Source organism: Staurois parvus, unplaced genomic scaffold, assembly GCF_062004578.1.
Source record: "Staurois parvus isolate SC_StPar_1 unplaced genomic scaffold, SC_StPar_1.0 ptg000017l, whole genome shotgun sequence".
In the NCBI taxonomy this organism is placed as follows: Eukaryota; Metazoa; Chordata; class Amphibia; order Anura; family Ranidae; genus Staurois; species Staurois parvus.
Window position 1 is genome coordinate 12,406,463 of NW_028317813.1, and position 72,089 is coordinate 12,478,551.

General features: G+C 40.8%; 1 protein-coding gene across 2 annotated transcripts; it reads right to left on the reverse strand.

Moving 5' to 3' along the window:
• Positions 1-13,548: 13,548 nt before the first annotated feature.
• Positions 13,549-47,799, reverse strand: LOC149473316 (protein LBH-like). 2 transcript variants are annotated; one of them, XM_089679860.1, is made up of 4 exons: positions 47,669-47,799; positions 42,221-42,338; positions 32,310-32,514; positions 13,549-17,407 (listed from the first exon to the last, which is right to left on the reverse strand). In XM_089679860.1, the coding sequence occupies exons 2-4, from the start codon at positions 42,329-42,331 to the stop codon at positions 17,346-17,348; spliced, it is 378 nt and encodes a 125-aa protein (XP_089535986.1). In that variant the 5' UTR covers positions 42,332-42,338; positions 47,669-47,799; the 3' UTR covers positions 13,549-17,345. The 2 variants fall into 2 exon arrangements, with proteins under 2 accessions (XP_089535986.1, XP_089535983.1); XM_089679857.1 differs by having other exon boundaries at positions 42,221-42,356; positions 47,669-47,754.
• Between the last annotated feature and the right edge of the window lie 24,290 nt (positions 47,800-72,089).

Genomic DNA, 72,089 nt, shown 5'->3' on the forward strand with positions numbered 1-72,089 from the left:
ATTGGATAATGGAAATCAGAAGAGCTTTACCACATTTACAAAACTCTGAGGAAACTGAATGCAACTGCACTTGCAAAGTGCACAGTCTATTTGCCTTTAGTAAATTCACCCCGATGTGTTAAACCTGGTTATCTACAATGGACTCATATGCCTGTGGGGTGGCAACCTTCAGGTACTGTAAAATGCATAAGGGGAGTAACGAGGCTGTATCTTGCAAAACAGGCGAGAGGTTTCTGGGCAAACAATTTATTAATTGTAACACTACTATTGTTGTGTATGTAATTGAGTGCACAGCATGTTCTATTCAATATATTGGGTGAACTATCAGGCCCCTTCACATTGGCATTGGGGAACATTTTGTGACGGAGCCAGGGGCGGACTGACAACTCATGGGGCCCCCAGGCAATAGGGGATCATGGGGCCCCTGTGTCCTTGCCCAAACTCAAAAAAGCCTATGCAAAAGGTATCAGGGGCATCTCATGGGGCCCCCTACTGACCCTGGGCCCTCGGGCAGTGCCCGAGTTTCCAAATGGTTAGTCCGCCCCTGGACGGAGCTAATCCCAATGCGAAGCAGTTCTAATGCTTCTAAGCACTTTAGAAATATACATAGAGGGAACATGGCACACTTTTCTTTCCATGGCACAGAGAGAATGACAGCACTTTGATAGGGGAGGAAATCTACATCGCTGAATGTTAAAACCTAAAGTATGGTGGATCTTCTGGCTTCATTCTAGGATACCTAACAGACTCATTTACCGTTGGGATGTGCATCTTTACCTTAAATGATTATTGATTTTGTTGTCTTTCTCCCTGAGTCCATGGTTACTGTAACAGCTGTATTATATGTTTTTAATGGTAGTTATTTTTTGTTTTATGTGTTGCTTTTTGCTCACTTGTTTTTCTGCTCTTTTATGGGGTAATTATAGCTACTTAATATCATCTGAGATTGTCTTTATTGTATGCATTTAATGGAATCTGGCAGAATCCAGCAGGTAAGTGACACATGTCAGCTTTTCTTGAAGGGCTGTGTTTTTGGTAGGGTTGCCACCTCATCCTTTTAAAACTGAACACATTAATTACACAGGTTCAGATGCTAATTTATTGCAGATAAGGCACTTAGGGCTCTTTCACACAAACATTCCGATCAGATCCGCCTGCCCGTTTTTCAGGCAGACCTGATCAGAACCTCCATTCTCCTCTATAGAGTGGTGGGTATAAACAGACATGTGTCCGATTACACCCGCAGACATCCAATCCAATCTGCCAAAAAGGGACGGATGGGGATCCAATTCCCCTTCAGCCCGTCGAATCGGATGAAAATGGACAGGTCCGTTTTCATCTGACCACCCATTGAGGAGAGCGAGCAGCTCTGTTTCTGCTCTGCAGCAGCAGAGGGGACACAGGACTGTCATCTGCTTACTCAGAAGGGATCCTCCACTGAGCAAGTGGATCTGCTAAATGGGTCCGTCCTATGTGAAACAGCCCTAACTAAGGTTAATTACCACCTTAATCAGCCACAGAACCTGTGTAACTAATATGTGTTCTGTTTTAAAGGGATGAGGTGGCAACCCTAGTTTTTAGCCTTGTGTATCAATGAAAAAATGTATGACTTTTGTACACTGGAACTTTCCGTGATGCGGACCATCTATTACTAATATCATATTAAAAGTGAGCTGGCAGAAGCTGAAGTCAGGCTCCGGAACCCTGCAGTCTGTTTGATGGAGATATGGAGACTAAGCACTTCATTTCGATTTTTAAGGAGTGAGTGATTTACCTTCAGTGAATGTTTCATAAATGTCAGAGATACTATTTTAGAAATATGCCCCCAGGTGTAATCTGTTATATTAAAGTGCGGGTAGGCTGATGAGGAAACGACTGTATTTCGTGAAATAATTATACTTTTTTGCTATTGTTTTTTACGTGTGTACTTAGTTCAGACTAAAACAAACAATTACTGTAAATGAATTAATTTATTAATACAGTAAACTGAAAGAAGGTAGAAGTTTAAAAAAACAGTTGTTTTCTGATATTTCTGAACAGGTCCTTTCATGGATAATGTCAACGTGGTTGTAAACCTTTACATATACCTACTGAAGTGTATAATATGTTGGAAGTCTGCATCACCAGCCAGCCGACTATGTAAAGCAAAACAGTCTTTATTTTTCGAAAAGGCAAAATGAAAAAGCTTTTTTTCCAGCATGAAAGAAACAAAACAGTCCATTGCTGTAAGGCACAAAACAAAACTTCGACTCACTTCCAGTAACTCGTCCCTTAACAGGGTTTTTAAGTTCCCCTTGCCTGCTCCCAGGGTCCAAAGGAAGGGTCACCCCAGTTCAGTAGTGTCTAGATCATTCAGCAACACACAGCTCTTCTCACAAGTGTGCTCTATTCTACACCATACATCATAGACAACTGCTGACAGCTTCCTGCCCTTTTTAACAATCTTGTCTTGTGCAGGAGGATTAAGCCTTTCAGGACCAAAATACCCATTATTATTATTATTCAGTATTTATATAGCACCAAAGGTTATATAAATGAGACAATACAGTAACAAAACAGTAGACGAGAGGTTTGAAAATAGTCATGGTTGGAGGCTCTAAATTCTGGGTCCTACATGAGGACTTAAGAACCATGGGAAAGCTGCAGATCAGCTCTCCTTCTTTATTGTAACTCCTGAGTACTCCATCTGTGCATGTTTTCATCTCCTTAAAGGGAACACAACCCAAATAATGGGGACACATATCTGCATTTCAGGACCCACCCTTCACATCCTGTACAAGTGACTATCCTTAGATGGTACACAAAGATTAAACAAATCCTAGTACATTATCTGTACACATTTATCTGCAGCCCTCTCTTCTCTACAGCAGCCCAAAGTTCACACATCAAATGCTATTTCTCAGCTTCCAGGAGGCAGGGGGCAGGGATCTGATGTCACACACTACACTAAGCATAGTATATTCTGATACCTGAATGAACGGTATTGACACACCCCTTTTATCCAGTCTTATAGGGAAACATGCACAGCTGAGGCTGTCAATAACCTGCTGTTGGAGAGGGCGGGGCTGTCTCCTGGGATTACTTGGTATCCAGATTAACTGTCAGAAGTAATAAAGGCAAAAGAAAATCATTCGCTGCCAAATAATGAGAATAATAACAGATGATGTGCTGCAAATACGTGTTATTTGTGTAAACATAAAAAACAGACTAAAACAAGTGAAAGTGTCGTGCTAGCATGAATCAATAAATGTAAATATATGAACAAAAACATGACTGATAGTCCTAAAAGATGATAAAACATAAAAATAAATGTAACTCTTAAAAAAAAATTGCAATTCTTCAAAAAAAATCCAAATAAGAGCAAAATCTTCCTGCTGGTGATTGCATCCAAAATTCCAGTGCTATAAACCTTCAATACATGTGAATTACCACAGTGCAGGCCATAGACGTGTCGAAAATCGGCCGATTTTCGCACCGTTAGTGGGTTAATTGGTCGGCCATTTTTTGGGGTTTTGGCACATTTTTTTTATCGGTGAAGTTGGAAAAAAATCGGCCAATTTTGCCTGGCAATGATGGGCAAATCGGCTGATCGTTTTACCGATAAAAAATCTGCGCATGAGCGGTGACCCGCAAGAAGAAGAAAAAGAAGAAGAAGAAAAAGAAAAAGAATAAGAATTCCTGTCCGTTATTATATTTGACATGAAAAAGTATTGCGGTTGCAACAATGTATCTATTTGTATCCAAATAAAACCATCTGTATCCGAAATGGATACAAATTGATACATTGTTGCAACCACAATACTTTTCATGTCAAATATAATAGCGGAGCTCTCTGCAAGGGACAGAAGTAATTACATGCCGGCCGTAGACGGGACGAAAATCTTACATTTTTTTTACCGTTGGTGGTAACGTCGGCCTATTAAACGACCGATTTTTCGTTTTTTTTTTCCTTTCTTAAAATGGCTGGTTTTCGACCCGTCTATGGCCTGCATAAGGGCTTCTTTGGTTTGTTTGTTTTGTTTGCTTATTATTCATGCTTGCTTGTTCTGGCATCAGATGTACTGTACTGCAATGGCATGTGCAGGCATGCTCAGAACAATTTTTTCTCCCTTGTGATGCAAATTTGGGACCTGCTATGGTTCATCAGAGGTTTGTTTAACAGTTCTGTGACCAGATGAGTTTCTGGCATTCACATATTACTAATTTTTCTTTTGCTGTATCAGAATGGAATAAGAACTGGAAAAATCATCATTTTGTCTCTTTTCACTATTTACACTCAGATCTGTGTTAGAATGAACCAGTATTTACATAGTTTTTTTTAGAAATTTCAGAATCATGGGGCAGAAATCTAATGTCATACACTGGACAGCTCAGATAGGAGAGCTGAGTGTAATCTGAGACCTGAGTTGAGGAAGGGGACACCCCCCCACACACAGTCTCATAGGGAAACATGCACAGCTGAGGCTGTCAGTCACAAGTTGTGTGATATATATTTAACAGGCCAAAAGGGACAAAAATTAAGATTTCATTGTTAGTGTTTATACAGTCAGGTCCATAAATATTGGGACATCGACACAATTCTAACATTTTTGGCTCTATACACCACCACAATGGATTTGAAATAAAACGAACAAGATGTGCTTTAACTGCAGACTGTCAGCTTTAATTTGAGGGTATTTACATCCAAATCAGGTGAACGGTGTAGGAATTACAACAGTTTGCATATGTGCCTCCCACTTATTAAGGGACCAAAAGTAATGGGACAGAATAATAATCATAAATCAAACTTTCACTTTTTAATACTTGGTTGCAAATCCTTTGCAGTCAATTACAGCCTGAAGTCTGGAACACATAGACATCACCAGTAGAGATGAGCGAATCGAACTTGGCGAAGTGGAATTCGTTTCGAATATTAGGAAAAATTCGATTCGCGCCGAATCTGAAAATTAGCAAACTTCGGATGCACGAATCGAATTTTCCCCGATCGGCCGATTTTCATCCCTTCTACAGCCGGCAAAAAGTGTCCCTGCAGAGAGCTCCGCTATTTCTGACAGTTCTCTGACAGTTCCTTCACATTTACAGCGGTTGAAACATTGTATCTATTTGTTTCCATTTAGGATACAGATGTTTTTATTCGGAAACAAATAGATACAATGTTTCAACCGCTGTAAATGTGAAGGAACTGTCAGAGAACTGTCAGAAATAGCGGAGCTCTCTGCAGATACACTTTTTGCTGTACTGGAATTCTTCTTATTTTCATCCTACTTCTTCTTCTTCTTCTTCTTCTTCATCCTCATCCTCTTCTTCTTCTTCATCCTCATCCTCTTCTTCTTCTTCATCATCCTCATCCTCTTCTTCTTCTTCTTTTTCTTCTTCTTCATCATCATCCTCTTCTTCATCCTCATTCTCTTCTTCTTCATCATCCTCATCCTCTTCTTCTTCATCCTCATCCTCTTCTTCTTCTTCTTCTTCTTCATCATCATCCTCATCCTCTTCTTCTTCATCCTCATCCTCATCCTCCTCTTCTTCTTCTTCACCATCCTCATCCTCTTCTTCTTCTTCTTCTTCTTCCTCACCATCATCCTCTTCTTCTTCTTCATCATCCTCATCCTCTTCTTCATCCTCATCCTCTTCTTCTTCTTCTTCTTCATCATCCTCATCCTCATCCTCTTCTTCTTCTTCTTCTTCTTCCTCATCCTCCTCTTCTTCTTCTTCTTCTTCTTCTTCTTCTTCTTCTTCTTCCTCATCCTCTTCTTCTTCTTCTTCTTCATCCTCATCTTCTTCTTCTTCTTCATCCTCTTCTTCTTCTTCTTCTTTTTCATCCTCATCCTCTTCTTCTTCCTCATCCTCATCCTCCTCTTCTTCTTCTTCTTCTTCTTCATCCTCATCCTCTTCTTCTTCCTCATCCTCATCTTCTTCTTCATCCTCATCCTCTTCTTCTTCTTCTTCTTCTTCATCCTCATCCTCTTCTTCTTCATCCTCATCCTCTTCTTCTTCTTCTTCCTCATCCTCTTCTTCTTCATCATCCTCATCCTTCTCTTCTTCTTCTTCTTCTTCTTCTTCATCCTCATCTTCTTCTTCTTCATCATCCTCATCCTCTTCTTCTTCTTCTTCTTCATCCTCGCCCTCTTCTTCTTCTTCCTCATCCTCATCCTCTTCTTCTTCTTCTTCTTCATCCTCATCCTCTTCTTCTTCATCCTCATCTTCTTCTTCTTCATCATCCTCATGCTCTTCTTCTTCTTCTTCTTCTTCTTCTTCATCCTCATCCTCTTCTTCTTCTTCTTCTTCTTCATCCTCATCCTCTTCTTCTTCCTCATCCTCTTCTTCTTCTTCATCCTCATCCTCTTCTTCTTCTTCTTCTTCTTCATCCTCATCCTCTTCTTCTTCATCCTCATCCTCTTCTTCTTCTTCTTCCTCATCCTCATCCTCATCCTCTTCTTCTTCATCATCCTCATCCTTCTCTTCTTCTTCTTCTTCTTCTTCTTCATCCTCATCTTCTTCTTCTTCATCATCCTCATCCTCTTCTTCTTCTTCTTCTTCTTCTTCTTCATCCTCGCCCTCTTCTTCTTCTTCCTCATCCTCATCCTCTTCTTCTTCTTCTTCTTCATCCTCATCCTCTTCTTCTTCATCCTCATCTTCTTCTTCTTCATCATCCTCATGCTCTTCTTCTTCTTCTTCTTCTTCTTCTTCTTCTTCATCCTCATCCTCTTCTTCTTCTTCTTCTTCTTCTTCATCCTCATCCTCTTCTTCTTCCTCATCCTCTTCTTCTTCCTCATCCTCTTCTTCTTCTTCCTCATCCTCATCCTCTTCTTCTTCTTCTTCTTCCTCATCCTCATCCTCATCCTCTTCTTCTTCTTCATCCTCATCCTCTTCTTCTTCTTCTTCATCTTCTTCTTCATCCTCATCTTCTTCTTCTTCTTCTTCATCCTCATCCTCTTCTTCTTCTTCTTCTTCTTCCTCATCCTCCTCTTCTTCTTCTTCTTCTTCATCCTCATCTTCTTCTTCTTCTTCATCATCCTCATCCTCTTCTTCTTCTTCTTCTTCATCCTCATCCTCTTCTTCTTCTTCTTCATCCTCATCCTCTTCTTCTTCTTCTTCTTCTTCCTCATCCTCATCCTCTTCTTCTTCTTCTTCATCCTCATCCTCTTCTTCTTCTTCTTCTTCTTCATCCTCATCTTCTTCATCCTCATCCTCTTCTTCTTCTGCTTCTTCTTCTTCTTCATCATCCTCATCCTCTTCTTCTTCAATTGAAGCTGCTTCTGCTCCGCCACTCTGCCATTGGACTCTTGATAGTCGTCTCCCCACACTGCTGCTGGGGGGACTTTTTAACATAGGCCTCTGTATGGCCTTCAATTTAAGCTGCTTACGCTTCGCCACTCTGCCATGGGCCCCTGTACCGCCTCCTCATGCTGCTGCCAGGTCCAGAGTGTGTCATGGGTCCCTGTACGGCCTCCCATTGCTGCTTTCTCCATCGCCACACTCTGCCATGTGCCACTTTCAGGTCTCCTCACACTGCTGGTGGCTTCCATTTTGTCATAGGGTGCTGTATGGCCTCCCATTGCTGCTGCCTCCACCGCCACACTGTGGCTCCACACTCTGGTTTTGGCCCCGTGACTGCCCAAATGAGTGAAGTGTGCGGTGATTCTAAGATTGACGGCACTCATCTGCGTGTCATACTGACTGACAGTATTATTTCTCTTCCCCAGCAGACTCCAAGGGCATTTAAATTAAAGGTACAGTGTTCAGCACTAATATTAAGTCTCTCTGAAGCCTAGAAACCCTTTTAATAAGTTAAATTCGCAGCGAATAAATTCGCATCGAATCGAATTTATTCCGCAAATTCGGCGAATCAGCCGAATCGAATTTTTGAATAATTCGCTCATCTCTAATCACCAGACGCTGGGTTTCATCCCTGGTGATGCTCTGCCAGGCCTCTACTGCAACTGTCTTCAGTTCCTGCTTGTTCTTGGGGCATTTTCCCTTCAGTTTTGTCTTCAGCAAGTGAAATGCATGCTCAATCGGATTCAGGTCAGGTGATTGACTTGGCCATTGCATAACATTCCACTTCTTTCCCTTAAAGAACTCTTTGGTTGCTTTTGCAGTACGCTTTGGGTCATTGTCCATCTGCACTGTGAAGCGGCGTCCAATGATTTGTGAAGCATTTGGCTGAATATGAGCAGATAATATTGCCCAAAACACTTCAGAATTCATCCTCCTGCTATTGTCAGCAGTCACATCATCAATAAATACAAGAGAACCAGTTCCATTGACAGCCATACATGCCCACGCCATGACACTACCACCACCATGCTTCACTGATGAGGTGGTATGCTTAGGATCATGAGCAGTTCCTTTCCTTCTCCATACTCTTCTCTTCCCATCACTCTGGTACAAGTTGATCTTGGTCTCATCTATCCATAGGATGTTGTTCCAGAACTGTGAAGGCTTTTTTAGATGTCGTTTGGCAAACTCTAATCTGTCCTTCCTGTTTTTGAGGCTCGCCAATGGTTTCCATCTTGTGGTGAACCCTCTGTATTCACTCTGGTGAAGTCTTCTCTTGATTGTTGACTTTGACACACATACACCTACCTCCTGGAGGGTGTTCTTGATGTGGCCAACTGTTGTGAAGGGTGTTTTCTTCACCAGGGAAAGAATTCTTCAGTCATCCACCACAGTTGTTTTCCGTGGTCTTCCAGGTCTTTTGGTGCTTCTGAGCTCACCGGTGCGTTCCTTCTTTTTAAGAATGTTCCAAACAGTTGTTTTGGCCACGCCTAATGTTTTTGCTATCTCTCTGATGGGTTTGTTTTGTTTTTTCAGCCTAATGATGGCTTGCTTCACTGATGGTGACAGCTCTTTGGATCTTATCTCGAGAGTTGACAGCAACAGATTCCAAATGCAAATAGCACACTTGAAATGAACTCTGGACCTTTTATCTGCTTGTTGTAATTGGGATAATGAAGGAATAACACACACCTGGCCATGGAACAGCTGAGAAGCCAATTGTCCCATTTCTTTTGGTCCCTTAAAAAGTGGGAGGCACATATGCAAACTGTTGTAATTCCTACATTGTTCACCTGATTTGGATGTAAATACCCTCAAATTAAAGCTGACAGTCTGCGGTTAAAGCACATCTTGTTCGTTTCATTTCAAATCCATTGTAGTGGTGTATAGAGCCAAAAATGTTAGAATTGTGTCGATGTCCCAATATTTATGGACCTGACTGTATACACTTTAAGTTGCCTTTATTGCCCATCTCTGCTACCAGTGCATAGGTTTTCCATGCTCCTCCACCAACCCATTCACCTACCAGAACTCTGAAAAGAAAGTTTTTGTGAGCTCAAGGTTTGCTTGTGTCAAAGTTTACACAGGTCTGTATATGAAGTAAAGCATGCTTGTTATACTCTTTATGGAACCTAAGGGGTTAACACTCTGCATTGTGTAAAAAGGCTGTTTGATCCTGACTTCTCTGATCCTCCCCTTCTTCCAGTGTTCCCCTCTTATCTCCTGATCAGATATATTGTGTGGAGTCATTCTGCACATGCTCAGTTTGGTGTGTATTGCTAGAGAAGTTTTTTTTTTTATTCTTGGGAGACTGCATGTGATCAGCACAGGGCCAATCAGCACTGTCCAGACAGAGGTCAAGGGTTCTGCATCCTCCTAGAGCAGAAGGAAAACACTTTCTACAAACTTTAACATGTGCTCAGCTGGACACTGATAGAAGTCACATGACTAGCTCTAACTGCTGATGAGAAAATGTATTTAGCAGTTTATATTTACTAAAATAATTGCACTTCCGTGTTCTGTGTACTGTGGGAGACCAGTTATAGTGAATGCAGGGTCCTGGGTTTAGTAACACTTTAATGGCATCCCAGTCTTAGTCCGTAGGGTTCAATATTGAGTTGGCCCAACCTTTGCAGCTGTAACAGATTCAACTTTTTTGGGAAGGCTGTCCACAAGGTTTAGGAATGTGTCTACGGGAATGTTTGACCATTCAGTCCAGATTAGGTAGGCCTAGTACTAGTATGTGCTGGTTAGTCATTGATGCAAATCGCAGTTGCTGGGTGAATTATGCTTCCAATGCATTCCTTGTGCTGGTTTATGTGTCTGTATCATAGGGCAGTCCTATATAAAGTATTATATGTGTATGGCATGGTCTCTAGGAATATAGAAGTATGGTAAATACTTTCTATATACTGTAGAGTCTCTACAATGGAATGGTATCTCTATATTGGGATGTTTTTTTCAGTTTGGCACATTCACTGGCAGTCTCTGAATGATGGTCAGTTTTCAACTCTCTCTCTGTACCATAATAGGCTTTTTTAATATGATAGATCTATTTTTAAAATATGGTGGTGGTAGAAGTGGGTTTCAGATAGGAATGTAAGTACAGACCTGTCTGGTCAGGTTGGGTGGTGAGCACAGCAAGTTCAATTAGATCTGCAGGTCATGGCTTCAGTGTTGGTATAAAAAACTACACCCATGACTGTTATTAAGTGTCTATTAGGATTAATGCTGGGCATCAACTCTCTTCAACATACACTATATTGCCAAAAGTATTGGGACACCTGCCTGTACACGTACATGAACTTTAATGGCATACCAGTCTTAGTCCGTAGGCTTCAATATTGAGCTGGCCCAACCCTTTACAGCTATAGCAGCTTCAGGGAAGGCTGTCCACAAGGTTTAGGAGTGTATCTATGGGAATGTTTGACCATTCTTCCAGAAGCGCATTTGTGAGGTCAGGCTCTGATGTTGGATGAGAAAGCCTGGCCTCTAACTCTAATTCATCCCAAAGGTGTTCTGTTTGGTTGAGGTCAGGACTCTGTGCAGGCCAGTCAAGTTCCTCCACCCCAAACTCGCTCATCCATGTCTTTATGGACCTTGCTTTGTGCACTGGTGCGCACTGTTTTTGGAACAGTAGGGGCCATCCTCAAACTGTTCCCACAAAGTTGGGAACATGACATTGTCTTGGTATGCTGACGCCATTAAGAGTTCCCGTCACTGGAACTAAAGGGCCAGACACAACCCCTGAAAAGCAACTCCACACCATAATCCCCCTCCATCAATGTTTACACTTGGCACAATGCAGTCAGGCAAGGACCATTCTCGTGGCAACTGCCTAACCCAGACACATCCATTGGATTGCCATTGGATTGACAGATTGGTCACTCCAGAGACCACGTCTCCACTGCTCTAGTGTCCAGTGGCGGTGTGCTTTACACCACTGCATCTGACTCTTTGCATTGCACTTGGTGATGTAAGGCTTGGATGCAGCTACTCAGCCATGGAAACCCATTCTATGAAGCTCTCTATGTACTGTTGTTGTGCTAATCTGAAGACCACATAAAGTTTGGCTTTAACTATTGACTCTGCAGACAGTTGGCGACTTCTGCGCTCTGTGCGTTTCAGCATGTGCTGACCCCACTCTTTCCTTTTACTTGGCCTACCACTTCGTGGCTGAGTTGCTGTTGTTCCCAGTTGCTTCCACTTTGTTATAATACCACTAACAGTTGACTGTGGAATATTTAGTAGCAAGGAAATTTCATGGATGGACTTATTGCACAGGTGGCAACCTATCATGGTACCACGCTTGAATCCACTGAGCTTCTGAGAGCGATCCATTCTTTCACAAATGTTTGTAGAAACAGTCTGCCTAGGTGCTTGATTGTAAACACCTGTGGCTATGGAGGTGATTGGAACACCAGCATCCAATGATTTGGAGGGGTGTCCCAATACTTTTGGCAATATAGTGTATATGCCATGCATTGTTGTGTATTGCATTTTGATAAAAGGGTACTATATTCAAACACCACTAGAAGCAGAACAGGGGTGGCCTGTAAGTTGTCTGGGTCCCATGGGAAGTACTTGCCTTGGCACGCAGCTGCATTACATTGAGAGGCATGTGAGGTGTTTTACCCCTGAAGGGGTAAGCCTGGCCATAGAGAGGGGAAGACTGAGCTGGGTCCTGGGACCCTGTGATTCTGCATGTAAAGGCCTCTGACTGCATGCACAGATTAAACCATATTTTGCCATGGATCTTCAAATAACATCCAAAAAGTTTATCAAAGAGGTTATTATTATTATATAGGATTTATATAGCGCCAACAGTTTGCTCAGCACTTTACAATATAAAGGGAGACAATACAGCAACGATACAGTTCAATACAATAGGGTTAGGAGGGCCCTGCTCCTTGGAGCTTACAGTCTAAGATCACATCACAACAAAGAATTGCAATGTTTCTGGGCCACATAGGACCTCTCACATGCCTGATAAAGGGGTCCTGTGTGGCCCTGAAATGTTGCAATTCTTTTCTGTGATGCGATTGCTTTAATAAACTTTTTGGATGCTCTTTGAATATTCATGGTGTGTTGGCAACATATGCTTTAACCTTGTGTTGATACCAGTTCTCAACCGGCAGTTGCTAACACCCACCTTTTATAAGCCATTTCCAGGAACTTGTGCGATGGGAATAATTTACTCAATTTACTGCATCTAAAGATGTCTGACCAGCAAAAGCCCCTGACTGAGGAGCCCCAGCATGCTGAACTTTAATCTGTCAACGGATGGATGAAAAATGGACAAACGTTCTGCATGTGTGAAAGGGGCCTTAGGAGAACTAGCAATGGACTAGACTAAAAAAATTCCAGCTAATGCTTTTTAAGCAGTTATAGAAACAGTCAGGGGAATTTACTAAGATTGGAGCAGCTGTGTATGGCAACCAATCAGCTTCTATCTTTCATTTTCAAAGCTTAAATAAAAAAACTGAGGCTAGAATCTGTTTGGTTTCTTTGCACAGCTTCTCCAGCACACCTGGCAATGATCTCAAATTGTGCATGACTGCAGAATTTTTTTTCACTGAAGATGTTTTCTCCTGTTTCAGTGTTTTGTGTCACTGAACTGGAACACAAGTGTACAATCCAATCGCACACGTACCTAAAATTGGCTCTGTGTATAAGTGGGTGCTGCAGCGATCATCGGCTGGAACCGAACAGAATCGGCAAGGGAGAATGTCACCAGCACACCGAGGATCACCAATATGGGTCCAAAAGTTTTAATGAACGATCACATAGTTACAGAAAGGCAACGTTTCGGAGTCTTGCAGGGCCTTTTCATCAGTCATGTGTTGGTCAATTTTAATGAACGATCACATAGTTACAGCAAGGCAACGTTTCGGAGTCTCGCAGGACCCCTTCATCAGTCATGTGTTGGTCAGTTTTAATGAACGATCACATAGTTACAGCAAGGCAACGTTTCAGAGTCTCGCAGGACTCTTTTATCAGTCATGCGTTGGTCACATGCCTGATGAAGGGGTCCTGCGAAACTCCGAAACATTGCTTGCAGTAACTATGTGATCGTTCATTAAAATTTTTGGACCCGTATTGGTGATCCTCGGTGTGCTGGTGACATTCTCCCTTACTGAACTGGAACAGACACATGGAAAATAAATTTTGACCTGGTCTGCATACTTGTTCTGGGTTAGTTATTCAGAAAGTTAGTATAACAGCCAGACAATTAGAATTTTCAAAATGAGGTCAGCAATGCAGCTCTTTGTTAGGAACAGCTTTATTTCACCGCACATTGATAGGATTATGTTTAATACGTAGGACAGCATTTCTTTTATTTGATATAGTGGTATTGACAATTTGCAGATGTACATTTGGTTCACAGATGTTTTGAAAAAAAAAAATTCTGCAAATAATATTTACAATACAATTCAGTCTATACACATGACCCACCTTTCCATAGAGAGTTTTACCTATATAAAACTGCAATGTAAATCATCAATATTATTTTATTTACATTATTTACGTCTTATCAAACATAACTGTGTGGCACGGACAAGAATAATCTTAGAAACCTAAAAAACTGTGCGCAAAACCGTGGTGTTAACATTAACATACTGGCCTATTGTACATATAGAACTATAATGGGGACAAAGGTTTCTCATTTTTAGTTATGCACACCTTCTGATTCGATTAATTCTGAACCCATTAGAAAATTACATTAATATAAGCCTGGAATTATGTGAGTAATTATATGTACCCTGTACATTTCTGCAGATTTGATTTACTATACAATTTTTTTCAATAAAAGTGTTTTCATGTAGAGAATGTGTGCTGGCATGTGTGGATTTCTTGAATGTTTCACCACTACACTTGATGCTACCCTTTTTTTTTTTTTTGGTAGACCTGGTACAGCTGTACATCAGTGTGTACATGGGACCAGTGACATGAGACTACATTGCTCAGGGTGGAGTGAGTAAAGGGAGCAGAGTTGGGTTTCAAAAATGTATAAGTTGTACCTTTAGCAATCTGTGGACATTTTGTGCTATAGAAAACATGGCCATAAGCTAGTAGATTTTTAACTGAATGTTCATACAAACATTTGTGCAAAAATTTTCACACTGGTTCACTTTTCTGCAGTTTAATTGCCCTTTCATATTCATGCGCTTTTGTTGAGCTTTTGATGCATTCCCATTGACTTACAATGAAAGGTAACTTTTTGGTGTGCCTTTGAAAAACTGCCCCAAAGATGCAGCATGCAGGACTTTTCAAAGTTCAGCACATCTGCAATGTGAACTGTAACATAGGATATAACAAGAAATAGTCTTCATGCACTTTTTTGCCCTGAAAATACACGGCACATGGGCACTAGTGTGAAAGCTGCTTAATTTTGTGAGTGGACTTTCCAGAACAAAAACTACATTCACTGTTTGAAATTTTCTTTCCCAAACAAATGAATTTCTATCTGCTCCTTCTAATTTTCTCATCACTGTGGTTTAAAACAAACACTGATCGAACACCACTAATGCTTAGAAAATCAAAGGAACATACATTTTCAACAAAATTCTACTATGGTATGGCCAGCTATAGTTCATAGCAGTTAGTATAAGTATCTTATTATTAAAGGTAAAAGGATTTTTTGTTTGCCTGCAATAAAGGCAATCTAAGAAAATGGTGCAAAAGCTCTTTTTAACACGCATAAGGAACCTAAAGCAGAAATGGAAATCTGATGTTCCTCTCCCTCCTCTGCCAATAATGTAATTTTTTTGGGGGGGTCAGATACCTAGATTTGACAGGTACCTGCTCCAACTTCCACTGAAATCTCCTAGGCAATCCCATGAGAAGTTCGCCACCCCTCCATCCCTGCCTACAACCTCCTTGGGCATGTCATAGGTCCCAGGAGGCTGCAGGACAATTCGGAGTGCAGTGCAGCTCATGCATGCCCAGTGGGGAGCCGGTTTTGAAGCCACAGGGAGTCACAGATGGCTTTCCACAGTGAACATAGCAGTGCTGGGGACCTGAAGTCTGGCGAAGACTTGGTCTGGTTGAGGACAGTGCTGGATCCCTTGAATGCTACGTGTCTGTATATTACAGGAGTTTGATTTAAAAACAAGATGGCTGAAGATCCTCTTTAAACTGTTATTATGAGTGTGTGTTTTTTTCTAGATCATCAGTCATATGCTTCTTGTTTAGGGAATTGCAAAATCATGTTACAAACAGTGAACTAAAAGATCCCATAGTTATACAGTTATATATGCATGTTTTATTTTTACATTTTTCCTCTATACAATGAAATACTTTACGTGCCTTTAAGTGCCTATAAAAATGTAATAAGGTAAAAGTTTAGATTTTACAGTACCAGTATACCATTTAAATAGAACTACCTTCAGAAGCTAAAATGTTTCTGTTTGCATGGATTCAGACAGAAATTTGCTTTTATATAAATATCAAGTTAAAGTACAACTCAAACCAAAACATTTCTATTGTTTCAAACAGTGTGGGTATGGTTTGAAACCTCTGTAAGGTGTTGCTGCTGTCTTGGTCCTTTGGCGAAATTTTCAATCACTTGCTGTCTCAGTGATTTCCCTAACAAAAATATAAACATCATAAAATTTCCTATTGATGTTTGTGTCTCCTTTGAAGAAGTTCTCTCTAGCTTCACGGTCCATTTGTCAATTGCCTATTGCCCATACACATTAAAATCTAACTGTGTAATATATGTACCATTTGTTTAAGATTTATCAACCCATTAAATTCCTATCTAATTATTAGGGAGGAGGTTTGGGTCAACGGTGAATCCCATGGAAGTTTGTTGTTTGAACTGTTGGCCTCTAAAATTTTGTAGATTCACCTCCAGAAATTAGGAAAGCCCTAGAATGTAATGCAAAGCCTTTGCTCCTGGTCAGATAGTCACAAGAGTAAATAATTTGAAGGAATTGATAACCCTGCTCTCTTTCTATAAAGAGGTGGGCTCAAAGCAGCCATGTTGTTGATATGTGTTGGAATGTTAGGGAGATCTAAGAATTCTGTGTAGGAAGATACTGTACTTTTTTAGTTGTCACTTATTTATGCACTTAAATATTGAAACTGGTACTTGTCCCCCATGACAGTGCCCAGTGTCCCTTGCCTTTTGTTTGACATAGACTTGCTTATTAGCCCTACAAATGGCCAGAGTTGAATAACATGTTTATCCTCATGGACTTCAATAGTGTTCACTGTAAAATTTGCAAACATCAATCAAGATTCACAAAACTGTTTGCAAACTGAACCTAGGCACTCGTCTCTAATAATCATGTAGGATGCACACTGCTTAGTTTTTGATTAATCTAAAGGAGATATTCATTAAGAGTGTAATATGTGTGGTCAGCTAATAAAATAAATATCTCCAATGGAATACAAAACAGGCAAAATGTCTTACCCTCTGTATTCTATTTAAAATGAAAGGTTTTGTCTGGAGTTCTGCTTTATGTCTAAGGCACAGTAGGCCTGTGCCTATGGGTGGCAGCGTGCCCATGTTATAATTTCATCATCTAAATAAATAAGCAAGGAAAAAGGAAAAAACTGGTCCATTAAGCACTTAAAGCTCCAAAACAACCATTTGGGGAAACTAACTTACTGGTACTTTGTTTTATATTACTAAATTTCTATGCAACCTTGACAGTAGTGGGGTGACAGCTCAGCAGGATAATGTTACACGTGTATCAAAATTACAGTGTTTCTTGCTGTTTAATAACATTTATTAATTATTTATGGGCATTATTGCTTCTACAGAATTACAACAGCTTGCCCGCCCACTACTCCATTGCCATAATATCCTAATGCTTGCTTCTAGGTTAGGTTGGAGCCAATGCTAAAAAAAATGCCTTTTTTATTTTTCAGTTTTTTTAAATACTTGTCTTTTCTATATAAAATAAGGATTTGATTAGAAAGAATAGATTTAATTGTATATTTTAATTCATGGATCCGTTGGTAACATTTTTCACTAGCGCATTCATCAGTTGTTTTCACAGAACTTTTCTCAATGATCATCATAGGTGAACCAGCATCCACCTCAATAAACATCAGTCTTCTTCAGACTTTGGGTCTTCTCCTGTTGCTGCAGCTGCTTCTTCCTTATTAATATCTAAAAAGGAAAGAAAGTGTCAATAATTGTCAATTTATTAGTTTTCATAATTCTAAAAGTGGCCAAACATGAGACATTTAGCATGACTACTTGGAAAAGAACAATGTTTCATTGGATACATCTTTTTCTTTAAATATACTTTTTTAATTTTATTTTTGTCCTGTCTTCCTAGGCACCCTGTAACACTAGACACAATGTCAAACAGAACACCAAGCCTTTGCACACAGCAGCCCAACACTGCAGATAGCAAAGAGACTGATGAATGCAGGTCTCTGGCTGCCAACACTTGCCAGAGACTTGAAGGATGTAGAGGAAGGTGAGGTGTGTCCGCCTCACCTCCCTCTGCATTTCTATTGATGGTGTTTGCCTAATTATTAAATCAAATATCAAATGACAAGGTTTAAAGGTCTGTTGGCACCACCATATGTAATGATACTTCATTCTTGGCTTAAGATGTATCCTGATTGGCAGAACCATGCAAAGGCCCATCAGGATACGTTGGCTTATCTTACTTGTAACAAATAAAATGTAAGATTTCATATAGCAAATACAGATTCTACTGTGTATTATGATGTGATATTAGATTTTTCTAGTTGCTTTATTGTTTATTTAATTTCTGTGAAAGGTGCTGCATAAGATATCAATAGGTCAAAATTAACTTGCCAGGCACATGACACGATGTCCTTCTAAACGAAAGCCAAAGTCTCTAAAATGGCACCAGTATTATATTTCCTCTAGTCTGCAGAAAGCAGTAATAAGTTTGACAGAAGTGAGTAATGAGCATAGATACACAGGGCAGTCATCTGCTCTTGGCTTATAATCAGTCAGTCTTTTCCGACTGTAAGATGATAGATTTATGTACCAAGTCTCAATAATATATACATTCCTTTATTGTTTAATGTTATCACTATATCTTTTCTATACCTAAAGAAAGGTGAAATATGTATATTAATCAAAAACTATGAGGCCACTTCTAGAAATATAATTTTCACATATCCATGTATTCATGAAAAATAGTTATATGCATTTTAAAACACAGTTAATACTGCCCCCTAAAATGTGTCTTTTGTTATGTTCCAACCGTAGGCATGCACAGGGGGTGTGCTAGGTGTTAATCACCCTGTGCGGATTAGCCTTATCACTCTGTGTGCTACCGACTCACTGACGGACTATGCCATAGAAGTGTGTGTATGTGTGTGTGTATATATATATATGTATACACAGCATCTCACAGAAGTGAGTACACCCCTCACGTATTTGTAAATATTTTATTATATATTTTCATGTGACAATACTGCAGAAAAGCCACTTTTCTACACTGTAAAGTAGTGAGTGTACAGCTTGTATAACAGTGTAAATTTTCTGTCTCCTCAAAATAACTCAACACAGACCCATTAATGTCTAAACCGCTGGCAACAAAATTGAGTACACCCCTAAGAGAAAATGTCCAAATTGGGCCAATAGCCATTTTTCCTCCCCAGTGTCATGTGACTCGTTAGTGTTACAAGGTCTCAAGGTCTCAGGTGTGAATGGGGAGCAGGTGTGCTAAACTTGGTGTTATCCCTCTCATGGTTCCCTCAATGAACTGTAGCTCCCCAGTGCCGGCAGCACTCATGCAGCCCCAGACCATGACACTCCCACCACCATGCTTGATTGTAGGCAAGACACACTTGTCTTTGTACTCCTCACCTGGTTGCCGCCACACACGCTTGACACCATCTGAACCAAATAAGTTTATCTTGGTCTCATCAGACCACAGGACATGGTTCCAGTAATCCATGTCCTTAGTCTGCTTGTTTTCAGCAAACTGTTTGTGGGCTTTCTTGTGCATCATCTTTAGAAGAGGCTTCCTTCTGGGATGACAGCCATGCAGACCAGTTTGATGCAGTGTGTGGCGTATGGTCTGAGCACTGACAGCTGACCCCCCACCCCTTCAACCTCTGCAGCAACGCTGGCAGCACTCATACGTCTATTTCCCAAAGACAGCCTCTGGATATGACACTGAGCATGTGCACTCAACTGCTTTGGTTGACCATGGCGAGGCCTGTTCTGAATGGAACCTGTCCTGTTAAACCGCTGTATGGTCTTGGCCAGGGGCGGACTGACCATTCCAAAACCCGGGCACTGCCCGAGGGCCCGGGGCCAGTAAGGGTCCCCATGAGATGCCCCTGGTACCTTTCATAGGCTTTTTTGGGTGTGGTTTGAGTGTGGGCGAGGACACAGGGGCCCCATGTTTCCCTATTGCCCGGGGGCCCCATGTGTTGTCAGTCCACCCCTGGTCTTGGCAACCGTGCTGCAGCTCAGTTTCAGGCTCTTGGCAATCTTCTTATAGCCTAGGCCATCTTTATGTAAAGCAACAAATCTTTTTTTCAGATCCTCAGAGAGTTCTTTGCCATGAGGTGCCATGTTGAACTTCCAGTGACCAGTATGAGAAAGTGATAGCGATAACACCAAATTTAACACACCTGCTCCCCATTCACACCTGAGACCTTGTAACTCTAACAAGTCACCTGACACTGGGGAGGGAAAATCTCTAATTGGGCCCAATTTGGACATTTTCACTTAGGGGTGTACTCACTTTTGTTGATAGCGGTTTAGACGTTAATGGCTGTGTTGAGTTATTTTGAGGGGACAGCAAATTTACACTGTTATACAAGCTGTACACTCACTACTTTACATTGTAGCCAAATGTCATTTCTTCAGTGTTGTCACATGAAAAGATAGAATAAGATATATACAAATATGTGAGGGGTGTACTCACTTCTGTGAGATACTGTGTGTGTGTATATATATATATATATATATATATATATGTAAAGCGCTGCATAAATTGACAGCGCTATATAAGTACCTGTAATAAATAAATAAATCTTGGCAAGTGATGCCCTGTGACCTTTTACAGACCAATTCAGAGGTCAAACCTTCAAATCCTGTTGGAAAACACAACTCATATGTAAATCACTAAATGTGAACAAGATCCTGCAAACTCTTGATTGTACCATCAAGTGCCCTTTACTGGAAAGAATGAAACCCATTCTTCCTCTTTTCAATTCATTTGAAAGAATCTCCAAATATCTTTATGGATAACATGCGCCAGTGATAAGGTGATAACTAGGTTTGCAACAGCATTTGGTGCACAGAGTGGATTTGTATCCTTTGTGGCTACTGAGGAATATATTTAATCCCTTGCCCTCCAGAGGATTTATTCCCCTTCCTGACCAGGCCATTATTTGCAAAACGGCGCTGAGTTACTTTAACTGACAATTGTGTGATCATACAATGCTACACCCAAATGAAATGTATGTCCTGTTTTTCCCACAAATGGAGCTTTCTTTCGGTGGTATTTGATCGCCTCAGTGTTTTTTATTTTTTGTGCTATAAACAAAAAAAAAAACGACAATTTTGAAAAAACAAACAAACATTATTTTTGATTTTTTTGCTATAAAACATGTCCAGTAAAAAATGTAAAAAAATCTAATTTCTTCATAAATTTAGGCCAAAATGTATTCTGCTACTTGTCTTTGCTAAACAATATCCAAATATATGTAAATTAATTGGTTTACTTGAAAGTCTACAAATGGCATCTACAAATGGCGGTATATATACTGGAATTTTTTTTTTTTATGCTAGTAATGGCGGCGATCAGCGACTTATAGTGGGACTGCAGGACAATACAAAGCAGCATACTGACAGGGGAGATATCCGTATTGTTTACATACAGACCTCTCCCCTTTCAGGGTTCCTCGGCGATCGCCAGGTGCCGGCGGGGAATCTCCGGTTGGGTACCCATTGATCAACAGCTGAATGCAAAATGTCCTGTGTTTTTCTTTTTGAACATAAAAGATGCAGGTCTGCAGAAAAAATACTATGGCATATCCATGGAACTGCCATCTTTTTTACACTCCTCTCCTGTCCAACTGGTCCTTCAGGTGGATGGTAAGGTAAAGTAAGTCAAAAAAATGTAAGGGCCATTTTACTTGTCCTCACTAGTCCAGCTGTCTTCAGCAGTTCCTTGAATTGTTCCTGATAAGAAAAACTTCCATCCTCAGATGCAAGCTCTGCACTATGAGGTCAGCTTGCTCAGACTTGTAGTCTGGCTCCTAAATGGGAAGACTTAAAAGGGAAAGAAAAAATGACACACCTTTCAGGAAGAGGAACGTTCAACCCAGCGCATCTACAAAGGTTAAAGAAACCTATATTGCCTGTTTTTGCCCCAAAACCTAGACATTGTACAGTCCCATTAAGGAGTTGACAGGAGCTCTACCTGTTTTTTTTACTCCCCTTTATTTGACAATTAGTTTGTGAAGATAAGTTTTAGGGTCAGACAATGTTATTCTCATTGTAACATGTTCTCCCAATGTGATATCCAGTTCTCAAACTGAACTGAACACAGGCACCAGATCTATGTCTGCACACATGCAATATTTAGTGCTGCATCATTGGGGGGAGGTGGCAGAATGAAGAAGAGATAGCTGTCTCCCTGTAAAAAGAAATATATCATCTTTGCTGGGCACCCATTTCTAGTAATAGAAGCCACGGTACTAAAGTGTCTCCATTTATAACAAACCAAAATAGTGCAGTACACTAAAATAAAACAACAAATATACATATAACAATTACCCTTAATGCATCCAAATATTGCACAAACTTAAAAAAAACTAAAAGTGAAAAATTACATATATAAACTATACAGTGATCATAAAGTGCCAGTAATAATATTATCTGTGACAAAAGTCCATATGTAAAATCCCAAAAGGAAGATGTCCTAAAGACATCTCCACTGATAGCGTTTTCATATAAGATAATATATGTTATATCCACAGTGCAAATCCTCCACCACTACGCACTCACCAGAAGGTTCATAGCAAAATAACCCAGTCACAGCTAACCTCCACAGATCACTCCTCAATGTGGATGAAGTACAGCCAAAATGAAGTCCAATTAAAAACTGCTCACCAAACGGAGCCCAAGGAATAGTATGAAGTGTCGTGTTTATTGATTAAATGGGTCAATATTAAACCAACTGTAAAAAAATCCACGTGGAAACAAACATTTCTGGCTGGACTTGATAAGATGGCTGCTGATCTGGACTTCAGGAATGGCGGCGTGACATCAGCACGCAAGGGATCCACTCAACACGGTACGTGCACACGCACGTCCTCAGGGGATACACGTGTGCACAAAACGCATTGTAATGAATGTTTAACGGATGTGTTTATTAAGACAGGAGAAATTAGAATTGTTTGTGTGTTTTCAGCCTAAACACACTGTGCTGGTCTATTCTTGTGACTTTGTGGCAAAGTAATGCAGAAAACCAGGTAATTCCAAGGTGTTCAGATACTTTTCCATCGCCTCTGTATGTGGTTATTTTGCCCAGACTTACATTTTAATGTCAACCCGTAATAGACAAGTCTATTTATGGAAGATTCACGTGGAAATTTGCCCAGTAAATCCTTTAGTTTTTAATTTCAGATTTTTCTTCTCTTCTATTGTAATGTTGTTAATGAGAAATAATCAGTTGATTTTCTCATCCACACCAAAGCCTGGTACACATGGTCAGAAAATTGGACAAAAAATACTGCTTTTGAAGCGACTGCATGATAATCTGATCATTAGTACACAGCTTTCGTCTGAAATTATTCGAAGGGACAAATACAAAAAATGTTTTCGTACAATACAAGATTGTACGATTTTTGTTTAATCAGTACAGTATTCGTCCAAAAAAAATCTGAAGAGCAAGACCACACATGCTCAGAAACTAAAGAATATATTACAATACAACACATTACATCACTTCCAAAGTTGTATTCTGTCATCCGAGAATTTTTGTAACTTTAGTAACATTTTCTTCATTTTTGATATGTGACTAGCATGCAAAAAAAACAGACGCTCATTTGTCTGATATTCTCATCATGTGTATCAGGCTTAACAGCATGACTGGAGGTATCTGCATTGCTGGCTATTGCATTCCGACAGTCACATCACCTGCAACTGCCTGAATACAATGCTGCTGCTCTAACAGTAACTGAATCTGATAGCAATTATGTAGAGCTGGGCAGAACATGAAGGGCCACCCATGACTTGAATTTCGACCAATTCAGCAGGAATCAGTCAATTTTTGAGCCATCTATGGGGAATTTAGTTAATTTATGTTAGCTGCTCTTGTTTGAAGTGCTCACATACTATTAGCTGTGTGCCTTATCGCTTTTGGCATAATATCTTGTATACAATAAACAAGGTACACAGGCATTTCTATTGTCCCAATAGGTGTGATGTTACGCCCCCTAAAATTATAAAGTGCCAAAATGTGCAAAATAGAAATATCATCCAAATGCTAATAAATTCTAAAAGTACACACCCATATTAAACATTCAATATCTGATTTCCTTTTTAAAATATAAACAAATATTAGTATTTGGATGATATTTCTATTTTGCACATTTCAGCACTTTATCATTTTAGAGGGGCACAACATCAAACCTGTTTGGACACTATATTCATATTGTGGGAACAATTTGTTGTTTGCAGCCACCCCAGCTCATTATTGATTGTTTTTTTCACTAGCATTAATATTTTAGATATTATACATAGGAGACGCGGGATAATCATACATCCTCTACATGCGCATTTCTGTTTCTGGATTCACAAACTTAGTTACATTTCAATGTTAATGTAGAAAAAAACGAGCACTAGATCCATGTATGTGAAGCAGCTAGCATGAAAAGGCAATACCTCAAAAACCTCTTGTGAGCAAAATATAAATAAACTTTTGGACTATTCTCACTTATATGATCCATAATTTTATGTCTTAATATCTATACATTTAGTTACATTTCAATTTACTCCCTTGTAAACATGATTCCTGCATAGAATTTTTCCAGATATCTGCATTGGATGAATCAGTGGGATCTGGGTCAAATTGTGGTTCATGCAAATCCATTTAGTCATCTTTAATTATCAGCCGTTTGCATGCAGTGTCTTTCAGTTGGATTACTAGACAGTAATCAGTTCTGTTAAAGAAAATGTGTTCTCGCAACCACAGCTTCTCAGATGGATTATACTATATATCTTCACTTCCAAATAATATATAAAATATTTTCAGGTATGGTTAAAGTGGAACTTTAGTAAAACGTTTCTACTTTGGATAGATTAGGAAAGGATTCAAACCTCTGCCAGGTTTCTAAAGCAGTTTTTGTGAGATTTCCTTTTTCAGTTCCAGTGAGCGTACAAGAAGTGAAGGGAAATCCTGCCATTAGAGATATAAACAGCAATAAAACATACACAGTTTTTTATCTTCTTCACTCTATACAAAACTAAAGAAAATAAATATCTAGCTGAAAAAGCCAGTTTTAACTCTTTTATATGTTAGGCTTTTTGGTTTACTATAATAAGGGTACATTGCAAACTAAAAATGTGCAGGCCCAAAACAAGTATCCTTGCTCTAAGTGTGTGTGTGTGTATATATATATATATATATATATATATATATGTACAGACGTACCTCAGTTTACGAACGTCTCGGTTAACGTGATTTTCGATTTAGGGATGAAAGTCCATTGAAAAATAATGTCTCAAGTTACGAATTCATTTTGAAATACGAACAGATTCATTGTTTTTCAATGCATTTATGAATTTTTTTTTAATCATGTCCCTCTACAGTACTATGCCTTAAAAGTGCACTTTATAAAGAGTTTTGAACAGATAAAACTTTTTTTGACATTTTTCTGACCTCCGGAATGAATTAATTGGTTTTCAATGCATTTACGAATTCATGTTTAATCATGTCCCTGTACAGTATTTATGCTTTTAAAGTCACTTTATAAAGAGTTTTGAACAGATAAAATACTTTTTTTAAACTTTTTTCTGACCTCCGGAACGGATTAATTGGTTTTCAATGTATTCCTATGGGAAACTGCGTTTCGGTTTACGAGTTTTTCGCAATACGAAAAGTCCTGCAGAACGAATGAAATTCATAAGCCGAGGTAAGCCTGTATATAAACTACGTCTGTATATAAACACACAGACATGGTTTATATGGTATATGTGTGTTCTACCTATGCTGTAGATGTGATTTTCACATTTTTAAAAGCTATCTCTTCCATTTTTATTTTATTAAATCTGAACTTCAGGTATGGATTTTATTGTATAGTTACATTGGCTCAGCTTGGACCAATGAAACTATGCAGGTGATATACCTGTGGGACTGTTGTGGAAGCAGAGAATAACTGTAGTAGTTGCCACTACTAGAATGATTGCCGCTTGCTCTGAGCCATTCTCTGATTGGACAAGGTAGAAGGGTGGTGATGTCACAGTCTCCACCTCTAATCTTAGATCACCTTGCGTTCATTGAGTAAAATGCAAGGCGTTCTTTGAATGGCATCCATGCCAAGCAAGTGACCCACTGTATGCGGCAGGGCCGGCACGCAGCACAGAACCTAGAAGACAGTGGTGTTCACTGTAGTAGTGGCAAGCACCACAGTGATTCTCTGATTCTACAGCGATCCCATTCTGGATCAATGTAACTATGCAATAAGATCTATTCCTGGAGTTCAGCTTTAAATGTATAGAGTGGCAGATTAGCAACTAGAGACACAGTGGATTAGTTATTACAATTAATCAACCTAACTGCTGAAATTGACCCTGTCCCCTACAGCAAAAATATTAGACCAAAGGTAGCCTGCAAAAGAAGATTAGTAATATTTATCAGTCCAATAGACAGTGACTACAATCTTACCTCTCTTTCAGAAGTTCATGTTCACTGTTGATATCTGACAATTTCAGGTGTGGTCATTTCTCCAGCTAAAGCTGACTGTACATTGAATTAAATTCGGTGAGTTCAGCAGGGATCGGTGGAATTTTGAATCATATATGAGCAGGGTGGTTGTACATCTACTGTTCGAGTTCTGTACAACCACCCTGTTTGAAAATTTCTCACAATCAGTGCCACCTGCTATAGCTGACGGCACTGATCGGTTATTCTGACAGTGGAGAAGTCTCCCCACTGCCAGCACACAAAAGCTCAGCGGAGAGAATTTTCTTATCCACATCAAGTGTGTGGATGGAGGAATTGAGTCCTTTTTTTTTATCCAACCCTCTGGCTGAACAAAATAAAATGACTAATGTATGGGCAGCTTAAGGGCTGTGGTTTTACCGCTGGTGTGCACATCACTACAGGGAGTGTATTGATTTAGTGGGGTGGATTTACTAAAGGCAAATAGACTATGTACTTTGCAAGTGCAGTTGGACTCATTTTCCCCAGAGCTTAGTAAATGCGGTAAAGATCTGCTGATTTCCATCTTCCAATCATGTGCAAGCTTTGTTGCTTATTTTTTTCCTTTCATCTGATTGGGCATTCTTTAAAGTGAAGCTCTACCACATTTTATTTGCCTTTGGTAAATCAACCCAACTGAGTCAGCTTTTAGCTTTACTAAAACTGGTTCACACAGAATCTGGTGCAGCTGTGCATAATAACCAATCAGATTCTAGGTTTCATTGCCATAGCTTAATTATACAAACTGAAGTTAGAAGCTGATTGCTTACTATGTACTGCTGCAACAGATTCTGTGTGCACCAGTTTTAGTAAATCCCCCCCATAAAGTTGCATTGTGAGCTGTAGCACTAAAGAAACATTAGGGTTGGTTTATTAAAGGCAAATAAACTGTGCATTTTATAAGTGCTGCTCCACTAATTTTCCCCAGAGCTTAGCGAATGTGGTGAAGCTTCACTTTGTAAAGAATACCCAATAATTTTTTGCTTGCACATGATTGGATAATGGAAATGAATAGAGTGTTTACGCATTTACTAAGCTCGGGGGAAAATGAGTGCAACTGTACATGCAAGGTGCAGTCTCATTGCCTTTAGTAAATCAACCCCATTTTGTAGACTGCAAAGCATGAAAACTGCATGTGCAATGAGCAAATATGACTGTCATCTTTTATATACCGTATAGAGGCTGGTCTGAATAAAAAAGTATTGAAAAAACTCTACAATCCCTTTAAAAAAGCAAGTCAACAACAAGAAGGAAATATTGTCCAAACAAAGAAACAGACTTCACTGAATGTAAAGGTGCTGAAAGTTAATGACAGATATCCATGGCAAAGTATAAATCTACTTAAAGTGCATGTAAAGACAAAACTTTGCTGCTCTATCATCCGTTGAGGGACACAGCTATGCCTACAGCATACCTCTCAACAGTCCCAGATTGTGTGGGACTGTCCTGCCTTTTCAGTTCAGTCATACTGTCCCTGCATTGTGTTCACAGTGCATTCATAGGCGAATCTATATACAATTTGCATATGAATATCACCCCATATTTTGCATAAAATTGATCTGATGGCAAGGCTTGCATATGAATGAACTCTTGTGGCTCTTTCAAATTCAGATCCTGGCTCTAGCTCATTCTTGTCCAAATCCCAGGGAGACTTTTCCTGCACGTCTCACATTGCACTACTGAGGGGAAGACTTACCTCTACCACTACAGATGCCACTTCAGATTTCGACCAACTGGTAAATTTAAAGGAACATGGGGTATGTATTGTGGGGTGGGCTGAACTATTGGTCTGTACTAAGGGGGTGGTCTGTACTGGGGGGGAGTTCTGGGATGTGGAGAGTAAATCTGTACTTGGTGGGGAATCAGGACTGTTAGGGGAGCTCTGTACTATGGGGAATGTTGGCTTGGGGGGGGGATATTTGAACAGGGAGGCGGGGGTTCTCTGCATCATTCAGTCCTGAACCCTGCACTCTGTGTGTTACCGATCCCTGCATCCAGTGTATCCTGACCTTCTGAACCCTGCACTTTGTATTACACATTCCCGAGCCCTTCAGTCTGTGCATTATGCACTCCTGACCCCTTACTCTGTGTGTTATACTCCCCTGAGCCCTGTACAATAGATGTTGTGTTGTACATTTCATATTCCCGACCACAGCAATCTGTACACTGGGCTTCACCCTAAATCAGCCAGCAAGTGTAGATTTCCCAGTTCTTTCAGTATTCAGTTTCTCTCATTGTCAGCAAAAAATTCTTAAATTTTCTCCAGTCAGTCAAGAAGCACGAATGTACTAGTTCATTAAGTATACTGGTGTTATATTTGCACTGGTCCTGAAATTGGCAGAGACTGCCCATATGTCCAATTTGCACAGAACAAGTCAGTATATCTAGAGATTCCTTGTGCAGTTATTGGGCCAAGAGCTGCATAGTGTTTCTGTCCTGTCTCTGTCATTTTTGTGAGTCCCCAGCAGGGGCGGACTGACAACTCATGGGGCCCCCGGGCAATAGGGGATCATGGGACCCCTGTGTCCTTGCCCAAACTCAAAAAAGCCTATGAAAAAGGTACCAGGGGCATTTCATGGGGCCCCCTACTGTCCCTGGGCCCTCGGGAGTGCCCGAGTTTCCAAATGGTCAGTCCGCCCTTGGTCCCCAGCAGGCTTATGCTGTGCTGAGATTTTCCAATGTTTGCGGACCGAATGTGGGATTTTATTCTGAAGCAGCTGTAGATGGCCACCTTGTGAAGGGGTTAAATATCTTCTTTTACTGCTGGGCTCGCTTATACATTAACGTAGGTTGGAGGCTGGCCACTAGAGAGATCCCTCCTCTCTATTTACACCTTGGCATGTACTTTTTCTAAGACAGCCTGGTCTTCTGTACACACGTTCTATAAGGTTTTTACTAGCTAGGTCATGGTGTCTGGCTCTGCAGATTCTATTTTCAGTCAAAATGTTCTGTAAGCGGCTCCTTCTTGCTCCTAGTTTTCTATTTGACCCTATCTTGTTGGGCCGATGGCCTGTGTACTTTGGTTGTGGCCATTTCTCAGTTTGGCCTGCGGGGGGCATGTCCTTCAGTTTTCTATGTGGCTAGAATTCATTTCTGTAGATGGCAGTATAACCGTAGATTTCTTACTATCAACTTGTGTCCCATATTGGACTCTGAGAAAAAGATTTTACAGTTAGCACAAAACTCCTATGTATTTCATTTTGGATAAAATGTAGAGGGGTTAGAACCCACATCAGTTTTTTCCTCTATTTGTCCACCCAGGGAAGATTTGTCTTAGGTATTAGCCCCGATGAGCAGTAAAGCAAAATCTGAATATTTTTGAGTTGACAGAAACAGGATTTTGTGGGGAAGTCATCCAATGGATAAATCTGTTCTGGTGACAACTGTCAATAATATATTCATATCACACTCACCTGTTCCACTCTTAAGCGTAGGGTGTTTCTCAGATAGCAAGGATAATTTGTGGCAGTGTTGAATTGTAAGTCTTGTTAACTTGCTGCACATTTTTACTGGCAAGTTGTACACTTGCAGAGCACTTCAAGCACAAGTTCTAGTTGAGACTTTTCCTATTTGTAGCGAATGTGCGTGGCAAGTCTCTAGCAAGAGTAAAGTTGCAGTGGTGAGTTTACAGCAAGAGCTCTGCAAGTCTACAGCATGAAAATTCAGCCACAGTGACCCCTGTGGTGGGATGACTGTTGCACAACATAACGGAACCAGAACTTGAAGCGGACTTGCAGAATGTTTGCAAAGAAAGTTGATCTGGAGTTATGCAATGTAGACTTGCTGCAACTGTACAACAAACTTGTGAAGTCTGGCAAGTCTAGCAATATCTTGGCAAGTTATTTTCAAACTTGCAGCTCAATTGCTTGCTATCTGGGTTTCCCTCTGTGTGCAGCTGCTGTTTCTCCATGTTTGAGCAACCGGACCCCTTGTGTTCCCTAGTGACTTTTCTACCCGTTTCCTGTGCCTACCAGTGTTATTTCTGTGAGTTCTGGTGCTCTCAGTTTCTTCCTTTACCACCATGTCCCCTTCTATACTCCAGTCAGTTACCTGCTTCTCTGCACCAGTGCAACTCCCTGTGAGTTCCAGCAAGCCTCTCATTATCTGCAGCTGTGCATTCCCAGCCTGTGTTCTTGTCTGTGCCTCTGGGTGTTCCCGTGCACTCCTACCTAAGGCCCCTTTCACACGAGCAGACTGATAGGGTCTGCCCGTCCATTTTTCAAGTGAACCCGATTGGACGCTCCATTGCTCTCCATGGAGCAGTGGATGTAAACGGACATGTGTCCATTTACACCCACCTGCATCTGATCCGATCCTGTCTGCTAAAAACAGATGAATGGGGATCCATTCTCAATCCGTCTGGTGGATCGGATTGAATGACAGTCGGATGGAAACAGACAGGCGGTCCGTTTCCATCCGACAGCCCATAGAGGACAGTGGGCAGTGTCCTCTTATGCAGAGTGGACATGGACCTGTCATCTGCTTGCTCAACAGGGATCAGCAGACAGATCCCCCACTGAGTAAGCAGATACACCGACGGTTCCGTCCCATGTGAAAGGGCCTAACACTTTAATGTTGCCTTCTGCCTGGTGAATCCACAGCTACAGTGCTGCAAGGAGATTTCACCTACTCTCAGTGGCAATCTGCTGAGGTGAGATCTCCTCTTACTTCCTGCTGTGTTTCTGTGACAGGAAATGGAGGAGAAATCTCCCTGATGGGACACAAAAAAGCCTAACATGGCTATTAACCATTTGACGCCCGGCTAATAGCCGTATGGCTGCCGGAAAAATGCACTAGCTTTCCGGGAGGCCGCCATTTGGCGTACTCTCGCACATGCGCAGTTCGCACACTTGCAGAGCCGTGCGGCGGCGCAATCTGTCACCGGCCGTGTACCTCGGACACGGCCGATGACAGATCTGAGTATCGGCCCCCTTGCAGGTACCATGTGACCTGCTGTGACCAATCACAGCAGGTCACATGACAGTTGTATACAATGGATGGCTTCATTCATGCCATCCATTGTATACTAGTGTCTAGCTGTGAGTGGTCACAGCTAATCACATGCACATGTCACCTGATTAGCTGTGGCCAAATCACAGCTAAGCACAAAAAAAAACAAACAAAACCCCTGAATGAATCAATGTCATTCAGATAAATGCTTGCTTATAGCAAAGTAATTCTTTGCTATAAGCAAATTGTGTAAAAAAAATAAAAAATACTGATCACTTCCCCAAAGTAGTACAATGTTACTATGGTAAAAGAAAAAAAATGTAATAAAAAATTTCAAATTAAAAAAAAATAAAAAAAAATAAAATAATTTTTTTTCGCACTGTCACCAGTCAGTGTCCCTGATCACCGCCATGCCAGTTATATGATGATGCTGTACTGCACTGGTGACAGTATGTAAAAAAAAAATAGTGAAAATTATTTTTTTTATTTTTTCATTTTCCGAAAAATTATGACACAAAAAAATACAACTTCAAAAAACTCGCCATGCCTCTTATGAAGTACGTCGGACTGTCTACTCTGCAAAAAGGGGTCATTTGCGGGATATCTGTACTATTCTGACATTCTTGGACCTCAAGAAATTAGATTGGCTGTCAGTACTTCAGGATTGATCAATATTCAGATCTATACCATAGTTTGTGAACACTATAACTTTCCTACAAACTAAAAAATACATCCTAATTTGGGTTATTTTCACCAAAGACATGTAGCAGAATACATCTCGGCCTAAATTTATGAAGAACAATTATTTATTTGCAAACTTTTCTAACAGAAACAAAGAAAAACGTGTTTGTTTTTAAAATGTACAGTCTTTTTTTGTTAATTTAGCAAAAAATAAAAACCCTGGCGATGATTAAATACCACCAAAAGAAAGCTCTAGTTGTGTGAAGAAAATGATAAAATTTTAGTTTGGGTACAATGTTGTATGACCGCGCAATTGTCATTCAAAGTGTGAGAGCGCTGAAACCTGAAAAATGGCCTGGGCAGGAAGGTGTAAAATTGCCCGTTATTGAATTGGTTAATTATTCTGCCTTTACACCCATTTTGACATTGTCATCATACCACTAACATATTGGGCTTGCCTCTATGTTGTTGCAGGAGATCACAATATTTTACATGTCTCACCTGTCTGGTCTTCTGTCTCTACTTTCTCTGTATCTTCCTCTGTTAGTTCGGCCTCCTCTCTTGCTTTTCTTACAGACTCAGGAGGCCATCGCAACTCTCCACTTTCTACATCTATTATGTCAGTTGGTTCCACCACAATAGAGGGCAACCTGCCTCTCATCTTCAATGGAACTTCTGCTTCCTCTTCCTCTGGGTCAGGAAAGATCTTAATGAATTGAAAGAATAATTTTGTGAAAAGAATACTAGGAATTTTGAGCAAGGTTTACACACACAGAAGTTTGAGAAATGTGAAGCTTATTTGTCATTTTCCACATTGTACCTTTTTCTGTTAGACCAACACTATCCATAGTTGCCAACATTTCAAAAAAACTTTTAGGGACACTTTTTTTTCTCTGTATGTTCAGAAAGCCAGTGTGGGCGGAGTTGTATGTTAATTCAGAGTGGGTAGCGTTACACTATTTTGCATTTTATTTAAATCATATACACCTATTGGTTATAGGTTTGAGTGTCAGCAGCTTAGGGTTAGGGAGGATCCATATTTGCGCAGGAGGACTTAATACAATCAATTTGGAGTGGGGCATTCATTTTATGGGTGTGGTTTATACTGGAAAGGAAAATGGGTGTGGATTAAATAACGCTAAATATTGGGCATGGTTTAAAGGGGGTGTGGTTAGAGTGAGATTTTCTTGCAATTTTGCTCTCCACCCAAACATCCCAAAAAACAAGTAAAAAACACACATAGAAATCTCAAAAAACTTTAACAATGAAAACAAAAAAACTGGTCCACATTCACTGGTTGCTAGAAGTTACAGCACACCATTACCACTCGCTGATTAGTTGCTAGCGGTTACTGCACATCATTACCGTTCACTGATTGGTTGCTAGAGGTTACTGCAGTTAGTACAAAAGAGGGTCAGAGACTGCAGGCATTGTGAAGGAGTTGGTCAGATACTGCATGCATAGTACAGGTGATGGTCAAAGACTGCAGGCGTAGTACAGGTGATGGTCAAAGACTGCAGACGTAGTACAGGAGAAGGTCAGCATCTGCAGGTGTACTACAGGAGAGAGTCAGAGACTGCAGGATTACCACAGGAGAGGGTCAGAGACTGCAGGAGTACTACAAGAAAGGGTCAGAGACTGCAAGTGTAGTACAGGAGATGGTCAGAGACTGCATGTGTAGTGCAGAAGATGGTCAAAGACAACAGACATAGTACAGGACATGGTGAGAGACTGCAGATGTAGTACAGGCGATGCTCAGAGACTGCAAGCATAGTATAAAAGAGGATCAGAGACTGCAGGCATAGTACAGGAGAGGGTCAGAGACTGCAGGCGTAAGCTTGTCCCCATCAGAATGACCCCATAGAGCAGGTGTCCCCATCAGAGAGTTTGGTAGTAAGAACACAGAAGAGATCTTTCAGCTGCAGCTGCTCTAGTCACTGTTGGCTGCAGCTGAAAGATCAGTTCTGTATAGTAAGAGCTTAGAGAAGTATCAGACAGCCTCCCCTCTACTATTCCTGGTCCTAGAAGAAGACAAGAAGTACCTGCCCAGGGAAGAGCTTACCTGGCTTGTTCCTTCTTTATGCAGGCACAAACTTTCCCAAAGAGGCTGCACAGCTCACAACAAGGCTGGATCCTCTACCGTTCACACTCGTTCAGCAGTTCCCTCATGACTGCTAGAAGTGCAGGTCTCAGGGGTGCTCAGTGGGAGAACAGTACAGGCACATTGGTGACTACTTTTCCATATTCGGTTATGGTGGACTAATCTGCAGTGCAGCTGCTCTCATGAATTAAACTAATGTCCCGGGCTCTTCTACATCAATCCCCCTAAGGGTTCTGGCAGATTGCTACAAAAGTGACTGGAACAGAAACAGCGGCACTGCTGATTACTCCGCCGCTCCCGAAAATTGAAAAATAGTCCCCAGTCTGCCGCGACTCCCCTTCCCACTGAGCAAAGGGGCCAGGAATGTTTTTAATCTTTTTAACTGCTAAGCTCTTGCAGAAGTAGGAAGCCCTTTCTGAGGCTGCCCCCACCCTGATCTCCGATTTCCAAGACATTGGCCGGGACTGAGCAATGGTGGGACATGATTCAAAATATCGGGACTGTCCTAGGCAATCCGTGACAGTTGGCAACTATGGTTGAATCCAACTAGGCCTGTAGATATGGAAAAAAGAACACAGACCAGGACCTAAGTTGTGAAAGCTTACCAGTGCAACATACTGGGTTGTATTCTTTTTTTCGCATTACACTTCTTTATTTGTAAGTTTTCAGGCAAAACAAGTACTGTGTTTCTAGACCTGCTAAAAAGTGATCTAAAACAAGGGTCTTAAAACTTTTCAGTACAAGGGTACATTGTATATTTTAGAAATATTCACAGGCCAAATACTCATTAGGGTCTCCCTTACATCAGAGCCCCCATCAAGACTCCCCCCTTACACCAGGGGTTCCTATTAGGGCTCTCCCTTGCATTTTGGCCTTCATTGGAGACCACCTTACATTGGGCTCCCCATCAGAGTCCCCCTTTCAACCGAGTACCCATCAGAGTTCCTCTCACATCAGATTCCTCATAAGAGTGACCCCTTATGTCAATGTTCCCATCAGAGTTGTTATTTACATCAGGCCTCCCATCAGAGTCCCCCCATACTTTAGGGCCCCCATCAGAATTCCCTTACACCAGAGTCCCTCTTACTTCAGAGCCCGCATCACAATCCCCCATTACATCAAGTCCCCCCTTACATCAAAGTCCCTCCCTATATCATACATCATGGTTCCCATCAGAGCCCTCCCTCTCCCACATGAATCCTCAATCTCTGCACATTGAGGATATCCCACTGACCCTAGCTGCTGTCTGGATACAATAGGAAATCGGATTTGGCTCACGGGTTGTAGTTGGAGATCTCTGATCTAAAAGATTGCTTTGCAACACAGTTACATGGAAGATCCTTGTGATGTCATCTTGGCTAATCCAGCTCTGGCCTACTTTCTGGTGAAGCAACTGATCACTGCAGTAATATAATATTGATTGCTGGTTACAATTTCTAAATTCTATTCTACGTGATCAATCCCTGCAAAGCTGCATAGGGGGCTGGATCACATGTCCCACACACTCTTTTATACTCAGGACCCAGTGAATATGTCCAATGTCCTTAATAATATGTGTGCATATTGCATGTTCAATAAAGGTTTATGTTAGAATACGCAATTTGGAAACTTTGCAAATACAAACCTGTAAAATTGGTGTCATCTTACTAATTTTTGTGCACATATTTCAAAACGTAAACTGTTCTAAGGGCTAATTCACACCACATGCAGTTCAATGCATTTTTTTCCCTACATCAACAACGCATGGAAAGTAGGCTATATGGTTTCCAGTGGCATAATTCACACCATAAAAAGTAGAACACGCTGCATTTTTCCTGCACTTGACTGTTCGGGAAAGTGGTAAAACGCATAAAATGACACACCGAAACACATCAAAAATGCATAAAAAATGCACCGAACCCCAGTAGAGTGAGAAAAAAACAGGGAAAAAAAAAGAAAAACAACTGTTTGGAATGTATCCAGAAATGCATAAATAATGTGTTAAAAGTGCGCATGCAGAAATGCATCTGGAATGACCCTTAATGAGCAATTTACACACCTACTTTTTCAGTATGTATCACATCGTAACGTCAAAGGGCAAAAAAGCTCTCCTAAATCATCACCGTCAGATTGTACTCTAAATGCTTCAGGTCTCTTTATTGCCTTTGGTATTGTAGTATATCCGGCCAGTTGGGGGAATTGTTTGAGTACTTACACATAGCATTGCTTTGTAGGGCCTTCAATTCTATCTGTGGTGAGCAGAAGAGTGATTGCTCTGCCTATGACAGCATACTGAAAGATTTATTTCTACTTTGCTCTTTTGTGAAAAGGGGTCCCATTGGTCTTGTTCAGCTGTCTGCTGCAGACCACTTCTGACCCATGGGCCACTAATGTCCATCCCCCCCTTCTTTGGTAAATCCATGCTAGGCTTCTCTGGTTCAGTCGAGATCTGCCTGTGGATTTGTTATTAGATGCAGATTTTTTTGAAGGATCAATTGATTTTGCTTTAACGGCTATTATGGCAAAATCAGAGAATTTGTTTTCTTATTATTGTGGTAGTCAGTCCTTGGATTAATGGAATTGATGGCTCCTGCTCTATGTTCTATCTGTAGCCAGGTGCCAGCTATATCATTATGCCTTTCAGGGACAATTACAGACAAGACTATGATTACTCCTTTTCCCCCTAGTGCCCAGTGCTGGGACTCCTATATCACTTCCTGTTAGCAGTGTGGATCCAGTTCTTCTGACAGCAGAAGATCTTGGGACCTGTAGTCCTATAGCCAATACATACTGTATTCCTGAGTGCTGACTGAATTACCACTACCAGAGAGCTGGCAAATGATAGGGATGCTGGGAGAACAGATATATTCTACGGCAAGGGACTGGTTCTCTCTTGGCATGGGATTCAGAGCTGAACACAGGGGGACTGTCATTCTCATCCAGAGACAGACTGTTGGCCTACTGCTGTGTGACTCAGCACATCAGTTCAGCGCAACGGTGATGCCAATCATCACACTGGAATTGGATCAGTTTATCTGCATTGGGACTGTCACTATCTGGTCTTCACACAGACATCTTTGTTCGCTGTGCTGACAGTCTGTCAGGCAGCAACTCTGCACCAGGGGCGGACTGACAACTCGTGGGGCCCCCAGGAAATAGAGGATCATGGGGCCCCTGTGTCCTTGCCCAAACTCAAAAAAGCCTATGAAAAAGGTACCAGGGGCATCTCATGGGGCCCCCTACTGACCCCAGGCCCTCGGGCAGTGCACGAGTTTCCAAATAGTCAGTCCGCCCCTGCTTTGCACATCCCTGTAAACAGCCAAGAGCCTGTGGAAGAACTCTTGCTACTAGAAGGCCATGCTATCCATGGGATTGGTGAATGGGCGGATGCCCAACCTCTTTCTGTCATCATTCTAGAGACACTGCATGCAGGAACCTTTACACTTTAATATCAGGAGATCTTTGCTTTGAACAGTACCACAGCCTATCTGTTTAACGTCAATGAATCACCAGTATTCACTACTGTTTATGCGCCCACCATTGCTAGCAGAAGACAATGGACACCACCATATCACCAACTTTAAACATCATAGGACTCAAGTTGCAATCTCTAGTTAAAGTTACTCTTCTAATTAGGGTACTTATATCTGTTTATGCCAGAGTATATATTTACATAATTCTCTGTATCCACCATTGTGGTGCTGGTAGCCGAGAGGGAGCTGATAAGTCAACAAGCCTTTTCTCCCCCCCTTACTGCTGGTGTTGCAATTTAATAGTTGAAGCTTGCTACTCATGTCTGTATAATCTGTTAAACGTTTCTAATTGATTTTTCCTATTTTACCATTGTTCTATTTTTTTATGCTTTACCTGGGGTTGTATATCCTAAACTCATTACTCTTTTGAACAAAACTAATATGGAGGTGTTACTAAAGAATTGTGTCTCTTGCATTATTATCCTATACTGTTACAATATGTCTGAACTCAGAAGTGTCAGGAGGCAGCTGTGGTCAGGGCAGCCACTGACAGCATTATCAAGCGGCCCCTGTGGGGATAGCGTTACATATCACTGGCTTAGGGTGTTCTACCCCTAATCATATCACAAAGTCTTCTCTTTCTTTGTTGACTTCATTATGTTATTAAGAAACGTCAGGCTGTCCCTAACCTGGTGGCTCAGGAAGCTGGCTCTGGAATCAAGGAAGTCTTTCCTTCCCATCCTTTGGAAGATCCTCACAACAGATGCCAGCCCATGGCTAAGGAGGAGTCATGGGCACCCTATCGATACAGGAGACTTGGTTGTCAGAGGAGTCTTGTCTCCCAGTTAGTATCCTAGAACTTTGGGTGATTTAGCTGTCTCTGTTGTGTTGAACCATCCAGCTTGATGGTCATTCGATATGGATTCAGTCTGACAGAACCACAGTAGTGATGTACATCAACCATCAGGGAGTAAAAAGTATGTAACCAGCACACCAAGGATATCCAGAATGGAGCCAAAGCTTTATTCAGCAATCACATCATAATGACAAAAGCGACGCTTCGGAGCCTCGCAGCACCCCTTCATCAGGCATGTGATGATGAAGACTCGTCACATGCCTGATAGAAGGGTCCTGCCAGGCTTCAAAATGTCACTTTTGACATTATGAAGCGATCACTGAATAAAGCGTTAAACCCCTTCTGGAGATCTTTGGTGCGCTGGTAACATACTTTTGGCTTTGGATGTCTTCAGTTTCCACCAGTTAGTCTCTGCAGCACCCACTCACATTTACAGCCATTCATCAGGAACATGTGCATTTGGAATATTATATTTAGATATGTGTGATTTAGTTTTTTGTTATTGGGAGATTCAGATGTATCCCTATCTCCGAATCACAATATTAACGAACTTCAAAAGATCTGAACTAAATTCTAATGAAAAGAATCACAAGCAAGTCACAGGCAAGTCACAAGCAAATCGCCGAAACAACATAACAATATAACAAATGAACCCAAATCTTCCAAAATGAATTCCAAAAATATGAATAGATTCAGAACAACAAATATACAAAAGGAATCTGATTATATGAAACAAGTTATGAAAACAAATAATTTTTCAATGTGCACATCTAATTTTGTTTTTCAGCCATTAGTGAGGAACCAAAAGTGTCGCTGCAAAAAGACAGATACTGTAGTTTGGATCTTGTTCTGGGCAGAACATCAGACTTTTGTAAAGTTGTCTGTGCATTAGGGCTTGTTCACACTAGTGTTTGGGGAGCCACAGTTTTACCACCTCCCAACCACTTCCCTTTTAGCTGCCAAGGCAGCTGCAGCGGGTGTACACATGCTGTGGTCATGATACTTTAGTTTGTGGCCATGGCAGGAATTATAGGTCCTTACTTATAACTGGGGGCTTGCTAGTAAATTTCTTTTTTTATCTGACTGTGATGCCTTTGTTCACCCGTGCATTATTCAAAAAATGTTTAGCTGTAAAAAAAAAAATATTTTTTTTCTATAATTAAATAAAAAGGTGCACCCCAATGATTTTTGATCTTCTCCATGTTATTCAGGAAGATTTTCCCCTCTTAAAGGTTGCCTACCCCTGCTCTGGCAGAAGCAGTGGATGCTATGGAAGCTTAGTGGGATCAGTACACCCTGATCTACGCCCTTCTTTCCCTGAAAATTCTTCCTCATCTGCAGCACAGGATCCAGATGTAGGGCATTCTGGTGATCCTCATTGTACTGGGCTAGCTCAGGTGCATATGCTGATCTGATAATACTCCTGGCAGGCACTCTGTGCACTTAAGCAGATCATCAGAATGTTCTGTATCAAGGACCATTTTGCCATCCTATTTTACAGTCATTGGCTTTAATGGTATGGCTGTTGAAGCGCAGGTTTTTGAGACAAGGGCATCTCTGAATCTCTGTTTCCTATGATGTTAAAGTGCTTGTAAAGGCTCAAGGTTTTTCACCTTCATGCATCCTATGCATGAAGGTTAAAAACCTTCTGTGCGCAGCTGTCCCCCCAACCCCCTCAATACTTACCTGAGCCCCATCAGAGATGTGCATAACAGCCTCGCCTATCCCAGGACTCTGCCTTCTCATTGGCTGAGACAATAAGTGGGAGCCATTGGCTCTCTCTAACATCCAGTCAGCCAATGAGGAGAGAGGGGGGTGGGGCTAAGCTGCAACTCCATGCATGAATGGACACATGGAGCAGCGGGTGCCCCCATAGCAAGCTACTTGCTATGGGGCAACCAACAGAAAGGAGGAGCCAGGAGAGCCTGTGGGGGACCCGAGAAGAGGAGAATCCAGGCTGCTCTGTGCAAAACTACTACACAGAGCAGGTAAGCATAGGGATGTTTGTTATTTTACAAAAAAAAAAATTAACCTTTAGTATCGCTTTAACAGCTAGGATCGCTACTTCCCATAAGGACTGTCATCAAACATGGATGGCATACTTCATTTTGTGGGAGTTGTGGCTTCCACCTTCAGAGTGTTCCCATGGGATGAATACTTTCCTTCTTGCCTCTGGACCGGCATTTGGCTTTCCGCACTTTCACATTTCTACCCTGTATATCTTGTTTAGCTGTTTCATGCCGTGATTTAGACTTTTGTGAAGGGAATTTCCCATGTAGTTCCACCTGTTTGCTCTGCTGTGACTCGGTAGGATCTGAATATGGTCCTCTCTGCACTTCAAAGGCCACTGTCCTTTTTTGGTACTTCCGCCTTTCACCTCAGCCATTACATTGTTCTCCTATCCCTCTATGTGGCTTTAAAACATCAACAAGAAAATTCCCTCCATTGCCTTGATGAGTTTCATGCTTTGAGAGTATACCTCATATTTGGGCCTCATCTAATGCCAGCTTTGAATGTTGGGTCCTTCAGACAGCTCTTTGAGTTTTAGGGTATCCCCAGTTTTCTGATGTTTTTCTTGGGTCTATTGGCCTTTTTTGATATGTTGCCCACCCCTCTGTTGGACTGCTTTTAGAAGCAGAGTTATAGCAATAAAGTAATACATTTCTCATTTATTAGAATATAAAGTAGCAAGATTAATTCAGTGAGTGATGACTTTGAAGGAGGTGGAGATAGCTGAATTCTGACCAAAGTTGCCATTTCTTCATGTAGAAAGGCTAGTTTAAATCTGGATGCCATAACATTAAGGAGGGTGGACCTTGTAGGAGGTGTAGTTAAACAGATCTGAGCCCAGATGCTGACTTTGAACACATCCCACAACATCTTAATTTTAATTACACCTAGAATGTAAACACTTTCCTCATATAATATTAAAAGACCTGTAAAGATTAGTACAAAAAAAAACAAAGATGCCTGAACAGGACATGGTGCTAGGAACCAAAGAATCTCTAGGTTTGGTAAATGTTGTCAAATCTGCTACTCCTGCTGTTATTATGTGAGATTATTGATTCTGCTAATATGAAAGAGTAATTTGATAATGTTTAAATCTTCTACATACCAACTATCAAATCACTGAATTATGAAATCATCTTAACGGTTAATAGAAAATCCTCATCTTATATACAGAAAAGATTAATGCCTCATTTACATTTTCTTTCAAGATTTCTGTAGAAATTATACCATGTCCTAGAAGAATACATTCTAATCTACCATTCTATATTGCATGACTAAAGTAAATAGTAAAAAAGGTAAATACATGTCATAGGAGATGACAGATTAGGTCCCCTCCCTCCTAGATTGTAAACTTGAAAGAGCAGGGCCCTCGATCCCCTCATGTTTTGCATTGTATTGGTATTGTTCTGTCACATGTTCTGTCCCCCTTTGTAATGTACAGCGCTGAGCGAACCATTGGCGCTTTATAAATATTGTATAGTAATAATAATAATTAGGCATTTCCAAGCTTTCCATAAACCAGATCCTATACCTGTATGTGTCAATATGAATATAATTACAGTGCATTTTTAACATAAAATTGTGTCTAGACACAAGCAATGCCATGTGCATCCCTTTACCATTGCAAGGACCCTCACTATCATCTTCCAATATGAAAGCATTTTATAGCCAGCTCAATATAAGTGTTTTTATCATGCTGTTATGCTATAATAAAAATGCTATTCATTTAAGATTGGAATTGAGGCCCTCATTTAGAACATCTTGTTACAGAAATATCAATGGTCAGTATAGAGCAACTCTATACAGAGTGGCAAGGAATTAAATAAGCCATGTTATTGCTAACTGCCTGCCATTTTGCTGTAACTGGGCTTCTCATTCCAACCAATCAGAGGCTGATTAAACCAACAGAGTTCAGGAAGCCACAAAATGTATAACACTCTTTCAGATTACAAGACACTAATTCTTTAATTCATTCAGCTTGTTTGGTAGTTACCTGAAAAGGCAGACGGCTGTCACTATGTTTCAGAGCCGTATCATCCAAGCCATGTACCACTTCATTAACGTCATCCTCCACAGGTAGACAGAGAACTGACACTTCATTCATGATGCCTCTGCCATGAAAGTGAGACCTATTAGAGCAGAGCAGCAATATTGTACTAGGATATTTTATGCATACAATATTCCTAATGTTAGATTAACATCAACCCACTTTCTCTCAGTAAAAGTGCTACTGTGCAGAGGATGATAGGAAACTAAAAAGGTAAAATAAAGAAAAGGTACTTATGCTAGCTGTATTTAAATATACAATTTGTAAGGAATACATAACTGGCTTAAATTAGGTGTTTTTTTCTATATGGATTGAGTTTATTTTGCAAGTTCAGGAGATGACTAGATAAATCAGCATATGAACCCTAAAGACCCATTTAATGTATTCATTTTCAGACAAAACATACAGAGGTTGATTTACTGAAATTGGAGAGTGCAAAACCTGGTACAGATGTGCACGGTAGCCAATCAGCTTCTAACTTCAGTTTGTTCAATTAAGCTTTGACAAAAAAAAAAATCTGGAAGCTGATTGATTTCTACAGTTGTGTTCAAAATAATAGCAGCATGTTTAAAAAAGTGAGTAACTCTCAAAATCCTTATAATAGCTTTTATTTCCATACATGCAAATGCATGGGAACAAAAAGGAATATTAGGCTGTTCACAAAATAGCAGTGTCTGCATTTTTCTTTACAAACTCAAACATTCACTGTATAAACTGAAAAAATATTTACCTGTGAATCATTTAACTAATATTTAGTTGTATAAGCACTGTTTCTGAGAACTGCTGTACATCTGTGTTGCATTGAGTCAACCAACTTCTGGCACCTGAGAACAGGTATTCCAGCCCAGGATGATTGGACTACATTCCACAGTTCTTCTCTATTTCTTGGTTTTGCCTCAGAAACTGCATTTTTGATGTCACCCCACAAGTTTTCTATTGGATTAAGATCCGGGGGTTGGGCTGGCCACTCCATAACGTCAATCTTGTTGGTCTGGAACCAAGATGTTGCACGTTTACTGGTGTTTTTGGGGTCGTTGTCTTGTTGGAACACCCATTTCAAGGGCATTTCCTCTTCAGCATAAGGCAACATGACCTTTTCAAGTATTTTGATGTATTCAAACTGATCCATGATCCTTGGTATGTGATAAATAGGCCCAACACCATGGTATCAGAAACATCTCTTTATCATGATGCTTGTGCAACCATGCTTCACTGTCTTCACAGTGTACTGTGGCTTGAATTCAGTGTTTGGGGGTTGTCTGACAAACTGTCTGCAGCCCCCTAGACCCAAAAGGAACAATCTTGCTCTCGTCAGTCCACAAAACATTGCGCCACTTCTGTTTAGGCCAGTCAACGTGTTCTTTGGCAAATTGTAACCACTTCAGCACGTTATTTTTTCAACAATGGGACTTTGCAGGGGCTTCTCGCCAATAGCTTGGCTTCACATAGGCATCTTCTAATTGTTACAGTACTTATAGGTAACTTTAGACCTTCTTTGATCACCCTGAAGCTGATCATTGGCGGAGTCTTTGCCATTTTGGCTATTCTTCGATCCATGGTAGTTTTCCTTTTTCTTCCATGTCTTTCTGGTTTTGATTTCCATTTTAAAGCATTTGAGATAATTTTAGCTGAGCCGTCTATTAATTTTTGCACTTCTTTATATGTTTTTCCAAGTATGCTATTCTTCTGAACAATGTCTGAAATGACCCATTTTACTCAGATTTTCAGAGAGATATGCACTATACCCAGTATGTACAACATGTGTTGCCTTTGTCTTAAAAATAAGGGCCACCTGTTTGAAACCTGATTTTTCACAGACTAAATGACCTCACTAATTGAACTCCACATTGCTAATATTTTGAATGTGCCGCTTTCAATTAATGATTCAACTACAAAGAATCAGCAGCATGCATGTTATGACTGTTATGTCTTTTGGTTTTCTTTTACTCTACTACTACTACTAGTAAATTATTTGCCATGTAGAAATATCATTTATACCAAAAACAGTGATTGATCTGGTTAGTGATGTTGGACTGCTATTATTTTGAACACAACTGTCTGCAAAGCTGCACCAAGATTCTGCACTCTCCAGTTTTAGTTAATCAACCCTATGGTCTTATTTTATATTAGCTTTTATACTTATTGCTATATATTTGATTTTGGTCTATATATAATTACTTTTCTGTGTATACACAACTCCACTGCAAACCTGTACAGTAAGGCCTTAAGGCTGCCCTTGCTTATCTCCCATTGTGAACTCCAATGGCTACTTTCTGAGTTATTGTCCTGGAACAAGTATGTACGTAACAGGGGTGGACTGACCATTTGGAAACTCGGGCACTGCCCGAGGGCCCGGGGGCAGTAGGGGGCCCCATAAGATGCCCCTGGTACCTTTTTCATAGGCTTTTTTGAGTTTGGGCAAGGACACAGGGGCCCCATGATCCCCTATTGCCTGGGGGCCCCATGAGTTGTCAGCCCGCCCCTGGTAGGTAATAGGCACTGATTTTGATGCCTTGTATGAGTTGGAGAAAAGAAGGAAAATTGCCATTGTTTTCTAGATAATTGTGGCAAAAATATTGTACATACACTGATCAGACATAATATTATGACCACTGACAGATAAAGGGAGAAACAATGATTATCTCCTTACAATGGCATCTGAAAGTGGGTGTGTTATATTAAGCAGTAAGTGAACATGTTGTCCCCAAAGTTAATGTGTTGAAAGCAGAAAAAATGGGCAAGTGTAAGCATTTAAGCCACTTTGACAAGGGCCAGATTCTAATGGCCAGACGACTGGGTCAGCATCTCCAAACTACAGCTCTTGTAGAATGTTTCCAGTCTGCAGTGGTCAGGACCTACCAAAAGCCTAGGAAGGAAAGCTGGTGAACCGTGATAGGGTCATGGGTGGCCAAGGTTTATTGATGCATTTGGGGAGCAAAGGCTGGCCCATGTATTCCAATCCAACAGAAGAGCTAAGGTAGCTCAAATTGCTGAAAATGTAATGCTGGTTCCAACAGAAAGCTATCAGGACATACAGTGCATCTCACTTTGTTAAGTATGTGGCTGTGTAGTTGCAGAACGGTAAGCGTGCCTATGCTGACGCATGTCCAAGTGCAAAATTGACTACAGTGGACATGTGAGCATCAGAACTGGGTCACAGAGCAATAGAAGGTGGCCTGGTCTGAAGAATTCAAGAATAGTTTGAAGAATACAACAACAAATTTGAGGTGTTGACCTGGCCTCCGGATTCTACTGATCTCAATCCAATCGAGCATCTGTGGGATGTGCTGGAAAAACAAGTCTGATCCTTACAGGACTTAAAGGATCTGTTACTGCCGGCTTGGTGCCAGATACCACAGCATACGTTCAGAGGTCTAGTGGAGTCCATGCCTCAACGGGTTATGGTGGGTGGTCATAATGTTATGGCTGATTGGTGTATACATGCTTTGCAATTTTTCTTACTATAGCTGTAAAATAATACTTTGTCTCATTTATAAAAGTGTTTTAGGGATGAACTCAGTCATTAGTCTTTAGCAACAAACAAATTCTACATTTGTGGCAAAGCTCCATACACATGGACTCCAAGCATACATTCCCAATTCCTGTCAATTAATTCTAAGTCATCAAAGTTTAAATAATGTACTAAAGTGAGAGTTCAGTTCTTTGTTTAGAAAACTGTTGATTTTGTTTAATTCTGACGTGTCCTACATTAGGCAAGGTACTTGCATGGTACTAAGCGTGTGAAGCTAATTCTGGCAGGTTGACTACAAATTAGATGGGCTGTGGGTTGGGTTACAACACTTTTGCAGTCCAGATTAGGTAGGCCTAACACTGGTTTGTGTTGGTTAGTCATTGATGCAAATCGCAGTTGCTGGGTGAATTATGCTTCCAATTCATTACTTCTGCTGGGTTATGTGTCTGTCTCATGGGGCAGTCCTATATAAAGTATTATGCGTGTATGGCATTGTCTCAATTAATACAGTATATAAGTATGGTAAATACTTTCTATATACTGAAGAGTCTCTTCAGTGCAATGGTATCTCTATATTGGGATGTTTTTTCAGTCTGGCACATTCATTAGTCTCTGAATGATGGTCAGTTTTCAACTCTCTATACCATGAGGTATGGGCTCTTTTTAATATGGTAGATCTCTTTTTTAATATGGTGGTTGTATAAGTGGGTTTCAGATAGGATTGCAAGTACAGACCTGTCTGGTCAGGTTGGGTGGTGAGCACAGAAAGTTCAGTTAGGTCTGCGGGTCATGGCTCGAGTGTTGGTCTAACAAACTGCACCCATGAATGTTATTAAGTGTCTACTGTATCTATTTGGATTAATGCTGGGCATCAACTCTCTTCCACATATCTCCCCATGACATGGTGTGCAATCATTTGAAATCCAGTGTGTTATATTTAAAATTTAAAATAGGTGTTAGGCGCATTCGTCACCAGCCAATTAGTTGTAAGGGACAAAACTGACTATCCAAGAAAACGCTTTCATAAATTAGGCCTTTATAATAATAAATATATAGTTTAAAGGCAAGAACACTATATAGTACTATAACTAGCTCACAGTATACTTTTTCTCTAAAACGCCATTCTTTTTATTTGAGGAGCTCATAAAAACTATTATAAATATGCTTTAAAAAGTATACAATGTCAGAATAACCAAATAAATAATTATATCTCAGAAAAAAAGAATACACTTTCAAATAACTTAATAACAAATAAAAAAATACTGCTTACAACAGAACATCGGACCCAAAATTATATGACGTAAAATATAAAAGGAATGTGTTCCTGTGAAAATAAATGAATCCTTTGACATGGCATATACAATAACATGACTGTAAATGTACAGGGTATTCCAGCAATGTCACAAGCACTATCATGTCTTTATGTATAGCTCAATGTATTTGCTGTTTAATAAAGTACTTTAGGTAGTCACCTCAGGTCAGATTTACAAAAACTGGAACATTTGTGCATAATAAGCCTGAACAACCAAAGGCCACCTGTCAGTTTTCTACGATGAATTACACATCAACATTTATGTTCTTAATGTTTGCATTCCTTTACTCCTAAGTCTGCTCATTTTTCCCATTTGTAACTGCATAGCTGCTTAAGTTCCCTAGTTACAGTTTCCTATGACTATAGCACACAGTGATATCTTCTGATAGAATCACATTAGTACAGAGCAGTGTATTAATAATTTTAAATCAGTATTTGTGCACAAAGCTAGTCAGTGAATTCCTCACCCATCAGCACAGATATAGGCCTGGTATTACAATAGATTATAAAGTTTTCATAAACACTATGCAATGTGCTCTCCAAAAAGTGATATCAGTAAAGCAGCAGTGATGTTAGTCTATTAAAAGTAAAAATTTGTGATTCTTCCTACCTCTCATCGGTTGTATAGTCTCATGCTGGAAGCTAGATCTCTCTCCAGCTGCTAGCAGTCTTAAGACGGTTCTGTCCTTGGAACCAGCTAATCCTCATTTTCCCATCATCCCTGCTATGTCACTCACGACTGTGTCATCCTAGTTCGAACAGCCAATGACAGATCCATGCAATTATCCATTCAGATCAAAATATATACACTATATATCTAGTACAAAGTCATTCATCAATACTAACACATGCTCTTTATGTGTGGCTCTTAAGGCAGAACAAAACAGTATCTGAACACCACAAACTGAAAATATTTTAATATTCAGAGCAAACTCACCCATCCATCCATGTCTTCATCCTTTATCTTGTTGAGAAATCACTTTGAAACGCACTCACCATTTCTAGTTGTAGCCATCTTGAGGAAGGGCAGATGATTCATGTTCATTCAAGCAGTTACTTATTGGAATCCATCTGCCCTTAGCTCAGGAATTCACGCAAGAGGATGTGCTTAGCTAAGAACACCTCCTCCCTTCCTCCAGATAAAAGAAAAAAAAATGCCCATGGGCAGTCCTGGGATGTATGACATCATTTTGGCCTAGGCCAGAAACAGGAAGCAACTGTAGAAGTCTAAAAAAAGAAGAGTTTAAAACAAGTTAATATAATACACTTTCCAATTTATTTACTAATGCTAGCAACATAAAGATTAAAAATAGTAAATGCTGATTACGAGAGTCTATTTCCACTTTAAATAGAAAACTATAGACTTTACTATACACTCACTTTATTAGGTACTGCTTGCTAGTAGCAGGTTGGACCCCCTTTTGCCTTAAAAACTGAATTAATTTGTGGCATAGATTCAACAAGATGTTGGAAACATTCCTTAGATATATTGGTTCATATTGACATGATAGTATCACGCAGTTGCTGCAGATTTGTTGGCTGCACATCCATGATGCGAATCTCTCATTCCACCACTTCCCAAAGGTGCTCTATTAGATTGAGATCCGGTAACAGTGAAGGCCATTGGAGTCAGTGAACTCATTGTCATGTTCAAGAAACCAGTTTAAGATGATTTGAGCTTTGTGACATGGTGCATTATCTTGCTGGAAGCGGCCATCAGAAGATGGGTACACTGTAGTCATAAAGGGATGGACATGATCAGCAACAATACTCAGGTAGGCCGTGGCATTTAAATGATGTTTAATTGGTAATAAGGGGCCAAAGTGTGCAAAGAAAATATGTCCCACACCATTACACCACCACTAGCCTGAACCGTTGATACAAGGCAGGATGGATCCATGCTTTCATGTTGTTTATACCAAATTCTGACCCTACCATCTGAATGTTGCATCTGAAATGGACACTCAGACCAGGCAATGTTTTTCCAATCTTCTATTGTCCAATTTTGGTGAGTCTGTATGAATTGTAGCCTTCGTTTCCTGTTCTGAGCTGACAGGAGTGACACCCGGAGTTGTCTTCTGCTGCTGTAGCCCTTCTGCTTCAAGGTTCAAAGTGTGCATTCAGAGATGGTATTCTGCAGACCTTGGTTGTAACGAGTGGTTATTTGAGTTAGTGTTGCCTTTTTTATTATCTCACACAATTCTCCTCCTGATTTCTGACAACAACAAGGCATTTTTGTGCACACAACTGCCATTCATTGGATTTTTTTTCTTTTTCTGACCATTCTCTGTAAACCCTAGAGATGGTTGCGCATGAAAATCCCAGTAGATCAGCGTTTTTTTAAATACTCAGACCAGTCCATCTGGCACCAACTATGCCACATTCAAAGTCACTTAAATCCCCTTTCTTCTCCATTCTGATGCTCGGTTTCAATTTCAGCAAGTCATCTTTACCACATCCAGATGCCTAAGTGCATTGAGTTGCTGCCATCTGATTGGCTGATTAGCAATTTGTGTTACCAAGGAATTGAACAGGTGTACCTAATAAAGAAGCTGGTGAGTGTGTATTCCATTCTAAGCTATAGAGAAGCCATAATGTATTCTAAATACTCATGAATGTAAAGAATTACCAATAAGTACTCATGTTAAAAAACATTGTTTCCAGTTTTCATTATTGTAAGTCTGTAGATGCAGCTAAATTTGCTCATTGCATATACAGGCTTACCCACCTGCTTTGTAAAGCTGTGTAATAATTGTGCCTTAGGGCTCATTCACACTTGACTTTATTTCTAACTCTTGCCAAATGGCCCTATAGCGTTTGACAGGCGTTTGGGAAGCGTTTTTAATGCTCCTCAAATGCTCCCCAAACGCCCTATGCTCGTTTTTGAGGCATTCGATAGGTGTTTTCCAAGCATTAAAACTGCACCACAAACACCTATAATGAAGTTAAATGGTATTAACACTTGAATGGGAGGCTTCAACTCCTTCTGACTCTACATGAGGCGCTTCAGTGTGAACAGCAGTGTGTGCTGCCATGTGCAGAATTTTCATAGGCGTTTGAAAAGCATTTAAAACGCTTCCCAAATGCCTGTGTGACGCCTGCTGACAAAGCTAGTGTGAACGTAGCCTTACTGTTACTCTTTCTCAGTGCACGTTCACCAGTCATGTCTGTCTAAGTCCCACATAAAAAAAAATTTAAAAGTTCATATAGAGTCCACACAGTTCCTGTGTATGTGCCTTTAAGAAAAAATGTTATTCCTGAAATGCCTCTTTACATTGTTTAAATTCACCATACACAGTACATTCCCTCCACCGATATTCCAATACTCTCATCAGATTCTATGACCTAACAGAAATATTAGGTCTTAAGAGCTTTCCCGGTGCCTATACCAGGAATGATGTCTCTCTCAATGGTATCCAGGTAATCCTCAATCCATCTCCATCCTAGGCCATTCTCCACATAATGGACAGAATAGAAATGAATAGAAAGCTCAAAAAAAGAAGAGTGTACATAATGCTCCCTGTATATCCACCAATATTTGTATTTAAAAAAAACTCTCAATTTATAAAAACTCAACTTTAAAAGTGCACTATAACTGAATCACTGAAAAATACATGTATTGTATATGGAACTGATCTCACGCAAAATGGCGGCCCACTCACTTCCGGTCTGTATGGTATGACGCCAGGCTCCTCCCTACACATATCATCACATATGGTTTTTTGGAGGAGATAACTATACATTGTCACTGGGAGTGTTAGATAATTATTGGTGTGTGTATTACTGCACGGCACTATTTGTATATTAATTTCATGCTGGGTTACATGTGGGAACATGGGTATAAAATGTATGTTTTATAACATAATTTTGGTTGTTAGTAGGAGATTGCGCTGAAGTTTTTGGTATACATTTCTACTGAGACCAAGCTGTTGGTGACAGCTCTGGGTCTCATGCTAATGATAGGGAACCAGAAGAATCGGCTCTTGATCACAAGATCGTTGTGAAAGCCTGTGATTGGCTATCACAGTGATCTTTTACTCTATAGCCCATCCCTGTGTTGTTTCTCTTCTGTGAAAGTGAGAAGATACATTGTTTCTTTTCCTCCTTACTGGAGAAGAAAACTATGAAAAAAATGGTGTGTTGAAAAAAAAAAGATTCACTAGATCAGGACTTGATCTAGTTTAGTGAGTGTTGGAGTCAGTGTAAGGCTGGCCATACACTATACAATTTTCTGTCCAATTTCTGCCCAATTTCCTTTAGATTCACCTTCATCTTTGTAGTGCAGGAGCCTGCCAAATTGGATACAATTGAAAGTTACCTCCTATTATGTGGTTTTTGGTAAATCTAAACCAAAAATCTCAAGAAAATTGTATAATGTATGGCCAGCCTAAGAGTCAGGCTAGGTTCATATCTTTGTGGGTGGTGCCGCTGCAGATTCACACAACAATACATGCAGCCAGGGGCGGACTGACAACTCATGGGGCCCCCGGGCAATAGGGGATCATGGGGCCCCTGTGTCCTTGCCAAAACTCAAAAAAGCCTATGAAAAAGGTACCAGGGGCATCTCATGGGGCCCCCTACTGCCCCCGGGCTCTCGGGCAGTGCCCGAGTTTCCAAATGGTCAGTCCGCCCCTGGTTACAAGGATAGCGCAGCACTCCACTAAATAATCTAGTCTAGTGTGCTACTAGAGTGCTTCTTAGTGCTTTCTAAAACATACTATAATATAATTTGACATAATGCAATAATTATTTCCTGTGCTTCATCTCAACCGTCAATTACATCACTGAAAATTGTGTAAAACTGTCTACCTAAATATGTGCAATATACTGTATATAGCCTGTGAAAACTTTAAAAAACTGTGAAAAATTACATAAATAAAATAAATAATTAAAAAGAGAAACAATCAAAAATTCATGTGCTAATACATATATGTAAAAACAATCCCAATGATGTGACTGTTATAAATAAGCCAATAAATAAAAATATATAACCAGTCAGTGCAAATTTATATAAAGTATATATAGGGACAGTCCCACTGTGGCAGCTTAATTCCAAAATACTTTCTTCTTTACACTTTAATACTTCTTTCTTTCACCAAACTGTGCAATCCACCACCAGAGGTTACTATATGGACTTATCAGAGATAGATGCCCCTGGCTGGTAATATTATAAAACCAGCTGACAGCATGTTCTCCCTCTGGGAGTAAGTTCCTGCCGACCCAGGAATTTCCTCAAAGTACTCTCTTGATCTCAAAGAAGTGTTTTTATCCCAGAAAGAGGAGAGAAAAACTCACAGAGCATAAAACCTTTTTTTAAAAGCATTCTTCCTTTATTTAAAAAATTCTCTTCCATAATAGTGTCTCCACTGACACAAGTACACTGCTCGAAAAAATTAAAAGAACACTTTTTAATCAGAGTATCGCATCAAGTCAATTAAACTCCTGGGATATTGATCTAGTCAGTTAAATAGCAGAGAGGGTTGTGAATCAGTTTCAGCTGCTATGGTTTTATAGGTGGAGGCCACTGACATTTTTTCCCTACTCATCTTTTCTGACTGTTTTTCTCTAGTTTTGCATTTGACTAGGCTCAGTGTCACTACTGGTAGCATGAGGTGATACCTGGACCCTACAGAGGTTGCAAAGGCAGTCTAACTCCTCCAGGATGGCACATCAATATGCGCCATTGCAAAAAAAGGTTTGCTGTGTCTCCCAGCACAGTCTCAAGAGCATGGAGGAGATTCCAGGAGACAGACAGTTACTCTAGGAGAGCTGGACAGGGCTGTAGAAGGTCCTTAACCCATCAGCAGGACCGATTGTCCTTTCCTTATCTTTGTGCAAGGAGGAACAGGATGAGCACTGCCAGAGCCCTACAAAATGACCTCCAGCAGGCCACTGGTGTGAATGTCTCTGACTAAACAATCAGAAACAGACTTCATGAGGATGGCCTGAGGACCCGATGTCCTCTAGTGGGCCCTGTGCTCACTGCCTGGTACCATAGAGCTCGATTGGCATTTGCCATTGAACACCAAAATTGGCAGGTCCGCTACTGGCTCCCTGTGCTTTTCACAGATGAGAGCAGGTTCACCCTGAGCACATGTGACAGATGTGAAAGGGTCTGGAGAAGCCGTGGAGATCACTATGCTGCCTGTAACATTGTTCAGCATGACCATTTTGGTGGTGGGTCAGTGATGGTCTGGGGAGGCATATCCATCGAGGGACGCACAGACCTCTACAGGCTAGACAATGGTACCCTGACTGCCATTAGGTATCAGGATGAAATGAAAATGTTGTCTCATTAGGCGTATGCCCCGACATTGTCAGGTATGCATACAAGCACGTGGGGGCCATACAAACTACTGAGTACCATTTTAAGTTGCTGCAATGAAATCTCAGCAAAATGGACTAGCCTGCTGCATCATTTTTTCACTTTGATTTTCTTTGAATTTAGTTCTCTGTAGGTTAATCATTTTCATTTCCATCAAACAATGGGGCATCCTTATATTCCTAACACATTACCCAGTCCATATCAGTATAGATATCCAGCATGATTTTTTTTTTGAAATCTGATGTTAAAAGTGCTCCTTTAATTTTTTTGAGCAGTGTATAAACAGTGTTTTGTCATAAAACTGCCTCCCTCTGACCTGATCTAGTGGCCACAACTCTGGAGCTTTGTTGTACGTGGTTATGTCATGTACAAGCCCCCCCTATGTGTTTCATCATTGGACTGCCCCTGGAACACATCCAATGGTAAAAATGGGTAGGAAAGGGTTTGTAACTGCTGAAAGGGTTTTTTTTAGTTTGCACATGACCCCCATGGCAGTGCCCAGCTACCCATGCCCTTTTTTAACAAAAGCTTGCAAATCGGCCTTGAATGAGACCAAAAAAAAATTAGAACATTCATATCGCTAAGAGTCTATGCAACTCTTCAAAAAATAAAGGGAGATGGTACAGTTACGTACATTACTATTCAATACAAGAAGGATATGGCTTGTGAAAGCTTACAATCTAAAAAGAATGATAGAGTAGGAGATAGCTGAACAGATTGGGGTGAAGGTGAGAAATTATGGGAGGAGCAAAGAGGATGGCATGGGTGATATTTTGAGACAAGGGGTTGATTTTCCAAAGGTAGATGGAAGTGTTCATTTTGCAAAAAAATTGAAACGCTTAGTGAATGAGGTGAAGCTTTGGTGGCTTCCATCTTCCAATCATGTCCAAACAAAAAGGCTTTTTTTTTTTTAATTTCCCTTGCACATGAACTTTGCAAAGTGAAACTTCATCAGCCTGAAAAGGGTTGAACGGTTTTTATGAGGTGGTTGCTCAGACATTTGCAGATTAGGCATTCTAGATGTTTGGAAAATAGGTGAAAGGACCTGGGTCTTAGGTTGTTCAGATTGGTGGAGTCCAGCAAAGACATTTTATGTATGGGGGTGACCAGTGCATGTTTTAAAGGGGTAGGAAAAATGTGAGTTAGAGACTGCAGAATAGAGCAAGAAATTGTGTCGAATAGTGTGTTGTGGGAACATGGTCCAGGAGGTAGGTGGTTAGATGGACGTTAAAAAAAAAAAAAAAGGCTTAGCAACTTCCTCTGAGCTAGCAGGGGCAACAAAGGAAATTTCTGAATATGGTATGTCAAATGAGGGAGCTATCAGGACAGTGGAGATCCCCTTACAAATTGCAACATTCCACTGCCCATAGATTTCAGTGGAGCTTGGCGCTATGTTTGGGGTTCTCAAACTTCCCATGGTGTTCATAGAATGTTCAGCAAACCAAACTTTGCCTGGTTCATTTTTCCCCACTTAAAACAATAAATTATGGATCTCTTGAAACAGGTGAGTATTACAAGGACCTAAAGTTGTATCAGAGAGGTTAACTTACTGTTTATCCACTGCAGTTGCTTATTCCATAGTCACCATTCCAGAGTTATTTTCAAATATTTTAGCTTCAGGGAAGCCTACCCCGCCCTCACCTAACAGCCGATCTCCTCCACTATTCCTACCACTCCATCCCCCACAGCTATTTCCTCCTGTACCACTATCCCCTCCCTCCTAGATTGTAAGCTCGAAAGAACAGGGCCCTTGACACCCTCATGTTTTGTTTTGTTACTGTACAGTCTCGTGTACTGTCTCCCATTATAATGTACAGCGCTGAGCAAACCTTTTAGCGCTATATAAATACTGTATTATAATAATAATAAAGTATAATGTTTTTGGAGATAAACCAGGCTCTTTTTGGTGGCATTGTCTTCCAATATGGCTTTCATATTCTATATATCCTAAAGGCAAAGAGAAATAAATCTATTTATTAAAAAAATATATTGACCAGTGATAGAGATTTAAAACAACTAGCATTACTGTAGAAGAACCTATTTTATTCTGTGGATTGTCTTGTTTCTTAAGACATGAATTGAGATACAAAACATGGATAAGGATATTTTCAACAGAAAAAACGGACAGTATTTTTTTAACAGGCTTATGCAAATACAAAAAACACCTTTTAAACTTGCTCAGGGCAATAAAAGTAAAAGGGGTTACCTTGGGAATAACCAGGAAAACTGTAAGTTTAAAAAAAGGTCTATTCTGACTTTGAAGGTTTGCAACAGTGAATTTAACAGAACAGATAACAGGAAAAGACTGTAATCTGCATGTAACAGCTGCAACTGACAACATTGCAACAAAGTAGTCGTATCTGTCAGTGATTATTATAGCAGGTTTCTTTGTGATCTGTTGAGAAAAGTATGCCTACTTCTGGTTCCAGCACTCAGTGAATGAAGTAGCAGAGTGTGTGAACTCCATCTCAAATCTGACATTCACTGCTACATGGCTAAGGAGTCAAGGTATCAAATGCCAGGAACATGATACCTTCGGTCAATGGATAAGTATTCTGCAAAAGTACGCATTTCAAGCAGTCACAATGGAAACTGGCAACCAAGATGGTTGGTGCCAACCATGCAGCCTCTATCAACTATGTGGACTCTTTTGTGGAGCCTGCCTTGCTTCCAACATCAATGACCTTGGACTAAAAATAACTAGCCAACTAAGTGGCCCAGATGCTGAAACCAGAATTTATTGCCTCTAAAAGAAGCTATAACCCCTTCTTGCAGGAAATACATGGTACGGTGGAACAAGGTGCCAATCACATGAGTGCGTGTTTACCCATCTGTTTCATCATCCAAAATATCAGTTGAAAGTTTTTCACAAATCATGGCTGACAGGCTTGCTGACCATCAATGTTGATCAAACTATCTCAGGAAGGGTTTGTGCCCAGGATGGCTGTAGTTTGCAACAAAGAAAACTCTTGCTGGTGCTGAAGCATTATTGGCTGTAGTGGGGGCTCTCTCATGTCTGGGGAAATTTTGGGTCTAGGCAAGGAGAAAGCCTCTGTGCCACTGTGAAATTGGTTCTGACTTCTATGGGTTTTAACAGTCTTTCCTAGATGTTAATAAATGCAATCCATCAGCCAGAATTTACAAAACAACATCCACCAGAGATGCCCACTATTAACTGAGTAATTGAGCTCCTGGCCAGGGTGTCATTGGTCACTGATACATTTGCTGCAATTACTGTAAATTCATTGATTATCAAAACAGCTCTCTTTGTGGATGATATTCTTTTCTTCTCTTTTCTTCTCTTCTCTCCCTAAAATCAAATTACCTGATAAAGTTTCCATGATAAATTATTTCTAGCCTTAAAGAAGACCTTTACCCATAACAACTTGATAAAAAATAATGTTCTTTAGCAAGAAACTTACATTCCACATTAATATTTATGCTACCAAAATTAGTGTGTGCTGTAAATTGCCTCCAGCATTGCTCCTGTTTCTTCTTGCTGGAGGCTGCCATTTTGCTGAATCAAAGAGCTCCTGAGCAGCAGTAAATTTTTAGGCTGTCAACAGTTCGGCCTCTATATTTTCAGCACAGTGCCAAAAAATAGACACATGTGATTAATTTTTTTAGAAATAGAAATCTGGACAAAATTTTTGTTATTCGGAGTTCAGGAGGTATTTGAATCTTTGAATCACAATAGTAATGAATTTCAATGAATCCGAAATTATAATGAAACAAAATTAATGTTTGATTTGTTTCATTCAGATGGTTGAAGCATCCGAAATACCATAATGACATAATGAATAATCCAAATTGATTTGGATCCATTTTGGGTTTTATGTTGCATTATTATTTTTTATTATTAGGAAAAAAGCTACATATTAAATGAAAACATTTTGTAATAAATACAGTAAGGTGTAAAAGTGAAATAAGTTGATGTGTGAGGAATAATTTAAATTTGTGAAACATATCCCATTACAGCCTTATGTTCTTTTTTCTTACCTTTTTTCTTATCCTATCTTATGTAGGCCATACATGGGTCGAATTCCAAACAAATTTTCTTTCAAAAATCGGAAATTTTGTGCTTTTTGTAATCGGATGGTACCACCATTGATCTCTCAATTCAACCAACCCAGCCTTTAATTTCACCTCGTGTTGCTACAGAAAAATGTTCGTGGCCAAGAATTTTCTTTTCTTTCCAGGTCACAGCTCATGTTCATTTCTTTTTCCTTTATATTTCCCACATGATTCTTCCATCATTGATTTGAAATTTGTTCGTTTTTAAAAAAATTTCCAACATGCCCGATCACTCAAATTCAATGGTCACATGAAAATCGGCTATTTATGTGACCCATTTGTGATGGATTTGGTAAAATGCCTATTCTGTTTCCTGTTTAAAATATACATTTTATATATGTATATATATATATATATTTACTTTTATACTTTTTCATTTTTCTAAATATATGTGTTGTGTGTATATATTTTTGTCTGCTGGGCTTTTCAGTCCTCCTTAACTTGTTTGTTCAGAGCGATGTTCTCAACCCCTCCCTTCACACTGAGAGGATCTTACTTAGGCCTTGAATATGTGAGGGGGAGTGAAGAGACAACGGGCCTCAAGTTTCTGCACTTCTCCCATATTTCAGCCAAGAAAAATTGTGCCTTTTAGAATGTGACTGTATTTACATAATAGTGACTTATACTCTACTGTTTTCTATGTATAAAAGGTTAAGCACCGCCCTGCAATAAACAGAGATGAGGACGTGGTTATACTGCACAGTTGTCAGTGTTATTATTGTCCGGCATGCACGTGCAATTCATTTCTCTAAAAATTAGGAACAGCAGCAGAAATCCTACCCTGAGTCCGATTGTGGCTCTCACGACCATTTTACATTAATGGTGCGAAATTCGAACGAAAATTCTTAGAAAAGATTTTCTAAAGAAAATTCTTTCAGAATTCAACCCGTGTATGGCTGACTTTAGGGTGTGCTTTCTGAAAGCGCACAAAAAGTCCTGCATGCAGACAAGATAGAAGTCTATGGGAAAGTACAGCTAGCCTTCACAAAAAACGCAGGGACACTGCGCTGCAGCCAAAGTACAGTGTTTTTTTTATTATTATTATTATACTACAATCTACAAGCTTACAATCTAAGAGGGAGGGTCAAGTGATACAAAAGGTAATAGCTATGGGGGATGAGCTGAAGGAGAAGAGAGATAACACCTAGCACCTAGGTATGCGGGGACGGGTAGATAGTTGTGCCATTAATCTTGACAGAGATGTCAGGGGAAGAGGCACATGGGAGAGGAAATATTATCAGCTCGGTTTTGTATAGATGGAGTTTGAGGAGGTGGTGTGACATCCAGACCGATATGTCTGTTAGTAAATTAGTGATGCGTATGGAGACTGATGGAGCGAGGTGAGGGGTAGAGAGATAGATTTGGGTGTTATCAGCGTAAAAATGGTATTGTAAGCCATGGCAGGCAATCAACTGATCCAGGGATGAGGTGTAGAACGAGAATAGGAGAGGTCCAAGAACAAAACCTTGAGGGACCCTGACAGAGAAAGGAAGAGGAGAGCAGGAGGTAGAATTGTAAGTAATGCTAAAGGTGCGGTGGAATAAGTAGGATGAGAACCAGCGAACAGTACAGTCACAGACCAAAGGAGTGCACTTTTTGAGGAGAAGGGAATGGTCCAAGTGCCAGGAGTAGGAGTACAGAATAGTGTCCATTGGTTTTAGCTATTAATAGATTGTTAGAGTTTTAGGAGAGCAGTTTTATTGGAGTGTTAAGGGCAAAATCCAGACTGAAGAGGATCAAGAAGGCTAGTTTTATTGAGATGGTCACTAGGTGTTCAAAGAGTTTGGATAAAAAGGGGAGCAAGGAGATGGGGTGTAGGTTGTTATCCAGAGGGTATTCATAGCATTTGCGAGGGAACAGGGTCCACGGAGCAGGTGGTTAGCTTGGCCTTAGAAAAAAAGTTTAGCAAGCTCTTCTATAGTAGTGGGGTTAAATGGGGAAGGTAATTATTGAACCTGTGGACATGGATTGTTAAGTGGGGAAGGTATCTGTACAGTGGAGATCTCATCATGAATTGTATCAATCTTATTTTTGAAGTGATTGGCGATCTCCTGGGCAGTGGATCAGTGTGACTTCTCAACTAAGTTTTACATACTACACTATGCTGTCTTGTGGTTTTTGATGTCGGCCAGTTCACAGAGTGCTCCTCGCTATTTCTCCACAGCTACAAGGTATATTAAAGTAGCCTAACACTAACTAATCTTAAAAATGTCCCCTCTCCTTCCTGCTACCTATGCTTACTAACCTGTGTAATAAAATGTATATAATTATCTACTTTTAGCCTGCTCTTCTCCAGTCATGGGATCCAGCCTTCCTGTGTCAGTCAGTGGTGGCTGCAGGGGAGAGGAGAGGAGGGAGCACCGACAACGGCTGGGACATGGGAGGCTATGGGTGATGTTACTGTTCCTGGATTTCTCAGCTGTGGTTGTGTGCTCTCTCCCCTGCATCTGCCAATGACTGACACAGGGAATCAAGTCAGTGAACCGGAGCAGGCTGAAAATAGGTAATTATACACATTTGTTTGCACAAGTTATCCAACATAGGTAACAGGAGGGGGAGGGAACTGATTACATCTGATGTGGCTACAGTGAAGGAAATGCATGTCTAACAAATTCTGCACTGATTTGCATGTTCATGAGGGAAATAAGTATTTGATCCCCTTCACAAAACATGACTTAGTACTTGGTGGCAAATCCCTTGTTGGCAATCACAGAGGTCAGACGTTTCCTGTAGTTGGCCACCAGGTTTACACACATCTCAGGAGGGATTTTGGCCCACTCCTCTTGGCAGATCCTCTCCAAGTCATTAAGGTTTGGTGGCTGACGTATGGCAACTCGAACTTTCAGCTCCCTCCACAGATTTTCAATTGGATTAAGGTCTGAAAACTGGCTAGGCCACTCCAAGACCTTAATGTGCTACTTCTTGAGCCACTCCTTTGTTGCCTTGGCCGTGTGTTTTGGGTCATTGTCATGCTGGAACCCCCATCCACAACCCATTTTGAATGCTCTGGCTGAGGGAAGGAGGTTCTCACCCAATATTTGAAGGTACATTGTCTCGTCCATTGTCCCTTTGATGCGGTGGAGTTGTCCTGTTTCCTTAGCAGAAAAACACCCCCAAAGCAGAATGTTTCCACCACCATGTTTGACAGTTGGGATGGTGTTTTTGGGGTCATAGGCAGCATTCCTCCTCCTCCAAACACAGCTAGTTGAGTTGATGCCAAAGAGCTCGATTTTGGTCTCATCTGACCACAAAACTTTTAACCAGTCCTCCTCTGCATCATTTAGATGTTCAGTGGCAAACTTCAGACGGGCCTGGACATGTGCTTTCTTGAGCAGAGGGACCTTGCGGGCACTGCAGGATTTCAATCCTTGTCGGCGTAGTGTGTTACCAATTGATTTCTTGGTGACTGTGGTCCCAGCTGCCTGGCGATTATTGACAAGATCCTCACATGTAGTTCTGGGATGATTCCTCACTGTTCTCATGATCATTGACACTCCACGAGGTGAGATCTTGCATGGTGCAGAAGAGCTAGGGAGACTGACAGTTGTTTTGTGTTGCTTCCATTTGCAAATGATTGCACCAGCTGTTGTCATCTTCTCACCATGCTGCTTGGCGATAGTTTGGTAGCCCAGCCCAGTCTTGTGTAGGTCTACAATCTTGTCCCTGACATCCTTGGACAGCTCTTTGGTCTTTGTCATGGTGGAGAGTTTGGAATCTGATTGATTGCTCCTGTGGACAGGTGTCTTTTATACAGGTAACAAAATGAGATTAGCAGCACTCCCTTTAAGAGACTGCTTCTAATCTCAGCTTGTTACCTGTATGAAAGACACCTGGTAGCCAGAAATCCTGCTGAATGATAGGGGATCAAATACACATTTCCCTCATGAACATGAAAATCAGTGCATAATTTGTTAGACATGCATTTCTTTTGAATTTTTTGTTGCTATTCTGTCTCTTAGTGTTACAATACACCTACCATTCGATTTTTAGACTGATCATTTCTTTGTGAGTGAGCAAACATTCAAAATTAGTAAGGGATCAAATACTTATTTCCTTCACTGTATATGGTGGAGACTTGCAATATACAGATGACAATTCTGTTGCTTATTGCAGCAGACAGTTTTAGTCGATTTCTGTCATTTAGAGCACAATGGGCTCCATGCACACTAGTGTTGTTTTAAGCTAAAAAACGTTGGATAAAAAATGCTGAAAATAGCGGTTTTAGTAGCATTTTATTTGTGTTCAGAAGCTTTTAGGAGTGCTAGTGTTTTTATTAGTATTTTGCAGTACATGTAGAGGAAAAAAAAAGCTAGATAAAAAGCTGTTAGTTGCGCTTTAGTAGCGTTTAGCTCCAAAAACTCTACAAAACCATTTATTTCTGCTCCTACACACTGAAGATCAAAAAATGCTAATAGCCTAAAGCATGGATACATAGGATAACACTATTTAGCTTCTAGGAGCAGAACAAAGTGCTAATAACAGCTTCTAAGAGCTTAAAAAAACACTAGTGTGAATGGAGCCTTATAATTCTAATTTGGTGTTTCTATGTTAATGAAAGAAAACTAATACAGGCCATACATGGGTAGAATTCCGAACAAATTTTCTTTAGAAAATCGGAAATATTGTGCGTTTTGTAATTTGATGGTGCCACCATTGATTTTGAAATTTGACCAACCAAACCTTCCATTTTACCTCATGTTGCTACAGAAAAGAATTTTGGTGTCCAATATTGTTCTTTTCTTTCCAAGTCACAACTCAAGCTCATTTCTTCTTCAATTACATTTCTCGCACAATTCTTCCATCATTAATTAGAAATTAGTTTGTTTTTCAAAAAATTCCCAACATGCCCGATCACTCAAATATGATGGCCACCCAAAAATCGGACATTGCTGTGGCCCACTAATGGTGAGAAATTCAAACGAAAATTCTTAGAAAAGATTTTTGAAAGAAAATTATTTCAGAATTCGACCCATGAATGGCCAGCTTAAGGCTGGCCGTACATTATACAATTTTCTTGAGAATTTTGCTTTAGATTTTCCAAAAACCATACATGAGGTCAAACCTAAACAACACTTTCAATTGTGTCCAATTAGGCAGGCCATTGCACTATATAGTTGAAGGTAAATCTAAAGCAAATTGGGCAGAAATTGTAAGAAAATTGTATAGTGTATGGCCTGCCTAAAGCTGGCCATACATGAGTCGAATTCGAAAAGAATTTTCTTTTGAAAATCGTTTCTAAGAATTTTCGCTTGAATTTCGCACCATTAGTGGGCCACAGCAACAGCCAATTTCCAAGCGACCATCCAATTTGAGTAATCGGGCATGTTGCAAATTTTTTTAAAAACAAACGAATTTCTAATCAATGATGGGAGAACCGTGTGAGAAATGTAATGGAAAAAGAAATGAGCATGAGCTGGGATCTGGAAAAAAAAGAAAATTCTTGGCCATGAAAATTCTTTTCTGTAGCAACATGAGGTGAAATAAAAGGCTTGGTTGGTCAAATTTCGAAATCAGTGGTGGCACTATTGAATTAAAATTGCACGGAAATTCCAATTTTCTAAAGACAATTTGTTTGGAATTCGACCCATATATGGCCTGCGTAAGTCTGTCTTTGGGACAAAGTCACTCTGACATTTTTTTGAAATGTTAACTGTCATCCACGAGGCCTTCTCCTAAGAAACATCTAAAAGGTAACAAGTATTTTGTGGGTACATGTACTGTGGACCTATATACTAAATGTAGGTGTAGAATGTTTTTAAAGTGGTTGTAAACCCTTACATATACCCAGTGAAGTGACTGGCCTCAGGTGATACACAGAGATGAAACAAATCTTCCTACATTGTTGGACAAGTTGTATCTGTTTATCTATAGCTGTCTCCTACATCCATTCAAAGTGCAGAATTTACACAGGATCTCTCAGCTTTGAAAAGCAGAGGGTGGGGAGCTGAAGTTACTCTCAGTGAAGGGAGCTCTGAGAGCTGATTGGAGGAAATAGACACACCCCCTTTCACACAGCTCATAGGAAAAGAGCGTAAACTGTCAATCTGCTAGAGGAATTTATGCAGGATCTCTAAGCTCTGAAAAGCAGGGGGCAGAGAGCTGAAGTTACATCAATGAGAATTCTGAGAGCTGATTGGAGGGAAGGGACACACCCACCTGCACACAGCACACAGAAACATAGCTGAGGCTGTCAATCACAGGCTCTGCCTTCCCCTGTCACCATTTTTCTCTTGGTGTTAGAAAAACTTGTCAGAAGTCACTCATGGCAGCACTGGAGTGAAGTATTAGTAACATTGGCCATAGAGGGCCAAAAATGGCGATCTCTACCCATCATTCAAGTTTGAATTTTTGAGATGCAAAAACAATAGCATCAAACCAAAACTGCATTTTATCACCCAGTAGGAGTTTAGCTGTGTTTGATATTGGGATCATCAGTTGCCATTATTAAGCTAATGGTCAACTTTAGCAAGACATTTGGATATTCTAGTAAGATCTGTGATGTTTGGAGGACATATTAACCACTTGTCCTCCAGCGGATTTACCCCCCTTCCTGACAGGCCATTTTTTGCGTTACGGCGCTGCGCTACTTTACTTTTAGCACAGTCATGCAATGCTGCACCCATATGAAATATACGTCCTTTTTTCACACAAATAGAGCTTTCTTTTGGTGGTATTTGATCGCCTGTGTGTTTTTAATTTTTTATGCTATAAAAAAAAAAGACTGACAATTTCAAGAAAAAAACAATATTTTTGACTTTTTGTTATTAAACATGTCCAGTAAAAAATTAAAAAAAAATCAAATTTCATCATAAATTTAGGCCAAAATGTATTCTGTGACATGTCTTTGCTAAAAAAAATCCCAATACGTGTAAATGAATTGGTTTACAAATGGCGGTATAGATACTGGGATTTTTTTTTTACTAGTAGTGGCAGTGATTAGCAACTTATAGAGGGACTGCGGCGGGCATTCTGACACTGGGGGGAACTGACTTGGTGTGACTGACATCCCCAGTGACACCAATACACTGATCAGTGATAATAAAAAGCACTGACACTGTACTAATGGAATTGGGCAGGAAGGGGTCAACATCTGGGTGATCAAAATGTTTACTGTGTGCTGGGAGTGTTTTACTAGGGGGCGTGTTTGTGCTTCACTGTAAGCACACTGCTTTGCATGGTGTCTATGCACAGCTATGCAAAGCAGTGTGCAAGAGCTGACAGGGGGGAGAACTGTATTGTTTACACACAGTTCTCCCCCGTCGAAGATGCTCAGTAATCACTGGGCGCCCGGCGAGTAATCACCGGCCGGGACCCGGTGATTAACAGCTGGGGCCGCAAATGGCGTCGCGGGTAGGGCGCGTGCGTGCGCCTCGCATGTGCCCCCTACCTGTAAATGCAAAATCACCTATATATAGGTGATTTTGCACATCCGTGTCACCCTGTAGCAGTATGTGTATATAATACATGTGCTTGGGAATGCTGAACATGATACAAGCCCAAGAGGGCAGGAGAAAAAAATTCCTTTGAGCACAGGCTCTAATGGCGCTTACATTTTAAAATTAGGACATTAAAAATCAAAGCAATCGATAAGCTTTGAGTTCTGTATGGCTATACTAAATATACACCTTCACATTCATAGTAGTGGCAGTGGAGCAAGGGGGATGGGGGACATTGAGATTTGCTGATTCTCAAAGAGCTAAAGCAGCTTGAGCTGGGATTATCCATTATCTTCTCAAAAGAAGGCTTCAGAGAGGGGGAGGGTTAGTCTGGGACAGGCAGCTGGCAACTACACACACATGGATGAGAAAAGTATTAGTTAATTATTGTACAAATCATTATTTCACAGCTTAAAAATCTGTAAATAGCATTCTCAAGCCAATATACACATATATATTACACACACATATATTACATATTTGTAATCTAGTCTGTGACATACAATTTCTTTTGTGGCCAAAAATTCTCAATAGGTGTTTAAATTCTCAATAGGTGCAATCATTTTGAAGATTACTAGGGACAATTAGACAATAAGGCTCCATGTACACTGTAGCTGATAAACTGACGTTTAGAAGCTTTTCTGTGTTTTCTTCAACAGCCCCTGAACTCTCCCTAATGTTTTCCTATGTGTTCATGTACACTATGTCGTTTACAGGCAGTTGAGTTTACAGTCATTTTTTTGAACGCACCAAACTTGCGTTCAGGAGTAGATTTTATCAGTGTTTCAAATGCCAAACGCTTGTAAATGCGGCTAACTTCGTTTATAAGTGTTTGCGTTTAGAAAAATTTTTTAACTCTTCCATTTCCAGATTCCGTCCAGAGCCTTTTTTTATCATGAAAAATGCATGCAAAGCGTTTTCCCGGTACTCAAATGGACCTGGTATGCCATACTTTGAGGTTTCGCATGAAAGAAAATATGTTAGACACTGCTGCAAAAATTTCTGCACAGAAATGAGTTGGAACACATCCAAACACCAAAAAAAAAGAAAAAAAAAGTCAGCTAATCTCAGCAAATACTGCTCTCTCTCTCTTCTGCTCTCTCTATTTCTCTCAAATAAACAAGGATGAATTTACACAGACATACCATCAAGCAACATAAAGAAGATGACTTTTGCACACCTGTGGGACACCATTTCGCACAACCAGACCACACTATGGAAGACCTCAATGTTTTAGTTCTTAAAGGAAATTTCAAACCCATTCAGGAAAGAAAAACTTTTGAACTAAGAATGATAATTCTATTTGACACAAGAGATAAGGGCCTGAATTTGGACATGGGATTCCTCAATCAGCTCAAGCATGACTGCCTTTGCTAGTGTTGTCCCCACCTCCCCCCCAGACTTTGCTTTTGCTGTCTCTTATCTCTGTTTTTTTTTTTTTCTAATCCCCTACATCTCTTCCAACATTCTGCTAAATCTTTGTTTCAGTGCTGCTTAGACCTGAAGAAGGGGACATTCCCCGAAAGCTTGTCCTTCAAATTGTATGTTAGTGCAAATAAAAAAAGTATCACGGACAGTACTCCATTGTTCCTGTCGCAAATGCACTAATACGGCTACAATCACCTCTCTCAAAATGTCTGAAATAGTTAATTTTTTACTGTTTTCAGTGCATTTTGGTCTACATGGAGCCTAATGGAGGCCATAGACAGGTCGAACATCGGCCAATTTGTTCGAATGATAAACGAAAAATCGGTCCTTCATTCGGCCGACATTACCACCAACAATGAAAAAAATCTGTCCCTTGCAGGTCACGGCTCATGCGCCGATTTTTTATTGTTAAAACGATCGGCCGATTTGGCCATCATTGCCAGGAAAATCAGCCGATCGTCAAAATCGGCCGCAAATTTTTCAACATGACCAATAATCTCAAAGTGCAAAAAAACAGAAAAACGGCTGACCACTTAACCCACTATCAGTGCGAAAATCAACCAATTTTTTTTTCGGACGAAAAATCGGCCGATTTTCAAACCGTCTATGGCCGGCATAAGAGGCACAAACGGAACCTGCACTTTACCAATTAAGGTCCAAGTAACAGATTTTCTGAATAGCAGACCTTCCTGTGCTTACTGCAGGGGAGAATGGAACAAACATTTTATTTCTAAAACATTGTGTTTCGATTAAGCAAGCATATATACTGTATTTAGAAGACATTGGGGTTCATTTACTAAAACTGGAGAGCGCAAAATCTAGTGCAGCTCTGCATAGAAACCAGTCAGCTTCCATTTTTTTATGTCAATGCTTAACCCCTTAATGCTGGTGCCTCCCAGTCCTTTGAGGGGTTTCTGATGCTGGGAGGCAGGGTGGGATTTATGATCATGTGACCGCCAATCACGGCAGTCACATGATCAGAAAGCTCACCAGTAACTGTTCTCGGCACAGCTTTGTATGCATATATGTGGCCTTTCAGCGTTGAGGCCCACCCACCGAGAAGCCGCATGGATACGTACTCTCTGTGCCAAGGAGCTAAAGCTGAACTTCACCCAAAAGGGGACTTTTCGCTTGTTTGCATCCTTCTCCCCTCCACTGCCACATTTGACACTTTGTGGGGGGGAGGGGAGGCCAGGTAAAAAAACCAGGTACCCACCCCCACTTCTGGTCTGATTGCTGTGGCGACATTCAGCCCCTCCTCCATCCCTCCGCAGTCTTCTGGGAAACATCACAGGGACCATTCACAAAGCGCAGCTCGCACATGTGCAGTAGGAAACCAGTTGTGACTCAGGAAGGCTTTACTGATGGTTTCCCTTAACTAAGATGCCAGGGCCTGTACCCGAAGCCAATTGAAGAATCCCTTGGGTGAGGACATCACTGGATTCCTGGACAGGTAAGTGTCCTTATATTAAAAGTCAGCCGCTATGGTAATTGTAGAAGCTGACTTTTAATTTTTTTTAGGGAGACTGAAGCTCCTCTTTAACTGAACAAGCTGAAATTAGAAGCTGATTGGCTGCCATGCACAGCTGCACCAGATTTTTTACTCTCCAGTTTTAGTACATCAATCCCATATTGTGTAATAGCTGTATTTCTGTATGCTTTGTGTTAAGCTGACCATAGATGGATAGAGATTACTCTGTATCGTGTTTCTTTTGCATGCTTGTGTAGCGCTACCCCCTTAAGTGGGTTCCCTGTCCATTCTGAGCCTGATTTGGAAGCACAGCCCCTGCTGACACCATCATAAGACCTTGATCAGAGGAACCCACTGGCCCTGAAACGCAAAGTAATCACACAGTTTACGGTGAACCAGTACTCTGATTGTAATGAGATCAAAGTAAAAATAGTACAAGCACAATATAAATAACAGTAAGCGTGTACAAAAGTTAGGCACTCTGAAAAACTCAGCCATATGATCAAGCACAGTACCACTTTACAACAAACCTAAGAATGTCCTGCAGGACCAGAGTTTATACACCAATTCCCACACTGAGATAGCTTTCTCAAAATGAGCTGGAACAGGCTATCAAGAATTTGAGGTAACTCACTTTTGGGTTCTCAATGACTGGGAACAGGGTTTTACTCTATAGATGGATATGTAGATAATAAGATCACTTTTGTATCATTCCAGAATAAAAAAAAAACAAAATTCTCTTCTGCGTGCTTGTTGGGGCCCTAGTTGGTGCACATTAAGTTTAATATCCTTTTTATTTAAGAGCAAGATTTATTGAAGAAGAGAAGGCACAGTAGTAGTAAAAACTTCCCCTGACTGATGGTAGCAGAACTAGAAAGGGTCCCTTTGTGGAAGTAAGTGAAGGCAAAGATTGACATAGATGAGGAATGGGCAGGAGTAGACTCCAGTAAGTATTGTATTTCAATAAGTAGGGAATTGGCTTAATGAAGCAAGTTCATTTACAACTGTAATGCATTGAAGTTGAGGTATTAACAGTAATACTGCTCCCCAAGGCACATGTGGTGCAGGAGGAGTCCTGCGTTCAGAGCAATGAGAGGGGGATGAAAAACACTAAAGCTTTAGGCCACAGTATTAAATTGGGCTAATGTTTGTTTGTGTTTCAAGTGGTAGACTGTGATGCAAAGTGTGCTGCACTGAAATAACTGAAAAAAACAGTAGGATATCTGGTAACTGAAGACAATTTGGGTTGTGAAACCCTCTGACCAAGCCTGTAGTCTTAGCAGAGTGAAGAATGGTCTCTTGTTGTCCTCTTTGTCCCTCTGAAAACAAAATGATACTGGTTACAATTCCACAGTCTGTCTTCCTGCAGGGTTGACTTTCCTGCCTGTCCGCAACACCAACCATCTGTAGTCCTAGTCCTTCCTTCTGGCTTTGCGATGCGACCCAATCCGGCCTGGACCCACGCCAGCGTCCAGCACACGTCCTCACCCTCACACAGTCTCTCTCCTCTCCCCAGGAAGTTCCCGGGCTTTTGATTATATAGTCTCCCACCCCTCCTCCAGATCCTCTGGGAAATATAGTCTGCCTTTAGCCTGTCCGGGCACAACAGTCCTGCCTTCAGCATACAAGTTCAACAAAGCTTTGCTATACTCAAGTCTGTAATAGCTAATGTGAGGGACCGCCTAGCGGCACCACTAGCACTCCACCGGTCAGGCGTGCCCAGAGCGCGGAGTCTAAGCCCCAGGGTACTTGTTCACCAGAGCCCCTGATGGTGGGGATGGACTTGGAGTACCCCGAGACCAGGTCGCAACTACTGAGCACACCTGTCAGTGGTAGGGGTGTTCGCCAGGGGCTCCAACCAGGGAGAGCCAGATGTGAGGAGGTCAGGTGACCCCGATGGGATGGATGGATGGATGGCTGAGCAAGTGTGAAGTCAGACGGGCTGAGTTGGTAACGTAGAGGACGGTATGGTACAAGGGAGCGGACAGAGAATCGTCGGGTCACACGCCAGGTCAGCAACAGCAGGTCAGATCTAATGAGGGGCATTCAGAAGAGAGGTCTGGCAAAGCAAGGGTCTGGGCAGGAGAAATCAGCAGGTCAAGAGCAATCCGGGTCAAATAACTTACTAGGAACAGGTTCAGATTCGCAGGATACAGGTAGGACCAGAAGGCACTGAATGACAGCTCAGGGCCATTTAAATATCCCGCCCTGCGCTGCCATTGGTGCCCAGCAGGCGGCCGCGGCTTCTACTGCGCATGCGCGAACTCGAACGCCGCGGCCGGCCCGGACCTAGTGCCCCTGTCCCTGCACAGGGCGGTGCACTGCGCCTGCCCCGGGACCATCGCGGCGGGGATCGAGGAGATCCCTGACAGCTAAACTTCAAAACACTACCATCTTGTGGACAATCAATATCCTGCATAAAGTAACAGTGCAGTGTGTTACGCTTGTATTCTAAATGCATCTACTTTTCAATTCAGCTTCAGCAGTCAAAATGTTACATGAGTTTTGGTTTCCCCATCATCAATTTTACATGAGTTTCAGCGCCCTGTTTAACTACCACAGAGACGCTCTCTGTAAGTTTTAGCTGAAAACAAAGCTTACTAGGTCAAATGAGCCTCCAGCTACTTCCCAAGCAGGGGCGGAGTGACCATTCGAGCACTCGGGCACTGCCCGAGGGCCCGGGGTCAGTAGGGGGCCCCATGAAATGCCCCTGGTACCTTTTATAGGCTTTTTTTTGGGTGTGCTTTGAGTGTGGCCAAGGACACAGGGGCCCCATGATCCCCTATTGCTAGGGGGCCCCATGAGTTGTCAGTCCGCCCCTGTTCCCAAGTGACAACATCCAGGTCTGAGGATTGGATGCACAGGTACCAAGCACTAAGTTACATGCCTCTCTATATCAGGAAATACTATTTGGGGGGGGGGGGGGTTAATTGACCAAACAGGGAAGCACATGAAAGGTAAGCTTCATATTGTGGCTACTGCATAGTACAGAATCCGTTTAAAACCCCAGTGAGAACAAACAGTTGCAAGTAAGCTCTTTCAGCTGCAGTCAGACCCATAGATTTGCCATGTAATGCTTTTAAACCGTGACACAGATGAATTATATATGTTCTGTGCTTTGTTTTCTTTTTGTGGTGGTTAAAGTGGAAGTGTACAACAACTGGAACACTCCTGCCCTGCATATCAATGTTTCCACTGTGCTTCCCCTTCTTCACTGACAATGGTATCTTTAATTAGGAGGGGTTACTCTTTATTGACCTGCAGGCCTCCCCAAAGGGGAAAATTACTAAGCATGCACAGCATTCACCAGTGTCAGTGGTTATATACAGGGGAAAAAGGAGCTCTTGTGTGGTTTTTGCTGAATACTGAAGAAGTGAACATATGGGTCAGGGGTGCTGCCATGATTGTGAAAGTCCAGGGGCACCTTTGGGTAAGAGAAGAAAGCTATGATACGGGAGAAAAGCTGCAACATGTGTGGCCACATTTTCTGAACAATGATTGTGGCTTTAAAATGAAATTAAACCTGAGCCTACTTGCTTGTTCACTGCACACATGCATTGCAGTCCTTGCAGTTCAGAATATGTCTTATTATATTAAAGCATTTTAAATACTAAAACAAAATGTAATATTGTAGCTTACCAGTACTTAGATGTGGTAGACAGAGGTGTAACTAGAACCTTCAGAGCCCTGGTGCAAGAAACCATGAAGAGCCCCCTGACCTGAGCTTGGGGCCCTTCCTACACAGCCTTTTACAACCGTCGTGGGGCCCTTTATTATGGTCTTGCAGCAGGATCCTTTCTTGCGTTCTGCAGCAGGCTCCCTTCCTGCCCTTACATTAGAGTCCGCCCTTATATCAGAGTTCCCAGCATTCCCAGAGCCCCTTTTACATCAGAGTTCCCCTTTACAGTACATCAGAGTATGCAGGGTTCCCCCTTACAGTGCAAGGGGGAACTCTGCAAACTATGATGCAAAGGAGAACTCTGCAGACCCTGATGTAAACGGGAACTCTGCGGACCCTATTGTAAAGGTGAACACTTTGAATCGTGATGTAAGGGGGTTTGTAGCGGAAATTGGTGTAAAGGGGAACATTTGATGTAAGAGGTTTTCACGTATTTGTCCCTTTCTTTCCTTTGTTTTATCCAGTGTATTTCTTGTGTTTTCTTTGTAAAGCACTTTGAGAAGCTACCTTTAAAGGCACTATATAAAATAAAGTTTATCATGATTTATTAATAGATTATCTGGTCAAAAGAGTTCCCCCCCCCCCCCAAAGCGGTGTAATGCCAGGGCGCGGTTATAA

Bases quoted from the DNA above. Each gene is read 5' to 3' on its own strand.
- LOC149473316 (XM_089679860.1), bottom strand. From the start codon at position 42,331: ATGAATGAAGTGTCAGTTCTCTGTCTACCTGTGGAGGATGACGTTAAT. The intron at 32,515-42,220 runs GTAACTACCAAA...CAATTCATTAAG, and splicing joins ACAGCCGTCTGCCTTTTCAG to ATCTTTCCTGACCCAGAGGA. The intron at 17,408-32,309 runs GTGAGACATGTA...TTTCCTTTTTAG, and splicing joins AGAGACAGAAGACCAGACAG to ATATTAATAAGGAAGAAGCA.